Here is a 60,948-nt window from a genome sequence, read left to right as displayed (position 1 = left end):
CATCCTGTAGAACCTCCTAGGCCTGAGACTCCAATTGCCCAGAGACTCTGATTGTCTCAGGCTCAGGCCTCATCCTTACCTTTCCAAGAGACCCAAGGACCCCTTGCCATTGGGGAGGATGGCTCTATCCATGAGGGCACTCCAGAATTCTGTTCCCAACCTTTCACCACAACTATCCTCCTTAATTGGAAATATCACACTCCAGCCTGCTTAGAAAAAAACCCAAGCTCTCATAGACCTCTTTGAGTCCTGGCAGAAACATTACCCCACTTGGGATGACTGTCATCAACTCCTCCTCATCCTCTTTAACACTGAAGAGCTCCAGCATATACTCACAGAAGCTAGATGATGGCTCCAAGACCAACCCCCAGCTGGTACCCTCGACCCTGTTCTGTGGGCTGCCCGAGTGGGACTTCTGTTCTAAAGATGGAAGAGCTGCACTCAAAATAGTATCTATAGGCTTTTTTGATGGGTATTAAGGCAGGGGTGAGAAAGCCCACTAACATGTCAACAGTTGCCTCTTTTATTCAAAAACTTGATGAGCCCCCCAGTTATTTTTGTGAGTGCTTGTGTGAGACCTTTCACATCTATACCCCTTTTGACCCAAAGTCAACAGAAAATTAGGTAATGGTCAATACGGCATTTTGGCTCAAGCCATTCCTGACATCCACTGCAAACTCCAAAAGCTTGAGGAATTTGCCAGTATGAATGCCACTCAGTTGCTGGAAGTAGCTAATAATGTGTTTGTTAACCGAGGTATACCATGAGGTAGATCAGTGCATAAAACACAGGGTCTTCCTTTTGGCTGTGGCTCTGGGCAAGCCTGCCCCAACTCGCAAAGTGTGTCGACAACATTGGGGTAGATCAAGGTTTCCTCTTAAAGTCGATCAATGTGCATTCTGCAAGCAAATGGGTCAAATGAAAAATGAATGTCCAGAAGCATTAGCCAGAACATACTGAAGCAACCCTCTCCATCAGCCTGAAAGTGTCACACAGGGCAGAAAATACCAGCAGGAGCCTAGTGGTGAGGGTGACTGTCCACTTGTTGGCTTGTCCACCTTAAAATAGATTTAGACTCAGAAAGCAACAAACTGGCTCAGTCAATCTCTACCCCTGGGAGCCCATGGTCACTGTCCAAGTTGGGGACCAACCATTCTTGACACAGGGGCAAAACATTCAGTTGTCAGTTGTCACAAATCCTGTTGCCCTGTTTAGTAGGAAAACAACCACCATTGTGGGAATGACAGGTACCCAAGCCTCCATAACATTCTGATTTTTCCTTACCTGTCAATTCAGAGGACATCAAGTTGTCCATGATTTTTCATATTTGCTAGACTGTTCAACTGAATTCTAGGGCAAGATAGGGATAATTAGGCAGCCTCAAGGACAGTACAGGGACTTCAGGAAAGTTAAGGAAGGCTCCAAAGATAAGGGCAACAAATTCCAAAGGGGATAATCTAATACCCCAGGACTTATGTCATTAGGGAATTACTTCATGATCTTAGGGTCAACAGTACATTCCAAATAGAGGGCAATGAAGAAAAACAAATATAAGAACTGGGGCATAGCGACTTATTTCTGGGCACAGAGACATTTAGGCAGTGAGTGAGACCACTGAGAACTAAATAATCACAAAGAGACTGGTGGAGCTTTAGAGTAATCAGGGAAAAGAAGGTCTATATTTCCTGAGGCCCAACCCTACGTTGGCTTCCTTGCCCCCTCCCCCACCGGCCTGGTTCCAGCATCCTGGGAGTCCCACTTTATTTCTGTCCCTTGTCTTCTCAATAAACTTTTTCTTTCTCTAAACAAATCTGCCTCTTCTCGCTTGCTTGCCTGGGTGTCTGTGAAGTTCCCGCTGCAGCTTTGTGAGACACCAACCTGCGGTGAGCTAGTGGCTGGCACTCAGTGCTGGCCCTGCAGCCTGGGATCCATCCCTGGCTGGGATACTAGGCCTGAAAACCTACAATTCCAGTATCACAATTCTCCTTTTAAGATGAGCTATTCTAACCAAACTTGGAGCTCAAATTAGTTTCAGCCCTGACCCACCAGTTATTCTTTCATTCCCATACTTGGACAGTCTCATCCTGTCAGTTACCCTACCCAGGGAATTAGAGTGGAAACTTCATGCTCAGGAAAAGACTGAGCTTAACCCAGACTGGCTCAAACAACAATTTCCATGTGTCTAGGTTGAAAACTCACCACCAGGCCTAGCACTCAACCATGCTCCAATTCCTATAGACATTAAGCTTGGTCTAGTCCCTATTAGACTTTGGCCATACCCAAACCCTCGGGAAGCTAGACTTGGCATTCAGGAGCACATTGATAGTTTTAAAACTCTCATCATCTTATTAGAGCATAAGTCATCCTGGAATACTCCGTTCCTTTCCTGTTAAAAAGCCTGGAGGTACTGAGTACCATATTGTCCAAGATCTTAGAGCAGTCAATGCAGTGGCCATTACTCCCCACCCAGTGGTCCAAAACCCATATATGCTTTTGAGTCTTCTGCCACCATAAATGCAGTGGTTCCCCTGTCTAGATCTTAAAGATGCTTTATTTTGCCTCCACATTGCATCCAGCAGTCATCCTCTCTTTATATTTGAGTGGGAGAACCCTCAGACAGGTTGAAAGACTCAGTTAGCCTAGATAAGACTGCCTCAGAGGTTTAAAATTCTCCAATTTTGTTCAGGGAAGCCATAACTGCAGATCTTTCTGCTTACCCCAGTGAAGAGATTCAATGTGTGCCCCTACAATATGTTGGTGATCTCCTCTTAGCTAGTGAGACCCAAGCAGCCAGCTGGAATGGTACATTTAGGCTCCTGTAACTCCTAGAATAGACAGGCTACAAAGTCTCCTAGAAAACACTCAGTTATAAAAAGAAAAAGTCAACTATTTGGGATTTTATATTACAAAAGGCAGCTGTATTCTTGGGCTAGAAAGAAAACAGGCTATCTATTCAATCCACCCTCAGGTCCCAGCAACCATCCCTTTGGTGGTTATGCAGTTTGTCTTTCCCAGTGTCTTGATGGCTTTGGTTTGGAGTGGGGGTGGAGTCCACAAAGCCTGTATGGAATTAGCTCATGACATCCTTTCCCCCTAACAATTCCCTCCTTTCACTTTTTGGAGGGGAAAAAAAAAAAAACAAGAACAAACTAAACATCAAGCGGGACTGTGAGTGAAAGGAACTATTTCAGGCACTGCACGCTGTGAGCTGGAACTGTGGAGAACCATGCAGGAATCGCCACGGAGGTGAGCAAATGGTTCCTGGAACCATTAGAGGAAAACAAGGACTCCTCAGAGACCTACTAATAGCCCAAGGTCAGCCAGTAAGCTTGTGCAGAAAAGTGGAACACTGGAAAAGTATACGGGGATCATGGATCGCAGCTACCCAGGTCCCCATGCCTGTGACCTAGGCTTGCAGGAGATACATGGGAGCCCTCATTGAGGTGAATGTCCGTCACTGAGTAATCAGAAACCAGGTGCCCAGACATGGGAGTGGGGTGCAAAAGGCGCCATTTCTGTGGACACTGAACTGGGTTACAGCCTGTGTCCTTGATCTGAGGGCTTCAGAATTGAGACCCGGGGCACAAAAAATTTGAGGTGTGGGATCCCCATGACGGTGGGGCACAGGGCAGACAAAGCACCCCCACACCACTGAGGCACTCCATGCCACTCCCACTCTGTTCCTCTGGATCCATGGGGGCAGGGGGAGGGGGAAACAGTTTTGGAAGGCCACTAGGAAAGATCTCTGGTGCCACCAAGCCACCAGAAAGAAATCACCAACATCCTGATAGTTGGAAACCAGAGATCCCAAAAAGACCCCCAGGCTCTGAGAGAGTGTGGGCCATGCAAATGGCGGTAAGGAAGGAAATAAGATGTGGAGCAAGACCCCATTCTGAAACTGAGAGCCAGGTGCAGGATCTGGTGTGTGGTATGTGCCATAGCAGCGGGAATTGCACAGGGTGACAGCTAGCATTTTGGATCTGATCGCCCTGGAACTGAGACCTAGAGTGCAGAATTCAGGGCACTGGATCCATACAGCTGTAGGCACAGCACCAGGTGAACACGGGGCAGACACAGCACCAAGCTTGAATAAGAGCCCCTGTGTTGAGATGATCCCCTCTGTGTCCCCTCCTTTTCTCAAAGAACCACTGGGAAAAAACACAGGTCAGCAAGTGCGGGTCTCTGACACCACCTTGTGACCAGAACAAAATCACCAACTAGCTGATTCTCTGTTGGAACTGAGTAAAAAATACAAAGGGAGGGAACTGTAAGGAACAGTGCCCAGAAACACAGCAGCAACACCCTAGTGGAGTTTTACCCTAACAGTGCTGGTCTCAGTCTGGTAAACAGTTTCCGACACCCCTAAAGGGGCACTCCAAAGATATGCCCACCAACACCAGTGACACAAGTTCCCAACACATAGAACTAATTAGAAAGCAAACAACAGGAAGAAGAAAAAATATAAGTAACCAAGCAAGCCCACAGGAGAAGGACACAAAAAGAAATATAGTCACCAGAAGCTCAACAATGACATGGAAGAACTTCTTGGCCTATCAGATGGAGAATTAATGATCATCATGAATAAAAGGAAGAAAGAAAATGAAAAGAAAAAAAATTGATTTGGGACAAATTATCACTTAGCTGAAGAATTAAATTGAGACTGTAATAAAGGAAATAAAAGAAATGCAGGAGATCAAAGGATTACTAAAGGAGATGAAGAACTCTGGGAAAAGCAATGAAAACAGAATCGATGAAATGGAAGAACAGATCAGTACTATCAAAGATACAGAAATAAAAGGAGCCAAAAGAGAAAAGGAGAAAGAAGTGCAACTGAAGCAGTATGAGGATACTCTTAGCCAATTATCAGACTCCATGAAGAGAGGAAATGTAAGAGTTATAGGCATTCCAGAAGGTGAGGAGAGAAACAAAAGAACTGAGAAATTATTCAAGGAGATAATTGAAGAAAACTTGTCAAGCATGAAAAAGGAGATGAATATAGACATACAAGAAGCAAGAAGAATTCCCAATTACCACAATGAAAAGAAAACTACAGCAAGACACATAATAGTAAAGCTCGCAAGTGTCAAAGACAAGGAAAAAATAATGAAACTGGCAAGGGGGAAGAAACAGATAACTTATAAAGGAAAACCAATCAGGTTAACTTCAGACTTCTCCAAAGAAACATTATACAAGAAGTCCTAAAGCCAAAACCAACAGACAAATGAACAAGAACATGAAAAGCAAATCACAAAAATCACAAAAAAAGGCAAACATAGATGACAACACACCAATATTAATTCTAAATGTAAATGGATTAAACTCATCAAAAAAAAAGGAACAGAGTAGCAGGCTGGGTTAAAAAACAAAATCCAACCTTCTGCTGTCTCCAGGAAACACATTTAACCACAAAAGATAAATATAGATTGAAAGTAAAAGGTTAGAAAACAATCTTACAATCAAATGGACCAAAAAGAAGGCAGAAACAGCCATATTTATATCAGATGAAATAGACTTCAAATTAAAAAAGCTAAAAGGAGAAATACATGGACACTACATTATGATGAAGGGGACAATACACCAGTAAGATATAACACTCATCAGCATACACTCACCAAATAATGGGGCACCAAAATATATTAGACAATTATTATCAGCTCTGAAAACAGACATTAAAGAAAATACATACATAGTGGGAGACTTCAACACCACAATCTCACCAGTGGACAGACCAATGAGACAAAAAAATAAACAAAGACAATAGAGCCCTAAATAAAGACATAGAACTCATGGACTTAACAGACATCTATAGGACACTGCACCCAAAAAAATCCAAGTGCACATTTTTCTCAAGAGCGCATGGATCATTCTCAAGAATCAATCACATACTGGGCCACAAGACAAACATCAACAGATACATGAAGATCAAAATCATTCCAGCTATCTTCACCGATCATAAAGGTATCAAGCTAGAAATAAATCATGAAAAGAAAAAAGTAACCCTCCCACTTCATGGAGATTGAAATCCACACTACTGGAAGACCATTGGGCTAATGAGAATTTCAAAGAAGAAATTAAGAAATATTTTGAGTTGAACGACAAGGAGGACACCACTTTCCAGAATGTATGGGAAGCATCAAAAGCAGTAATAAGGGGAAAATATATAGCAATACAGGCTCACATCAACAAACAACAAGGAACTCACAGAAACAACCTAATCTCACATCTCAAAGACCTAGAAAAAGGACAACAATAAAACCCTAAAGCCAGTAGAAGTAAGGAAATAATAAATATCAAAGCAGAAATAAAAGACTTGGAAATTAAAAAAAAATCCAAAAGATCAATGAAACCAAAAGTTTGTTCTTTGAAAACATAAACAAAATAGACAAACCTCTAGCCAGGCTCACAGAAAAAAAAAATAAAAAGGGAGAAAAACATATAAATAGGATTATAAATTAAAGAGGAAAAATCCCAACAGACTCAGTAGAAATCAAAAGAATAATCAAAGATTATTATGAACACATATGCAAACAAATTCAACAACCTAGAAGAGATGAAAAATTCCTAGAATGATATAATCACTCAAAGCTGGACAAAGAAGAAATAGAACAACTAAACAGACCAATTACTAGCAGCAAAATTGATTGAGGCAGTAATCAAAGTACTCCCCAAAAACTAAAGCCCAGGCCCACATGGCTTCACAAATGAATTCTACCAAACGTGAATTAGTGCCTATTCTACACAAACTCTTTCAAAAAATGGAGTAAGAAAGAATACTACCAAATACATTCTATGAAGCCAATATTACACTAATACCAAAACCAAACAAAGACAGCACAAAAAAGAAAAGAAAATTACAGGCCAATCTCCCTAAACAACACTGATACAAAAATCTTCAACAAAATCCTTGCCAACAGTGCCTCCCCGGTGGCGCAGTGGTTGAGCGCTGGGTTGCAAAGCTGCCCGTGGCCTCCGCAACGCCGGTTCGATCCCCGGCTGCTCCCCGGCCACCGGAGGAGGGTCCCACATGGCGTGCAGACCTCTCCTGCCGCCCACTGCTCCCCTCAGCAGTGTACTTTGGTCCCTCTGCCTTCTCTGCTCCCCACTCTGGCTCTGGTGTATTCTCTCACCCTCCCGCGCTTCTGACTGTACCCAGTGCATGTATAAACAAACAAACAAACAAACAAATAAATAAATAAATCACATGCCTCTATTTAAAAAAAAAAATCCTTGCAAACAGAATCCAACAATGCATCAAAGGGATAGTACACCACGATCAAGTGGGATTCATCTCAGGGGCACAAGGGTGATTCAACATACAAAAATCAATAAGTGTAATCCAAAATATCAACAAAAATAAAAATAAAAAAAATATGATCATATCAATAGAAGCCGAGAAAGCATTTGACAAAGTCCAACATCCATTTATGATGAAGGCCCTTGAAATTCTCAGGATAGAAGGAACATGCCTTAACATGATAAAATCCATCTTCTACAAACACACTGCCAACATTATTCTCAATGGCGAAAAGCTGAAGGCCTTTCCTTTAAGATCAGGAGCAAGACAAAGTTTTCCTCTCTCACCACTGCTCTTTAATATAATGCTGGAGGTCCTAGCCAGGCCAATAAGACAAGAGAAAGACATACAAGGAATCCTAATAGGGAAAGAAGAAGTAAAACTATCACTATTTCCAGACTATATGATAATATACATAGAGAATCCTGAAGACTCCACAGGAAAAAAAAACAAAAAAAAAAAACAAAAAAAAAAAACTACTCAAAATAATCAACTAGTTCAGTAAAGTAGCAGGATACAAAATTAACACACAAAAATTCAGTAGCCTTCCTATACACAATCAATCAGAAAAAGAAGAAATCAAGAAAACCATCCTTTTTTAATAATTGAAACAAAAAAAAAAAACAAGGAAATACTTGGGAATAAACCTAATAAAAGAGGTGAAAGACCTATACAAAGAAAATCAAAAATACTGTTAAAAGAAATTGAAGAAGACACAAAGAAATGTAAAGACATCCCCTGCTTATGGATTGGAAGAATCAACATTATTAAAATGGCCATCCTCCCAAAAGCAATATACAGATTCAATGCTATTCCAATAAATATCCCAATGACATTCTTCAAAGAAATAGAACAAATGATGATGAAATTCATATTGAACCACAAAAAAATATGAATAGCCAAAGCCCTACTGATGAAAACAAAGGAAAAAGGAGGTATCACACTTCCAAACTTCAAGCTATACTACAAAGCCATGATAATTAAAACAGTTTGGTATTGGAACAAAAACAGATGCACAGACCAATGGAAGCCAACAGAGCGGCCAGAAATAAAGCCACACTTATATGAATAACTAAACTTTGACAGAGGAGCAAAGAATATGCAATGGAACAAGGACAGTTTGTTCAATAAATGGTGCTGGGAAAACTGGACCTCCACATGCAAAAATAACGAAACTAGACCACTACCTCTCACCGTGAACAAAAAACAACTCGAAATGAATAAAAGAACTGGACATAAGACCTGAAGCCATCAAGTATATGGAAGAAAATATAGGTAAAATACTACAAGACATACATCTCAAAAACATCTTTAAAGACTCATCATCCAAAGCAGTGATAGTGAAGGAAAAGATAAACACCTAGGATTATATCAAACTGAAAAGATTTTGTACAACAAAAGAGACATTAACCAAAACAGAGAGACACCCCACTGATTGGGAAAAAATCTTTGTACTCCATTCAACTTATAAGGGACTTATCACAAAGATATACAAAGAACTCACACAGCTCAACCAAAACAAAATAAACAATCCGGTCAAGAAATGGGCAGAACTCAAAAGACGTTTCTCCAAAGAGGAAATGCAAATGGCCAACAGGCATATGAAAAAATGTTCAACATCCCTTATAATCTGGAGCTACCATATGACACGTTAATTCCACTACTAGGGATCTACCCAAAGGACACAAAAACAGTGATTCAAAAGAGCACTTTTACTCTTTATGTTTATTGCAGCACTATTTACAATAGGTAAAACCTGGAAACAACCCAGATGCCCAAAAATAGATGACAGGATCAAGAAGATGTTGTATATATACACAATGGAATATTATTAAGCAATCAAAAAAGATAAACCATTCCATTCTCAGCAACATGGATAGAGCTAGAAGGAATTATGATCGGTGAAATAAGCCAGAAGGAAAAAGAAAATTATTGGATGGTTTCACTTATAACAGGAATATAGGGGAACCAAATAAGACATCAGTATAAAAAAATAATAACAGTACAAAACACAACAAAGCAAAAACTGACAATTATTAACTAGAGAAATACTGCAGGGGAGGAGGAGGGAGAAGGATCAGAGGGATGGAGGGAGGAGCACAGGGAACTGTGGTGATGGTGCACGTGTGCCTGGGGAAAGAAATTCTATGGGGACTCAATCTGAGGGGTTGGGAGAAGCAAATATTGTTTAAAAAAATTAAAAAATGGGGCCTCCCCTGGTCGCGCAGTGCTTGAGTGCTGGGCTAAGAAGCTGTCCACAGTCTCTTCAGTGCTGGTTCATTCCTCAGCCGCCGGCAAGGGTCCCACGTGGCACAGCAGACCTCTCCTGCCGCACCCGCTGTTCCCCTCAGCAGTGTATTTCTTCAATCTGCCTGTTTTGTTTCCCGCTCTGTCTCTGGTGAATTCTCTCACACTCCCATGCTTCTGACTGTACCCAATGCTTATATAAATAAATAAAAAATTAAAAAATGATAAATGTTAAAATAAAATAAAATTATGAAACAATGACCATTGGGGGAAAAAAAAAAGGGAATCAAGACAGACAAGGGTGTTGGCATCTGCTTTTGAGACCGGCTGACATAAAGGGAGCTGGAGTTTTTGGTATACACTTGTTTACTCTGCGCGTGGAGTTCCTGGACATTAGAAGTTCTGCAAACAGAACTTCTTCCCAGAAGTTCTTCCCAGACTCCTGTTCTCTGAGGATGTACTGGCTTCTGCACATGTTCCCCACTAATTAGGAAAACTTGTTTTCACCAGTATCTTATTAATCTGTATAAGCAAAACACAACTGTGTGCTATTTTCTCGATCCTTGAAAGGAAGAGTTGCTCTCAATGGCACTCTCCCCAGCCTCCCCCATTGCAAATTTATTTAGACTGTCTTTGTTAATGCAGAGAACTTCATTGGCTGTCCTGTCTGCAGCAGCCTACCAGATGGATGGGTTTCTGTTCCTTCCAGGGCAGCATATCACTTGGTACATCAGTATCATGAGGTGACTCACCTGAGAAAAACAGCATTAAAAACTCCAATAAAGCATTACCTCTATATTTCTCATTTACCATCCCTCTGTGCCACAGTTACATCCAGGTGCCAGACTTGCACACAACATAATTCTGCCCAACAGCGTAGGTCCCCACCAGGAATACAGTGCAAAGACTGCTGCCCTCTTGAAGACTTAGAAATGGACTTCACAGAAATTGAGCCTTGTAGGGGCTACAAATATTTACTGGTCTTGATTTACATTTACTCCAGCTGTGTGGAGGCATTTCCCACCAGAACAGAGAAAGCCCAAGAAGTCACCAGAGCCCTCATTAGATAAAACATTCACCAATATGGGATTCCTCTATTGGCAACGACAAGGGCCCAGCCTTCACTGTTAATATCATTGCTCAACTGGTTGTTTACTACACATCAAATGGGACCTGCACAACGCTTATTGGCCACAAACTTCAGGGAAAGTGGAGCATGCCTACCAGACCACTAAAACAACTCTGGGAAAGTTTTGCCAGGAGACAGGTTTGCCCTGGGTGGATCTTCCCCCTTTTGTGCTCCTCAGAATCTGGTCCACACCTAGTGCTAGATGATACACTCCCTTTGAGATTATTTTTGGGTAACCCCCTTGCCCCGATCATTTCTACAGTGAGGGGGGGCCTTAGACAAACTGGTGAGCTGGTCTTAAATCAACAGTTACAAATAATTACTAAAACCCTATACAAGATCAATAGACAGTCCTCCAGAGGGCCCCCAAGCCTCTGGGACACCCAGGCCATCCTCACATACCTGGGGATTCAGTCTGGGTAAAGACTGGAAAAAGGAGCCTCTTAGGCCTGTCTGGGTGGGAGCTTACACTGTCATTCTTACTATTCCAACTGCCATCAAAGTTGCAGATATAGTTCCATGGATACATTATTTCCTAGTTAAACCAGCCTGCCCATATACTCCAGACAAGTGGACAGCCTGTCCAGACCCTCAAGATCAGATCAAGCTGACCCTAAGAAGAGCCCCATACCAGATGACTGGACCCTCCTGCAGCCCTGCTCCAACCACAGCCCAAAAGCTGGTTGGTCAATGCATAGCAGAAGCCTGAGGAGTGCCAATGATCAAGAAATATTGGACTGACCCCCAGCATTGGTTATTTCTTTTGTTTCTATTTGGAATAGTGGTTGTTGTTGTACTTGCTTGCTGCCTCCCCTGCTCCTGAATCATCTGAGGTATCATGTTTCAAACCTTTCCAATTACCTGTTTTGCCTTCTGGTTGCCCCTGTCAGGACTTCCTGGTATTTCTCTGTCTCCTGGGCTGGCTGTTAAGATGGGACCCAACTGTGAAAACTGTGGACTTGTCCTTTGATGCATCCAGAGAAGACTCAGGGCACTCACAAATCTTCCTCCAGTTTAAAAGTACAACCCTCAAGTGGGAGGGTTATTACACCACTTGCTGCAAGTATTTATGCCTCACCCTCCAGAAAAAGGGTCTGGCAGGGAGATTAGCTCTCTGGGGGTGCTTCTCCTGTCCACCGTGCATTGTGCTAATGCTGCTGGATTGACCCCCCCCCACTTCCCTCAGGCTATGCCAGTGAAGTCCAGGTGTGACTTACAAAGGCAGGAGCTATGAGTGATTGCCAGGCTGAAACCTGTAATCCTGTATCCATCACTGTCCTCAATCCTGCTCATAAATCTTGGGTCATTGGTTGGATTTTCGGCCTGGAACTAGAAGAAGCTGCTACTGACACCAAGGCAGAAATCACCATGCAATGTATATAGCACTCAACACCCCTGACTGGCCAGGGGCAACAGCAGCCCTGGACCCAGCATGCTTACTCCTGACTTCTCTATTTTGCCTAGTAACTTAGCCCCATATGCCACTCAGAGTGGCCTGAGACAGTGGTCTCTAGGCTTACCTCTTGCTATTCCCCTCCTAGCTGTGTTACAGGACAGGGAGAGGGGAAGCCCAAACCCCGAAAACCTGCCTATTCTAAATGGGACTGCTATCCGCTGCATCAACACAAAACATGTGAGACTTTAATGGGAAGGAACTTTAATAAAACTAGGAAACAATACAGGAAAGGCAAAGAGTCTAGTTTCTAAATGAAGCACCCAAAGTTACGCGTCCCCTCGTGGGTAAAAGTCCATCCATATGGGATCGGCCCAGAGCAAGGCCCCAAAGCCTGCCACAAGTCTAAAGCATCTTCCAGTGGGGACCCACAGAAAAGGGTAAGAAACAACCAGACTAGCCCGGAAGTATAAGAGCAAAATCAAAATCAAGATAAAAGCTGCCATGGTCACCTCCCCACGGGTCTCACCCACATCTGTGTCACCCAGTCCACGACCAAAAGACAAGCGCAGTTTTTTCACATGTCTCTAGGCTCCATGTGCCTCCTCCAGATCTCCTTCTGGCTCAATCCTGCTTCCTTCCTTCCTCAGTCTCCTCTGCAGCCTCTTCTCTTCCTCCTCAGCTCCACCCTCCATTTGGGTGGGGCAAGGAACCTGGAACCTCCCCCTTTCCGGGGGACCACCCTGTTACAGTTGCACTAGGAGTTTCCTCTGGAATGAGGATGGGGACAGCCAGAATAGGTGTAGCACAAGACAGGTTCACAACACTGTCTCGACCAGTTGATAGAGATATCACTGCAGTGGCCAAATCTGTTCAAGACCTGCAAGATCAGGTTGATTCCTTACCCACAGTGGTTCTCCAAAACTGTAGGGGCCTAGGCTTGAGAACAGCCACCCATGGAGACCTATGCCTCTACCTTAATGAAGAATGTTCTTTCTAGGCCAATAATTCAGGTGGGGTTAACGAAACTCTTGACCAGCTCCAGGGTAGATTCTGCACTTGAGAAAAGGACCAGGACAGACCTTCCTGGTGGGCTGGACTATCACACTCCTGCCCTGGCTCACCCTGCTTCTGGGACCACTAGCCTCCATTGTCCTGCTCCTGATTTTTGGTCCCTGTCACTTTAATTAGCCACTCACTTCATTGAGTGAGTCTATAAAAGGAAAAAAAAAGGCAAATATTGTTCATAAATGAACAATGATGTAAAAGATATATAAAAAATAAAAAATTATTATTTTTATATTTAAAAAATATCTTCAGATGCTATTTAGACAGTATCAGCCTGTAAACACATTCCCTAGTGATACTCCCAAGTACAAAATAGGGGTATCAAAAGGTGGGAGATGATTTAGAAAATGCAGACTATCCTGCTGAAGTCGGGACTGAACCTATAAACTAGCAGTTTTAGGGAAAAGGCTGATACCTCTGGCCAGGCCACATGCTTGATACATGCTTTCCCAGCTGATTGTACCCCTTGCTTTAAGTCTATAAATACCCTCTAACTTAATTACTCATGGCTCAGACTTGGGAGAAGGAAGAACTCCCCTCCTCTTCTCTGAGTGTTGCTTGGCTGCTTCTTTTTTTTTTAAGATTTATTTATTTATACAAGAACTGGGGTACAGGCCAGATGCACAGGAAGGTGAGAGGATTCACCAGATACAGAGTGGGAAGCCAAACAGGCAGATTGACTGACATACACTGCTGAGGGGAGCAGTGGGCAAGACTGGAGAGGTCTGCTTTGCCATGTGGGATTCTCTTCAACCAGCCAGGATAGAACCAGTGCTGCAGAGGCTGCAGACAGATTCACAGTGTGCCGCTCAACTGCCTGCGCCACAAGGGAGGCCCTGTTTGGCTCTTGATAGAGATGCTGCCCCAACAACAACTGGGCTATGGTGGAACAGGAGGAGATAACACCACTACTGCTACCTGCTGAGTTCTGGTTACAAGTGGATATATACTTTAGTGTATAATGGAAGAGACTCATGTGAAGAAGCTGGACTTGGACTGGGACCAGGAACGTGGGGGACATGGAAGGAAATGCTTGAAAATGATGTGTATATGAGAGACTCATAAGCAGCATGATAATGGCAGTCGCTGTCTTGATTTTGATTTTGCTCCTTTTGTCCCACACTTGCCTGGTCCCTCTGTACCTTTCCTATGTGTAACTACCAGAAGGTGCCTTAGATTTTGGCAAGGTTTTGGTCCTCAGCAGCCTTGTTTTTGGCAACCTGTTGGGCTGGACATGTATACATGAGGAATTTGTTAACTTTGGGTGCCTGATTTGTAAACTATATTCTTTCCCTATCTTCTATCTATTGCACATTAATTGCATTAAAGTCCTTTTCCGTTAAAGGTATGTGTACTAGAGTATGTTTTGACTTAACATCATGGACGGTGGAACCTATTTAGAGCAGGCAGGTTTGGGGTTCACTGGGTGCACCTCTTCCTGACCTGTACAGAAGTAGGGTGAGTGCTGGTATGGATGGGTTTTCTCTCCTAGCTATTGAGAGTTGAGAAGAATAAAATTGTTTGGGGTTGCGGAAGTCTCTGGCCTGTGGAATGTAGTTGTTCAGCAACAGCCCATCAAACACTGGTATCCCCAAGTGGAAAACAAACATCTTGTTGAGAACCAATGCCGAATGTGAGTACTGACAGTATCCTCACAGAACTGCAATTAAGGACCATCACTTGATGGATTTAACTTTGGGAAAAAGACTAAACCCCACCAAGAACCCTGTCTGTAATGGAGAATAGAGTTCGTAAATATACTTTCTCATGGAATGGATGAACATCCATTAAATTATATCATTAATTAAATCAAAGATACCCTAGTGGATAAAATGAGCTACAGAATATATAATTGATAAACACTCTGATTATGGACTATATTATAGCTATTAATGTGACAGAAGAATGAAGCTCCTAATAATTTTAGCAAAGGGTCAAGAAGCCCATGAGTTCAGTACCCTGTTCTATCATCACAAGGTCCCAGGTTGACAGCAATTGCCTGCATATGAAGGATGACAGAAAGTGTCTGCATACCAGGAGTTATGTTCCCCACATGAGCCAAAGCTTTGAAATGAGGAACCTAATCCAGACCAAATTCTCATTCTTGAACTTGGTTAGAAAATTTAAATCTAAAATCAGATAATGTACTACAAATTTGGAAATCAGAAAAGGAGGCAAGTTCATAGGGGAGTAAAAAAATAGAACTTGATTTCTAACCTGAACTCTTGGGAACAGGGAAGCCTTCCATTTCTGTCCAGAAGAATTCTCCACAGGGGAATTGTGGGCATAGATTTTGGAGTAATGAGAAAATGTGACTAATGAGCAAATACAGTTGTAAACACATCATTTGACTCCTGGCATATATAAACTTGGGCTGGAAGGGGCATGCTTTTGTTGTGTGTATGTGGTTGTGTGGAATCCTATTCCTGCTTAGGAGACAGATGGGTCACACCTTCTGGCTGTCTCATCTGGGTACAAAGCGCAGGTCTTTATCACTTCCATCCAACAAGGAAATCAGATCTCCACAGGAGACCCTGTCAGAGACCCAGTACAGGTGAGCCCAGCAACTCGCTTGACCCTCAGCAGAGAGAACTGAGCCCAGATATAGTCATTTAACATCGTTGCAATTTACCTAATGTTGCAATTATCTTCATCCAAAGGCAAGAGATCACTGTGTGTGTGTTCATTTGTTTGATTATATAATGAAGGTAATTATTTCAATGTCTGTGTAATATTTCAGGGTGGAATAGATGTTAATCAGTGCTTATGTTATTAAATTTTTATTATCACTAAATTGTTATTATAGCAATGTTCAGAAAATATGTAGATATTAAGTTCAAAGAGAGGTCCTAAGTGGGCAACTTTGTCCTCCAGAGACACAGAAATGTCCACAGACATTACAGGCTCACAGCAAGGGCAGGAGGGACCAGGATGCTCCAAACATCTTACAATGCACTGGACAGACTTCACCACAGAAAGACCTGCCCAAATATCACTTGTACTGACACCCAGAAACACAGCCCATTTTCTCATGGGTGTACAACTTGTAAGATAACTTTCCTAAACAGATCATAAAAGCACTACTATATCTTACTTGGGCAAACATTTGTTTCATTCTGTTATAATTTTTGCTGGGTATCAAGGAAGTATAATCAGGGTAGAGAAGGCCACCATGCCCAGTCTCCGAGGGACAACTAGATTATTCAATCTTTTCCTTTTATTCACTTCTTTTCCCTTCTATCCCCCCCTCCCACTCCTCCGCATTATCCTCTTTTTCTCCTCTCTTGCTTCTCCTTCCCCCCATTCAGGAAGATGTCTTTTGTTTTACTGATATTTTCTTTTGCTGTGCAGATGGCTTCACATTTTTTTAACTTGAATATTTGAAGCAAGCATCAACTTCAGGGACTGTGCACTGGCTGTTCTCTCTGCTAGGCATGCATGATGCCACATAACCTTGAGTCTCCCTCCCCTCTCTCACCTGAGGTCTTTGTTCAAATGTGACATGTCCACAGGTATCCAGGCCTTATCTAAATAACCAAGAAAAACCAAACCCTCTATTCAATATCTATTTTATAATTGGCTTCCTATTCTTGGTTACAACAGTTACCATCTAAAATGTTATGCAATTTTATTGTTTACTGATGTATTCCTTTTCCACCATTTAATTGGAAGTTTGTATTACAATGCCTTAGGTCATTGCCTAGAAAGTGCCTACATTTTATTGATACAAGTTAGCATACAATTTATTGATCTATCTCTGAAATAAAGAATTTGTTATTAATTAAAACTGTATAATGCATGATCCTACAAGTTAAAAAAATTACTGGGCAAAAAATTCTGTATCAAAGGTGTCACTGAGGAGTCCAAAAGGAAATCATACAGAGAATATTATAATTAACTTCTTAAACAAAGATAAATGGAGGCATTTCAAGATGGTTAGTAATATAAGTTTTTGTTATTTCCCTTTTTCCTGGAAGTTACTTGTACTACATGAAACCTGTCAATGATACACAAATTTCAGAATTTCTTTTGCTGAGATTTTCAGAGGAAGCAGAACAGCAGACCCTCATATTAGGACTATTTCTTACCATGTACCTCATCACTGTGGTTGGAAACCTGCTCATCCTGGCTGTCAGCTCTGACTCCCACCTCCAGACGCCCATGTACTTCTTCCTCTCCAACCTGTCCTTTGGTGACATCTGTTTCACCACTACCACCATCCCTAAGATGCTGGTGAATATACAGACACACAGCAAAGTCATTACCTACAAAGGTTGCATCACCCAGGTGTATTTTTACATATTGTTTGCAGCATTGGATGTCTTCCTCCTGACCTTGATGGCCTATGACCGCTTTGTGGCCATATGCCACCCATTGCACTACTTGGTCATCATGAACTCCCACCTGTGTGGAATGCTGGTTCTGGTGATCTGGATCATCAGTGTTGTCTGTTCCTTAATACAAACCTTAATGTTGTTACGGCTGTCCTTCTGTACAAATGTGGAAATCCCACATTTTTTATGTGAACTCAATCAGGTGATCAAACTGGCCTGTTCTGACACCTTTCTCAACAACATGATAATATATTTTGAAGCTATATTACTTGGTGGTGGTTCCCTCTTTGGTATCCTTTACTCTTACTCTAAGATAGTTTCCTCCATATGTACAACCTCAGGGCAAGTACAAAGCATTTTCCACCTGTGCATCTCACCTCTCAGTTGTATCCTTTTTACTGCACAGGCCTGGGAGTGTGCCTTAGCTCTGCTGCTCCCCAGAGCTCTCACTCAAGTACAGTAGCCTCGGTGATGTACAGTGTGGTCACACCCATGCTGAACCCCTTCATCTACAGTCTGAGGAACAAAGGCATAAAGAAGGCCCTGACAACATTCATTGTAATGAAAACTACAAAAATATAATTGTCCCAGGGCTGAAGAAGCACCCATAATTTTAGACATTGGAGACTAATAGTCAGAATTGGACTTCATTGATCAAACAAAGGAATGGAACTTGCTCTTTTTTTCACATCATCAATTTCCTCTTGAACCTCAACTTTTCTATTTTCTTTATGTAACTCACTTTATTAAATTTTCTGCTCTTTTTGATATTTAACACCTTTTCCCTTTGTGGTCTTCCTACTTTCCCAAATTTATTCCAATCTTAAACCAGAAAAAATTAGATATTACCATTCACTTAATGAGACAGCATGGATTTCTATGAATAATGTCTCCCAATATCATATAACATACCAAAAACTTTTTTTGTTTGTTGTAATTAAAAGTTATCAAATTCTGCTATCATATTCCTGTTGCAAACAAATTATACCTGATGACCAAGAAAACTTATAGAAGTTCAAAACATAGGAAGTACAATAACAAAGCTGTTCACTTTTGAGTACATCACCCTTCTCTCTTCACTCTTTAACCATCCTCCTGACAACAAAGATGGTAACATACAGTGGGCTCCATAGCACACTAGATTTTATTCTCCTCCTTAGGATCCTGTTCTCCTTCAGCTCAGTGTATGCCCAAGCCTCCTTTACTTCAATCCAACATGATTACACACATTTGAGTCTTCACCAAAACTCATTGTAATACATATATTGACCTAATTTGACCTTAGAATCACAGGTAATATTCAACATGATAAAACAAAATTTAAATCACATATTGCATTGCAAAATATTTCCATTTCATGTGGTACATCTACTTTTGCAAATATGGAGGATTCATGTCTGTGTGTAAGGGAGTTAATAGTGATGGGAATTAAAAAAATATGTTATTTCATTAATGTCATGTTCCTCCTTGAAATCTTCTGATGCTGCTAAATCTAGGACTCCTTCGCTAGCTCTAAAAAACAACTCCCTTCTTCATATTTTTTTTTCCTTTTTTAAAAGATTTATTTGTTTATACAAGAATCGCTATACAGGCCAGATGTGTGGGAGGGTAAGAGGATTCATCAGAGACATCCGGGAACAGAACAGGCAGGCAGACTGAAATAGACTGCTGAGGGGAGCATCGGATGAGACAGGAGAAATTTGCCATGCCATGTGGGTATATCTCTGGCCGGCCAGGATGGAATCACACTGTAGAGGCTGTGGACGACTTCACATCACTGTGCTCAACCACCTGTGCCTTCAGGGAATCTCCCTCTTCATATTTTTTTCATAAGAATGGGTTAATGTTATTATCATTACCATACTTTATATATATATATATGTTATAAATAGTATTCTATCATCTTTTCTAGGATTTATTTTATTTATTTATACATACAAGAAATGGAGTATAGGCAGACGTTTGGGGAGAGAGAAGGTTCACCAGCAACAGAGTGGGGAACAGAACAGGCAGATCTACTGAGGGAGATACACTGCTGAGCTTAGTAGCAGGTGAGACAGGAGAGGTCTGCTGAACCATGTGGGTTCACTCCCTGGCTGGGCATCCAACTCATGTTGCAATGGCTGGCATTAGCCTGATATCACTGAGATATTAACCCCTGTGTCACCAGGGAGGCTTGTAGTCTATCATTCTTATGTTGAAAGGATGACTATGAGAGAAATTGAATTCCCGTCTGGTCTTAGAATCAGGGCTGCCAGTTTTCCTGCAAAAACACCACTCCTAGAAATTAACTGCATATAAAAACACCTGGAAATTAACTGCATATAATTTTGAAGTACAGTCATATGAAATAAGTATAACAACAAATGCTGAAAAAAATAACCCAGCAAAGATTATTATAACTCTCTTCACATCTGTTTATTTTGACTGCAGTATCAGTTAGCTAGTATTAACAGGCCATCCTACATGTAAGTGAGTTAATATCTGGCCTTCAGGACCAAGAAGAGAGTGTGATGAACTCTCTGACCCAGGTGGGCTCTGCAGGGCTCCACAGGCAGCTTGCGTCTCTATATTGTGCTTCTGAGGCGCGTCCAGGGTGATGCCTGTGTCAGGGGATCTCTCCAGGGAATATATGCTCAATTCACCATATTTGTGTATCTACTCTCATCTTCTATTTTTGCAGAAAAAATAGTATCAAATGTGAATTACTTTCATTTATTTCTATGATTCCTATTTCCCATCTGATATTTCCCTTTGTTCTCAAGTAGAAGTGATAGCTCTCACCACTGCTCACTTTGAACCAGTCACTGTCCATGTATCATACTCTGATCCAGGCACCTTAGAATTTTTCTCCTTCTAAGTAATTTATTAGCATATATGTGAATACTATAATTTGCACATATTTAAAATGTACTGTTTGATGAATAGAAGAAGCCAGACACAGTTAGAGTACATGTTTTATATTTCCATTTGTGCCTAATTCAACAATGTGTGTGATAAGACTTAATGTTATTTTTGTGAACTTTTAAAAATGTATGCTCCTATACCTCAAATTCCTTATTTCTAAAGGTAATATGGGATAAGAAATATCACTTTTGATAAATGTTGCAAACAATAGGAATTGGGTGGGTATATTTTGTTAAATACATAAATAAATGTTTACGGTGGAAGTTTTTTTTTTTTTTTAAAGATTTATTTATTTATTTATACAAGCACTGGGTACAGTCAGAAGCGCGGGAGGGTGAGCGAATTCACCAGAGCCAGAGCAGGGAGCAGAACAGGCAGAAGGACCGAAGTACACTGCTGAGGGGAGCAGCGGGCGGCAGGAGAGGTCTGCGCGCCATGTGGGACCCGCACCTGGAGGCCTGGGATCGATTGGGTGCTGCAGAGGCTGCGGGCAGCTTCTCAACCCAGTGCTCAACCGCTGCACCACCGGGGAGGCCCTATGGTTGAAGTTTTATGTATGTAGATGTGTATACTTATTTGCATATTTTTTATTTTGAATAAACAAACACAGATATATGTATACAACAGACTCATATAATCACATATATTTTTTAAATATTTATTTATTTATGCATACAAGAACTGGGGTAGAAGCCAGAGGTGCAAGGGGTGGAGGATTCACCAGAGACAGAGTGGGGAACAGAACAGGCAGACTGAATGAAATACACTGTTGAGAGGAGCAGTGGGCGAGACAAGAGAGGTTTGCTGTGCCATATGGGTAGCTTCCTGGCCAGCTGGGGATTGAACTCCTGCTACAGAGGCTGCAGATAATCTGCTTCATAGTAATGTACTTAACATCTTCCACCACCAGGAAGAACCTATAATTTCATATTTTATGTTGAAAAGAAACTCAAGAAAAAGAGTATAGAACTGAAAAGAATGATTTTATTACATACAATTAAAAGTATATAGAAATTTAAACACAAGGACATGTGGTGAGCAGTGGACATAGATTGTTTTTTAAAGATTTATTTATTTATTTGTTTGTTTGTTTGTCTGTTTGTTTATACAAGCACTGGGTACAGTCAGAAGTGTGGGAGGGAGAGAGGATTCACCAGAGCCAGAGTAAAGAGCAGAACAGGCAAACTGACGAAATACACTGCTGAGGGGGCAGCAGGCAAAACAGGAGAGGTCTGCGTGCCATTGGGACCCTTGCCGGCGGCTGGGGATCGAACCAGCATTGCAGAGGCTGCAGGCAGCTTCGCAGCCCAGTGCTCAACCACTGCACCACCAGGGAAGGCCCTGGACATAGATTTAAAGGATGGTTAAATTTTTCATCTTAATGTCTTATCGTAGTCAATCTTTTTTTTTCCTTATTTATTTATATATTTTGTTATATTTATTGAGTTAATATTGATCTATATCATGGCATATGTCTTAGGGGTATAGGTTTACACTTGAACAATTGTATTGCTATTTCACCATACTCAACAACACAGCCCTAGAAATCCTCTCTTAGACCCCAGTCTCCCCTATTGCACCCAGTCCACCACATCCCCCTTTGGGATCCTCACTCATAGTTCAAGAAACTCTTTCCCCTGCTGTTTTCACTCTTCCCCTCCCTCTCCTCTCCTGGATACACCAGATCTATGGTTAGCTTTTAAGACTTTCTTTATCTGACCTTCTTTGGGTCTCTATATTTCACATAGAAGGAAAACCATCCGGTATCTATCTTTCTCCTTCAGACTTATTTCACGTAGCATAATCCCTTCAGCTCCATTTATGTTGTCACAAATGTCTGAGTTTATATTTTTAGTCACTGTGTACATGCCATATCTTAGTCCATTCATCTGTTTTGTCACACTGAATATTTTTCCCGATCTTGGCTACTGTAAATAGTTCTACAATAAACATAGCAGTGTAGATACCAGCTTGATTTAGTGTTTTTAATGTTCTTTGGGTAGATTCCTAAGAGTAGAACTGCTGGGTCAAATGACACATACATTTTTAGTGACTTGAGGATATTCAACACAGTTAAACATAGTGTCAGGAGCAGTATACATCCTACCAACAGTGTAGTAGTCTTCTTTTTCCCCTCACCCTCTCCAACACTTGTTGATTTTGGTGTTTTTATTATGGTCATTCTCACACTTCTGAGATGGTATCTCATTGTGCTTTTGTTCTGCATTTCCCTGATACTAAGTGATGATGAACATATTTTCATATGTCTCTTGGCCAACTGCATGTCTTCTTTGGAGGAGTGCCTACATAGCTCTTCTGTCCATTTTATGATTGGGTTACATGTTTAGTATATAAGCTCTCTGTAGATCTCTGATATCAGTCCCTTGTCAAATTTACAATGTGCTCCTATTTTTCTTAGGTTGCCTCTTAATTTTGGTTGCTGTCTTGTGTGCTATATTGAAGGCTTTTAGTTTGACGAAGTCCTAGTTTTCTATATTCTCCTCTATATTCCTTCTCCCTTAAGGTTCTGAAATTTAAATTATGGAGTTTTTTCCCTGTATTTTTATATGTATTCTATGGTTTCAGATCTCATATCTAAGTCTTTCATCCATTATGAGTTGATTTTCATGTATGGCATGAGACAGTTCTCTAATGTTATTCTTTTGCTTGTTGAAGTCTAGTTATTCCAACACGGTTTACTAAGGAGGTTTTCTTTGTTCCATTGTGTACACTCCACAACTTGACTGTGGATTACTTGCCCATGAATATATAGTTTATTGTTGGACATTCAGTTCTATTCCAGTGATCTATGTGTCACTTTTGTTCTACTACTGTGCTGTTTTAAGTATTGTGTCTTCATGGTACTGTTTGATGTTCAGAATTATGATACCTCCAGGGCCTCCCTGGTGGCGCAGCGGGTTGAGTGCAGTGCTGTGAAGCTGTCTGCAACCTCCACAGTGCTGAGTCTATTCCCAGCCAGCCAGGGAGAATGGCAGATGGCGCGGCAGACCTTTCCTGTCTCTCCCGCTGCTCCCCTCAGCAGTGCTTTTGGTTAATCTGCCTGTTCTGCTCGCCACTCTTTCTGGTGAATCCTCTCACCCTCCCACAACTCTGGCCTGTACCCCAGCTCTTTTATGAATAAAAATAAATCTTAAAAAAAATGATACCTCCATTGTTCCCCTTTTTTAGTTAAGAGAACTTTGACTATTTAGGGATGTTTGTGTTTCCATATGAGTTTCAGTAATAAAATAATCTATATTTTAAAGAATGCCATTGAGATTTAATTGGGATTAGATTGAATCCATCAATTACATTTGCTGAGATGGAGATTTTGACAATGTTGATTCATTTTTGAAAATCTCAAAATTTTAATGGTCAATAGCTTCTGGTTGCCTCTGAATGGTACAATTAAACAATATATTTAAAGAACCCCCCCCCCACCAAGCATGATCGTGCAACCTCAGTAGAGCTGAGTCCATTTAGGTTACACTGCCCAGTCAGACTTCAACATCTCAGACCCATGTGGGTTACAAAAAAACATATCTTAGTGTAATGAGTTGAAAAGACCCTGGATGCACTCACAATCTGTGATTATTTTTTTTTAAATAACACCTTCCCAAGCTGGGAGGACTCAGCACCTTCAAAGGTTCTGCTTACCCATGGAGGAAAATGTTACTAGGTCAATCTGAATACTCTGTTCTCTGTCATGGCTGGGTTGTTTGCTTCTCTCCCTGTTCTGCTGAAATCATAGGGAGCAGAGTTCATAAATTTTCTTTACACAGTACAACAGAATGGCCAGTGCTATCCTGTAGTGCAGTCTCTTTCTGTGCGAGTCATTCTTCAGGACCAGCACCACTAGAGTGGTAGAAGTAAGTATGTGCAGGGGTAAGCAAGCAGGGCAGTTTACAGGCATCTGACTCCGCCTGGTATTTGCAGTAAGGGTTGAACTGTCAGGAAATGCCATAGAGGATGCAGCAAGCCAGGCTCAATATGCAAGCAGGCAGGGAGGTGTAGTGGGAATAATATAAGGGCAGTGCCAATGGGGCATAGAGGCAGCCAGAACCCACCAGCATGGTGATCTTGTGCAAGCAGTTGCCCACAGTGATCCAGCAGCCAGGAAGTTTCACTGCTGATGCAGATGAGCTGGATGACGACATACTTATACTGGGCTTCCAGGGCCTGCTCCAGCTCCTGTTCAAACTGGTACAGGATGTTCTCCCATTGTAGATCTCATGTACCATGTACCAGTCTGTGACCAATAGTGTCAACCTGTCTTGAGTGCTGCCACTGCTGCTGCCTGGGCCAAGATGCCTCCTTCCCCAAGTGACCATCTTGGAGACACTCTGCTCGCAAAATAAATAAATAAATAAAAATTCTTCCAAATTCTTCCTTTCTATGAGCAGAGATAATTTCCATTTGTTAGGTTTTCTCCTATTTTTTTTTTTTAGCAATTTTAATAGATATATTGGTGAGAGCTAAGTGGAGAGGCTGACAATGGCAGCCTTTATCTTCATTTTGATTTTTTAAATTTTTATTCCTGACTTGTCTGGCCCCTGTGTCCCTACCCAATGGGTCCTCACCAGAAGGTGTCTTCTACTTGTGGGAAGATTTTGGGCTTTAGTGGCTCAGTTTTGGTCTAAGTGCAAATGTTGTGTGCACATATGTGTGTTTGAACACATTTTTCCTTCAACAGGCACCACAAAGGTATATGCACAGAGTGTATACAGGTGTATACAGGTGTATGTATGTATGCACACAGAGGTGCTTTTCTGATTTCTTTTTTCATGTTGAACTTAACCTGTGAGAAGGGTGAAGATGACAGAAAAAAAAAAGGAGTGAATGTTTGGATTCATATGTAATAAAATAATGTAGAGATACAAAAAATTAAAGTGGAATGAGTGACCACTATTTTTACAATGGGCTGCTTTTCTAATCTTAATGCCTCAGGGGCATTATTGTTAATCATGTTTACAGTTATGGACTGAAGAGTCCATTATACCACATAATGGTATAAACTATCTCAAATTTGAATTAAAATTTCAGTTCTATGGTTATAGGGCAATCCTGATATAAAATGGGTTGCTTGACTGTGGGTCCTCACCTGCACACTTAAAGGGGACTTTAACTGCAGGCACACACAAAAGGTAATCAAAGGTTTATTTACAAGGAAAGGGGAAATGAGGAAATGAATAACTCAGGGAGAAAAAGAGGGAGATAAATTCATAAAATTTCCTACCTGTTCCACTGACCTGGAATTCCAAATCATCCACAGAGACAAAGTGCTGCCTGGTCATGAGAGAGTGAGAGCCACTCACATGGCTGGTTAAATACACAAACAGAGAAAATGGCTGCTTAACTCTGCGCTCAGATCCTTGCAACTATCCCTTTGGTAATCATGGGATTTGTAATTCCCAGTGTTTTTTTTTTAAAACATTTATTTATTTATGCATACAAGAGCTGGGATACAGGCACAGATGTGGAGGCATGAGAGGATTCACCAGAGACAGAGCAGGTAACAGAACAGGCAGATTGACTGAAATACATTGCTGAGGGGAGCAGCAGGGAAGGCAGGAGAGGTCTGCCTCGCAATGTGTGTTGCTCCCTGCCTGGCCAGATATTGAACTTGTGCTGCAGAGGCTGCAGATTGCTTCATACTGTGGTGCTTAAACCCTTGCACCACCAGGGAGGCCCCAGCAGTTCCAGGTGTTTTATTGGAGTGGGGTGGTGTCCACAAAACTTGTATAGAGTTTTCACAGGACATCCTTTCCCCCTAACACTACCAAGTTTAGGTTTTCAGTATGAAATATCCATACCCAAGGAAACCTGATACATCAATAGAGAGGCTTAAAATAAAGCTCAATATATTTTACTTTATATTTTCAATTGTTACTGACTTGTCCATCATTAACATAACTATGAATTGGCAAGAACAACCTCACATGTCCATATCTGTCCACACTTCATTCACTCTCCATTAAAATTCAATGAGAATGTTCTACAACTGTCCCTCACCTGTCACTTCTTCACTCTCTCCATGCCTTCTGATGACTACTTTCCTTATCACAGAATCTAAGAAGCCTTCAAGAGTGAATAGTGGGCCTCCCTGGTGGTGCAGGCAGTTGAGCACAGCGCTGTGGAGCTCTCCACAGCCTCTACAATGAAGGTTCCGTACCTGTTGGCCTCGGAGGAACCCACATGGCAAGCAGACCTCTCCTGCCTCACCTGCTGCTCCCCTCAGCAGTGTATTTCATCAGTCAGCCTGTTCTGTTCCCTTCTCTGTCTCTGGTGAATCGTCTCACCATACTGCACATCTGGACTGTACCCCAGTTCTTGTACAAATCTTGTATAAATCTTTAAAAATAATAAAAAAAACAGTGAATGGTGATGATGGTGGGGGAAAGACTGTGACAAGTGGGAGCCCAGATGCCTTTCAAGTCTTGGGGGGGCACAGTGCTGATAAAGCTCTACCATTCTTTCTCTTCTATCATCCCAAACTCTTCTCCATGCCTGCAACGTGCTTCCCAATCCCCATCTCAATGTCATGGCACTTGGAGGTTGGCAGAAGATTTCCTTCTCGCTGCAGGAGAAAAGCATGGGGTGTGAATTGCCCTACTGTCACTAACACTAACCAGATACATGCTGAGACTGAGCCTTTTATCTGGTTGCAGGCAGGAAGCACTGTATTGTTTCACACCCATAGCTGAAGCCCCTTGTACGAGTCTGGGTGCACCATAGCATATGTTTTCCCCAAAACGGTCTGCTGTGTCTAAGACTCTCCTCACCTCTCCCTACTTGGAAACATACTGAGTAACAGAGCAGCCTCCTTAGGGAGAGACGTGAGTGGGTCAATCCAGCCTTGCTGCCAATGAACTGTGGAGATTTGTGAGTCAGGATGGCTTTTATAGTTGTGCTTGAAGGAGAATTTACAGGTAGACCTGAGATTTTTTTTTGCCTCTCTTCAACATTAAAAGGAAAATTATGATTACTAGATAATTATGGATTATCTTTGCTTTTTATGCAGTAAATTGTGTTTACTTGAGAGTTTATTAGATCTGTTGCTGGGTTAGATGACTCAGGAAGCCTTTGAATCATTGTTCTTACTATCTGCATTTGGTAGGACTTATATTCACATAGACAATGTAGTCTAGTTCTCTCTCTCACCAGCTATGCAAATAGGAATCGGAGTTTATGTTTTTCTTATTGGAGGTCAACTATGAAAATTTGGTGAGAACTTAACAGATTTCAACTGGTTCAATAACAAGCAAATCAAGGGCCTCCCTAGTGGCACAGGCCATTGAGCACAGTGCTATGAAGCTATCCACAGCCTCTGCAGCACAGGTTCCATCCCAGTAGGCCAGGGAGATACTCACATGGCGCTGCAGACCTCTCCTGTCTCTCCCATTGCTCCCCTCAGCAGTGTATTTCATTCATTCTGCCTGTTCTGTTCCCCACTTTGTCTCTGGTGAATTCTCTCACCCTCCTGCACATCTGGCCTGTACCCTGGTTCTCGTATGTATGAATAAATAAATCTTTTTTAAAAATGACAAGCAAATCAGGTGAAAAATTAATATAGCATTGATTGGTTGAGTTTCAATCCTATGCAGCAGAATTGAAAACTTGGAATGGAGTTGACACAAAACCAGAAAATGTTAGTTGGGGATAGAAATGATTAGCACAGTGTAGTGGAAATGTGGCTTTTACCTGGGCAGAGGAAAAGACAAGTACCTCAGGGATGGCGAGGTCAGGAGAGTTTTACTTCACATGCATGTGGACCCAGACCCAGAAAGTTCCTGTTATATCTGAGCCTTGACTAAAGACAGAGTGTTCTTTTTATACATTATTGTTACATTTTGTAAGGGCAGGAATGAACACAGTGCAGGTTTTCTGATCCAGCAGACGGGGGAAGGAGGAGTCAGAGTCCTCAGTGGTTTTTTGCAGGTCTTTTATTGGGATTTACCTGGTACACGGCAGGTCGGGGTGCTAGGAGGCTGGGAGGTTGGCAGTCCTCCCAGCTCCCAGCAAATCTTCACTATATCTGGGCTCTGGAGTTGTCTGCTTCTGCTTCTTTGCTTCTCTCTCGGCTTCTCTTTGGCTTCTGCTCCTGCTGGCGTCCCCGTGATGCCGCCCTTAAAAAGCACAATCTTAGCCCAGGTGAATCCCATCTACCTATGCCCAACCCTATTCCAGGTACCCGCCATCAGGCATGTGTTCAGGACCGCAAGGATCCATCATCTATCCTGATGGCGGGAGGGCAGAAAAGCCTGACATTTTTCCTTACCCTACACATTTGTAGATTGCTTTACAATAGGCACAATCATTTGATGCAGGGCTTCACAAGGACAGTGTAGTTTGGGAGTGCTAAGGGGGATGTAACTATCCGGAGACGGCCTTGATGTGACAGACCAGCTTGACCAGTTATCTGCAACTTTGTTTAGATAGGAGTACTGAGACCTGGCCAGGAATTTCTGAAGGAAAGATTGGCAAGTAAGCACACTTGTTAATTACTCCTGCATTGGAATATTAATTGCACCTGGACAGGTGCTTGTTCTCAGGGGACTTTTACAACCATTTGCTTAGAGGTTTCTCTGCCTGTTCAGTAGTTAAATCAGTTATAGAAGTGAAAAATCCTCAGGGCCAATGCTACAGCTTGTGTCAGATTGCTCTAAAAAGTATCTGGAGGTGCACAGCAGAAGTGGGGATAGGGAGAAAGAGGACCATTGTAGATTTCACTGGTTCCTACAAATCAGCCTACTCACAGTCTAGAAGTAATTAACTTAACATTAGATAATTAATTCCACAAAGGAATGAGCCCCTCCCCAAAACAAGACCACTGTGTCAGAACGATTCTGCACTGGTAAGATGCAGCTTTCCTGTCCATCTGTGACTACACAGGTGACTCACTTTTCCCTTCTTTCCCTAATAAAACTTTTTTTTTTTGTAACCTTGCTTCCTTGTGTCATGCAAAGGTCTTTGTTCCACTGAAAGGGGAACTCTGAAAATTTTCCAGAGGTAACTCAAAGACCCTGCTCACATTTCCAACACCACATCAAATAATATCCATATGAAGAGTTAATTGAGCATTAATTACTTGAGCTTCATCCCTCATGGTGTGTGGCAGGCCAACTTTGTTTCAACTGGTTTCCAGAGATGCATGTGTTTGAACATGCCTGGGCATACGTTGGGGGTAATGTTTAACAGCTTCCCAGACCTGGTTTAGTTACTCATTCTCCAATAATCTCAATATGTTTCATATTCATTCTCATTTCTTCCTTTTGATGGAAATATTTCCTCTAAAAATAAACAATGATCAGCTAGGAAAGTCCATGTCCCTGGGATGTATATATTACAGGATTTCATGTGTTAATCTTACCTTCTTGTTTAAATACTAGTACTCTTATGCCATCTGCTTAATCATTCATTGCTAGAAAACTCATTTACAAAGTTTTGGGGTTGAGATGAACACATATTTTGGGACTTTTACAGGGCCTGCTACAGTTTTCTTTCCATGATGTTATTGATGAGAAAATGTATTATTGAGCAAATGAATATAATAAACTGGCAGAACTTCCAGACCAGGTGCAATGAACACTCCAATGCAGGCATAATCAACAAGTTTGCTTACATACAGCTCTCTCCCTTTAAAGATTCATGGCCAGGGCCTCAGCACTCCTATCTAAGCAAAGGTGCATTTCAAAAGGATTGAGTAGCAGTCAAGCTGGTCTGTGTCTCCAAGGCCATCTCCTGATGTCTGCATCTTTTCCCCTTTGCCTGTCCTCCCCTTCCTTGTCTGGGGACTTTGCAGCAAATGGTGTGCCAGCTGAATAACAATGCTATCAATGCAAGAAATATGAAGACAGTTATTTATAAAAGGAACCCTATGTCTTTAAACCCTTATTCAGACCTTACAGGGCTACCCAGGTCTGGGACTTCATGCATGAGTAATAAAACTCTTCCTGACTTCACCATTCCTGAAGTACTGCTTGTTCTTCCTCTGCCTTGGTGAAAGGCCAGAATTTCTACAACAGCATTAATTTTTGTCACTCAAGGACTGTTATCTAAAAGAAAATAAACAAAGAATCTCTCACTGATGTGAGCAAATACACTCTTTGTTCAAAATTACATGCAAAATGGATTTTGTATAGGAGGCCTGAAGCTATAGGAGGCCTGACTCTGACACAGGAGCATAGACTTACTATTCAAAGAGTGGTCCACAGATCAGGAATTGCAGCACTGACATCATCAGGAACTTACTAGAAATTCTGGAATGCTCGAGATGTTAAAATCCCTGGCTTGCAGGATCTGATGCCACAGATCATGCATTTGAAGTAGGGTCATTTCTGGTCTACGTAGTTTTTTTTTTTCACCTTTTTTTAAGATTTATTTATTTATTTTTATTTATATAAGCACTGGGTACAGTCAGAAGTGCGGGAGGGGGAGAGAATTCACCAGAGCCAGAGCGGGGAACAGAACAGGCCAACTGGCGAAATACACTGCTGAGGGGAGCAGCAGGCATAGCAGGAGAGGTCTGTCGCACCAACTGGGACCCTCGCTGGTGGCCAGGGATTTAACTGGCTCTGCAGAGGCTGCAGGCAGCTTCGCAGCCCAGCGCTCAACTGCTGGGCCACCAGGGGAGGCCCTCACCTTCTAACTCTTGAGAGTTGTGACACAATAAAAGAGTTTGTGGTCTGGGGATCCAGTGTCTTGTGGATTGTAGGTGTTCAGCAGCTGCCAATAAAACACTGTCAAATATCCCCACAGGAAACACTGATTTCTCGTTGAGAAGCACTGGCTAAAATTTAAGTCCTAGAAGTATCCTCACAGAACTGCAATTACGGGCCTTTACTTTGATGCATTTAACTTTGGGCAGATGACTAAATCACTCCAGGACCCCAGTCTGCTATAGAGGATAGAGTACTTCATAGGGAATGTACTTCACAGGGAATGCATGTTCTTAAAAATTAAATCACAGAGTCCTTATACAATTCTATGCCTGGTTATAGTAGACAAATCAACCTATGTAGTATGTAATTGATAAAAACTATAATGCGGGACTAAATTATAGCTATTTTTTTCCCCCTTAAATGTTTTTTTTTTTTATAAATTTTATTGTTATATTCCCCATACAATTGCAGCCCCCCCATTCTGACCCCAATCCCTCCCCTCCCGCCCCTGCCCCCCTAAAAGTGTCTCTGGTTCATAGTTTTTTGTTGATTTTGATTTTCACTTTCTTATAGTTATTCATTTTCCTGGTCCCTTATTTAAGTTTTCTAGATTCCTGCTATAAGTGAGACCATCCGGTATTTTTCTTTTTCTTTCTGGCTTATTTCGCTGAGCATGATCCCTTCCAGCGCCATCCATGTTGCTGCAAATTGCATGTGTTTATCTTTTTTGAATGCTGAGTAATATTCCATGGTATATATGTACCACATCTTCTTGATCCAGTCATCTATTTTTGGGCATTTGGGTTGTTTCCAAAGATTAATGTGACAGAAGTAAGAAGTTTCTTATCTTTTAAGCATGGGCCATGATGATTATGAGATCAGTGGAGTGTTCTATTATCACAAGAGCTCGGGTTTATATCTTGTTGAGAAGCATGACAGCAACTGTCTGAATACGAGGAGTAATGTTGCCAGCATGAACCAAAGCTTTGAAGACAAGAGGGACCTAATCCAGACACATTCCTGAGTTTGGACTTGGTTAGAAAATTTTAACCCAGAAGAGAGAAAATGCACTAGGAAATTAAGAGATCTAAAAAAAAGGCAATTTCATAAAGGAATGAAAAAAATGGAATTTATTTGATTTATAACCTGACCTTTTGGGAATATTGAAACCTCCTATTGCTGTCCAGAACAAATTTCCACAGGAAAACTGTGGGCTAGATATTGGAATAACAAGAGGAAATGTGACTAATGAGCAGAACAGAGAGAGCTTTTTAAACACAAGTGTCGATTCCCAAAATATATAACCTTGGGCTGGAAGGGGCATGCTTTTTGTGTGTGTGTGTGTTTATGTTGAGTGCCAATTCAGGCTAGGGGACAGATGATTCACTACTCCCTGCTGTCTCATCTGGGTACAGACCTCGGTCTCCATCACTTTCATCCAATAAGGAATTCAGATCTCCACACAAGACCCTCACAGAGATCAGTCCAGGTGAACCCAGCAATCCAGTTGACTCTTAGGAGAGATAAATGAGGCCAAGAACACTTACCTGTTGTCATCTAAGAAATACCTGTTTTTTTTTTAATTTGCTTGATTAAATACTTCAATGGCTGTGTAATATTTCACAGTTTGAAAACAATGTTGAACGCTTTTTATATCATTAAATTGTTATTATAGCAATATTCAGAAAATATGTGGATATTAAGTTCAAAGTGAGGTTCTAAGTGGGCAATTTTGTCCTCCAGAGACACAGAAATGTCCACAGACATCACAGGCTCACAGCAAAGACACGGGGAGATCTGGATGCACCAAATATCTTACAGTGCATAGGACAGACCACCACAGAAAGACCTGCCCAAATCTCACTAATGCTGACACCCAGAAACTGGCCCATTTTCTTTTGGGTGTAGAATATGTAAGGTATTCATCATAAATAGATCATAAAAATATCACTATTTCTTAACTTGACAATTTGTTTTTATTCTTTATCCTTTTGTTTTGTATCAGGGAAGTATAATCAGGGTTGAAAAGTCCAGCAGACCCCAGTCTCTGAGGAACCACCTAGATTATTAAAATGTTTTTCCTCTTTTTTCATTTAATTTTTGCTCTTCCACTCTCATCCTCTTTTTCAATCTCCGCTCATCTTCTCCCATTTCTCCCCCTCCTCCCCCTCCTGTTTCTCTCTCTCCCATTCCCCCCATTAAGTAGTATTTTTTGTTTTATTGATGGTTTCTTTTGCTGTGCAGATGATTTCACTTTTTTTGACTTGAGTATTTGAAACAACCATCTTTCAGGTATTTGCCCTGGCTGTTCCCTCTGTTGGACACACACCCCAACATAAACTTGCATCCCCCTTCTCTCTCTGACCTGAGGTCTTTGCTCAAATGTGGCATATCTGCAGGTCAACAAATCTTATCTAAATACCCAAGAAAAAGTAAATCCCCTATTCACTTTTTTTTTTATATTTGGCTTCCTACTCTTCATATCACGTGTCAACTTGTAGAATGTTACATAATTATATTGTGTGCTTGTACATTCTTTCTACACCATTGAATTGGAATTTTGTTTTACAACGCCCTAAACTCATTGCCTAGATAGAGCTTAAATCACAGTCAGCATTCAATTTGTATTGCAGATATAAAATAATCTATTAGTAAAACCGTATAGCACAAGATCCACAGGGGGAAAAATTTTTTTTTTTTGTTAAATACCAATTTATTTCACTGAATAAGGTATTTTACATTTGTTATTAAAGTATTACAAGTTATTAAAGTAATTTACAAAAATACAAGAACAAAAAATAAATCTAGTGACAGAAAGAGTATGTATGTTAAAATACTCAGAACGCCTGTGAGAATCTGTGAGATGGGTTAAAGAAAAAGCTGGACTTGGATTCAGTACTCTTTTCCTATCACTACCTTCCAAGCCAGAAAGCTCTAGTGCTGTTGTATGTGGAAAAAAGTTGCCTCTGAAAATCTCAGGAGAAGAAATTCTGAAATGTGTATATCATTGACTGTTTTCAGGTAGTGCAAGTGATTTGCAGGAAAAAAGAAAATAACAAGACTTACTTTCACAAACTTATGCTATTAACCTATGAAATGCCTCCATTTATATTTTTTGTAAGAACTTTATTATAATGTGTATGGTTTCCTTTTGGGGATCCTCAGCCCCTCAAATTAGGGCTTTTCCTCACCATATACCTGATCACTGTGTTTGGAAACCTGCTCATCATCCTGACCGTCAGCTCAGACTTCCACCGCCAGACACCCATGTACTTCTTCCTCTCCAACCTGTCCTTTGCTGACATGTTTCACCTCCACCACCATCCCGAAGATGTTGGTCAACATCCAGACAGAAAGCAAAGCCATAACCAACAAAGGATGCATCACCCAGGTACACTTTTTCATACTGTTTACTGGGTTGGACACCTGTCTCTCCACTGTAATGGCCTGTGACAACTTTGGGGCCATCTGCCACCCCCTGCACTACATGGTCATCATGAAGCCCTGGCTGTGTGGGCTGCTGGTTCCAGTCTCCTGGATCATCAGCGGTCTTTGTTTCTTAATACAAAGCTTAATATTATTACAGCTGTCCTTCTGTACAAATTTGGAAATCCCACATTTTTTCTGTGAACTCAATCAGATTGTCAAACAGGCATGTTACTACAACTTTCTCAATAATGTGGTGATATATTTTGTGTCTGTCTTACTGGGTGGTCATTCCCTCTTTGGTATCCTTTTCTCTTACTCTAAGATAGTTTCCTCCATATGTAGAATCTCATCATCTCAGGGCAAGTATAAAGCATTTTCCACCTGTGCATCTCACCTCTCAGTTGTCTCCTTATCTTATTGTACAAGCATTGGAGTGTACCTTAGCTCTGCTGCTCCCCAAAGCTCACAATCAAGTGCAATAGCCTCAGTGATGTACAATTTGGTAACACCCATGCTGAACCCCTTCATCTACAATCTGAGGAACAAAGATATAAAGGGTGCCCTGACAACATTCATTCTAAAGAAAACTACAAAAAGATAATTGTCCTCAAGCTCAAGAATTTGAGACACTAGAGACAAATAATCAGAAATTGGATTTAATTGACTAAGTAAGAAGTAGAACTTGCTTTTTATTTTGCATCACAGAATTTCCTCTTGGACTACAATTTCTCTTATTCAATTTATATAACTCAATTTATTTAACTTTTTGTTCTTTCTGATCTCTAACATCTTTTCCTTTGTGGTTTTCCTACTTGCCCAAATTTATTGCAATCTTAAATCAGAAAAAAATTGATATTCCTGTTCACTTAATGAAGCAATGTGGATTTTTGGAATAATTTTTCTCAGATGACATCTATCATAACATTTTTTTTTCTTGTATGTTGGGAGAGACACCACACAGTGAGCAGAAGGGCCTTGACCTGAGTCCCTAAAGCATGTGAAAACACATGCGTCTCGGAGGAAAACCTCTGAGTGACAGGACCTGGTGTTGAGTGCCCGGAAAGTGACCTCCGTGGAGTCAGGCCTCTACATCTCCACAGTCTTAGAATAACAGAAATAATGAGTGAACTTCCCAAGCTCTAGCTAGGTGGCGATAAGATTATGTGTGTGAGAACTAATCACCTGGTACCCTACTGTCTGAAGTAAATAGATAATAGTAAGAAAGAAGACTAATCATTTATACATGTTATCATTATATGGTATGCTTTGATGTTACACCTGCTGCAATTAAAATAGTATATAATGAGCACTAAGAAAATAAAGATTTACTGCATGTTGGGCATTATAGTCCCCCATGTCTAATTTCCTTCACTGTCATGTCCTAGGTCCAGGACTCACTAGAAGTCCACAAGTGGCGCCCAAATTTTGGACCTGAAGGTGATACCTCCCACCGAGAGTGACGAGGTGATGAAGGCAGCAGGTGACAGTTTACATAAGGTGGTGAGTAAACAAGGGGGAAAATAACAGAATGGGGTATTCTTCTCATCTTTCTACTTTTGCTTCTTTGTTGAAATATTTATTGGCTGAATACGGGGCAAAAGTCCCACTCTCTCAAATTCTTGACAGTTTATATGTTGTTACTGAATATGATCTTTGGTTTCCTGATACTGGCACTTTTGATACTGAAACATGGGACCAGGTCCTAGAGACAATGGTCCGGAAACATAAGTAGGGGGCTGTTTTGGTTCAAACGGCACAGGAATCTTTGCATAAGTATGACCTTGATGATGACACTTTAGCTAAGACAGCTCAAGCTGTTCTGCAATCTTTAGAAGATTGTGATGATGATGTTCCTTTACAAAAACCCAATCTGAGGAAACTGAATTGACAAAAACGTATGTTGCTATTATGGAAAATTATATTGAACTAGACCTTAGAGACAAAGGATGGGACTTAAAAAAGAAACAAATGGAGGACGGGTTGTTAAATATAAAGACTAGAAAACAAATAAAATATAATGTTACATGATCTTAAAAATGGAGGAAAAAATGCTTCAAGCTTTTCCTGTTAATTATTTCGGGAGGAGGCTAGGTTTCCCCCCACTAGAGTTTTGTCATTTGTTCCTTTTAAGAAAAAAAATTAAAAAAAAGTACTTCTAAATAATAGTATTCAAAGTTAATTCACAATTGTTAAAGTTATAGCAAATGGTTAAATTTGACTATATGAGACTATATGACTATAATATGACTAAAAGGTTTCTATTAAAATAGTGTAAACCCACTGTAGTGGACAGGTGGGGGCTGCCGCTGGTCTCAACAAGCAACTGCCTGGACCTTTTCTCTGGTGTTGAGATTACTGGCAGGTCTCTACTGCCTTCTTATTGTGAGGGACCGGATTCTCCTTTTGTCTACCTTAACAAACTATTTTGGTTCATTTTAGGAAAAAAAAGATTTTATTTCCCTGTGTTTTTCTGATTTAAAAGTCTACATTGTTTAAGGTTAAAAACTGCTGAGTTACTTTGGACTTGCAAACAAACTATACAAAATGCTTATTGGTCGAATAAAAGCTTTTACACTTACTTATTAGACCTGTGAAAGGTTAAGTTTCATGTTAAAACTAATTAACCTGGTAAAATATAAAGTAATAATACAGACATTTTTGAGCTAAATTCTAAACCTCAAATATTGATAAAAGCCTAAAAACAAGCAGACTGTAAAAATTTACCTCTTCTCCTGTTCTCAAGATAACAGAGTTCTTTTATGTTTTAAAATGTGCCATTTCTCATTAAGATAAAGTGTTTTCACATGCCTTAGGGACTCAGGTCAAGGCCCTTCTGCTCACTGCACGGGGCCTCTCCCAACAGTTGTAATTAAAAGTCATCAAGTTCTGATACTCCTACGGCAAACAAGCTGCACCTGATGATCAAGGACGTTTATATAATTTTATAGAAGAGGAAGTAATATAACAAAGCTTTTCAGTTTTGGGTGTGTCATCTTTTGTGTTCCTACATTAAACACTTTTCCTGACAACAAAGATGTTAATAGGCAGTGGGCTACCTAGCACATAATGTTTTATTCTCTTCCTTAGTATCCTGTTCTTCTTCAGCTCAGTGTATGCAAAGCCTTCCTTATTCAAGCTAACACGATTATCACACATACTATTTTTCACAAAGAGATATATTTTAATAATTACAATGACTTAATATGACCTTATAATCACAGATAATCGTCAATCGATAAAACAAAATTGCAATCATATATTATATTACAATGCAAAATGTTTCCATATCATGCTGTACATCTACTTCTTCAAATATGGAGGAATAAGTTGGATAAAAGTGATGGGAATTGAAAAAATATGTTACTGAGTAATTGTCATGTCTGTAATTGAAACCTTTTGATGTTGCTAAAAGTAGGACTGCTTTCTTAGCTCTAAAGGAAACAATTCCCCCCTTCTCATTTTTTCATAAAAAAACTGATGATGAGTTAGTTATTATCATTATCATATGCCATATATCACAATTATATATGGTATTCTATCATCTTTTTTGATGAAAGGATAGCTATGAGAACTTAAATTCCTGTCTTCCATGCAATCAGGGTCACTAGTTTTTCTACAAAACATCACTTCTCTCAGTTACCAGGAAATTAATGGCATATAATTTTTAAATACAGTTTTCTGAAACTAATATAACAACAAATGACAAGAAAAAAACCAAACCAGTGCAGTTTATTATAACTCCCCTCACTTCTATTCACTTTGACTATAGTATCAGCTATTACAGACAGGCCATCCTATGTGTAAGTGAGTTACTATCAGACCTTGAGGACCAGGAAGAGTGTGTGATGAACTGCTCTCCTCCAGTTGGGCTCTGCAGGGCTCCAGAGGCAGCTACATTGTGCTTCTGAGGCTCGTCCAGCGTGATGCCTGTGCCAGGGGGTCTTCCCGGGAAGATACACCATATTTATGTGTATTCTGCTCTCATCTTCTATTTTTGCAGAAAATAGTATCAAATGTGAATTTCTTTCATTTCTTTCTGTGATTCCTATTTCATATCTGATATTTCCCTTTGTTCTCAAGTAGAAGAATCACTCACATGTGCATTGTGTTATACTCTGATCCAGGCACCTTAAAACTTTTTTCCTTTTAAGTAATTTATTAGACCATACGAAAATAGCACATGTTGCATATATTTAAGGTATACTTTTTGATGAATTGAAGACAAAACTGCAGTACATATTGCATACTTCCATTTGGTCTAAATGAAGAAATTGTGCAGTAAGATTTAACAGCAATTTTGTGAACTTTTAAAAAAGTGTTCCACACAACCTCAATTTCCTTATTTCTGAAATAATGTGGGTCAGGAAATATCATTTTAGATGACTGTTGTAAGAATTAAATGAAATTTGTTGACATATTTTGCTGAAAACAAAATTAAATGTTTAAAGTATTTTGTACATATACGTGTATATTTATTCACAAATAATTTTATAGAAACATACACAGATACATGTTCAGAATAGCCCTTATAATCTCAAATTTATGCTGAAATGAAACTTGAGGGAAAGCCAGAGAACAGAAACAAAAAGAATGAATGTTGAATTAACATGTAATTAAACAAATGTAGAAATTTAACACAAATACATAAAGCAAATGGTGAGCATATGTTTATAGGATGCATTACTTTTTCATTTTAATGCTGTACAGGTGTTAAAGCCATTTCCCCTTATTTATTTAGTTTATTTATTTATTTATTTATTTATTTATTTTTAGTTATATTTATTGAAATCATGTTGACTTACACCACAATATAGATCTTAGGAGTATAGGTTTTAACCTCAACAAATGCATGATATTTCACCATACTGACCACCAAGCCCCAGGAGTCCTTCATTAGACCAGCTCCCCTATCTGTTCCAGCCACACCACATCTCCCTTCTGGAGCCTCATTCGTAGTTCAATGTGCATTTCCCCCTTCTGTTTTCACCCCTTCTTCTCCCTCACCCCTTCTGAATGTCCCAGATCTGTGGTCAGCTTTCAAGATTTTGTTTGTCTGACTTTTTGTTTGGGTCTCTATATTCCACATATACTTGAAACTGTCAGGTATTTATCCTAATCCTTTTGACTTATTTTGAATCATTCCTTTGGCTCCATGTATTTTGTTAGAAATGTCATGAGTTTATATTTTTTAATCATTGAGTTCATACCATATCTTTGTCCATTCATCTGTTTTGGGACTTTGATTTTGTTTCCATATCTTAGCTATTGAATATATCCTACAATAAACATAGGAGTTCAGTTTCCCTTTTGATTTAGTGTTGTTTATGTTCTTTGGATAGATTCTAGGAGTAAAATTGATGGGTTGAAGGCGCATCCTATTTTAGTGTTTTTGAGGAACTTCTGCACAGTTAAACATAGTGTCTGGACCAGTGTACATTTCACCAGAAGTGTAACAGTTTCCTTTTTCCCCACACCTTCTCCAGCACTTGATGATTTTGGTGTTTTTATCATGGTCATTATCACAAGTATGAGATGATATTTTGTGTTTTTGCTCTGCATTTCCCTGATGGTAAGAGATGATGAACACATTTTCATAATCCTATAGACCAACTGCATGTCTTCTTGGAGGAGTGTCTACTGAGCTTTTCTGTCAATTTTATGATTAGGTTACATGTTTAGTATGTAAGCTCTCTGTAGATCTCTGTTATCAGTTCCTTGTCAGATTTGTCATGTGCAAACAGGTTCTCCCATTCAGTAGGTTGTCTCTTCATTTCGGTTACTGTCTTATGTGTGCACAGAAGAATTTTGCTTGATGGAGCCCCAGTTTTTTATATTTTCCTTTGTATTCCTTGCTGCTTGAAAGATATTTCTGGCATTTGTGTGTGGAGTGTTTCTCTTCTGTTTATTTTATAATTTATGGTTTCAGATGTAACATCTATGTTATTTTTCCATTTTGAGTTGGTTTTCATGAATGGTGTGAAACAATGTTCTATTTTCAGTTTTATGATCCAGGGTATATCCCTCACTCCTTTACTGTAGGTTAGTTGTCCATCAACATATGGTTTCATTTCTGGGCATTCATCTCTATTCCAGTGGTATATGTGTGTGTGTGTGTGTGTGTGTGTGTCTCTCTCTCTCTCTTTTTTTTTTTCCTTAACCAGTACTGTGCTCTTTTAATTTCTATGTCTTTATGGCATAGTTTGAGTCCAGAAGTGTGATGCTGCCAGTGTTCCCCTTTTTAATTAGGAAAATTTTGTCTATCCAGGGTGTGTTGTGTTTCCATATGAATTTCAGTAATATTTGTTCTATATTTTGAAAAATGCCATTGAGATTTTTATTGGATTTGCTTCAATCTATAGATTTCTTTGGCTAAGATGGACAATTTGAAAGGTTGATTCTTTTTATGCATGAACAATGATAATTTCCATTTCTTTGTATTTTCTTCTGACAATGTTTAATACAGATGTGAGAGGCATGTGGTGAGGCTGATAATGGCAGCCTTAATCTTGATTTTTACTTCAGTTTAATCCTTTTGTATCAGACTTGCCTAACCCAGTCTGTCCCTATTTATGGTTCCAGAAGCTGCCTTAGACTGCGGCAAGTTTTTGAGCCTCAGCAGCTCTGCTATGGGAGAAGCCTGTTTTGGCATTTGTCCCTAAGGAATGAAAGGTAGCATTGGGTGTTTCATTAGGAAACTATCCCTTGTCTTCCATTTCTATGCACACTAATCTATTAAATTTCTTGCACATTAAGTGTATGCTTTCTCTTCATGTGGCAGAATCATATAAAGCAAACAAATTTGTTGGTATGGGGTGCTCTTCAATCTGCATGCTAACAATTTTATTTTCATATTACTGAAATAGGAAAGTCACATCATTTTTTAAAATTTATTTTTATTTCATATATTTTTATATCATTTTTCATTTTCTCACAATGTATGTATTTATGTCATGGTTATAGACCCCATACAATTGCCACACCCCTTGTTTTGATCCTACTCCTTCCTCCCCAACCTGTATTGTGTCTCTGGTTTATAGATGCTTATTGATTTTGATTTTTACTTTATTATAATTAGTCTTTTTCCTGGTCTCTTATTTAGGTTTTCTAAATTCCTGCTATGAGTGAGACATTCTGGTATTTTTCTTTTTCTTTCTGGCTTATTTTGCTGAGCATAATCCCTTCCAGTTCCATCCATGTTGCTGCAAATTGCATGAGTTTATTTTTTTTGGATTGCTGAGTAATATTCCATTGTGTAGATGTACCGCATCTTCTTCATCCAGTTCTATTTTTGTGCATTTGGGTTGTTTCCATAGCTTAGGCAGCTCCATCTTTAGCAGGCTGAGGAATCTCCTCACAGCTTCTCATAGTGCTAGGACCAGTTTACAATCCCACCAGCAGTGTGGGAGAGTTCCTTTTTCCCAAATTCTCACCAACATTCATTGTTGGTATGTTTTTTTTTTTTTTTTTTTTTTTTAGATTGTGCCATTCTCACTGGTGTAAGATAGTATCTCATAGCAGTTTTGATTTTCATTCCTGATTACAAGTGATGCTGAACTTTTTTTCATATGCCTGTTGGCCATTTGCATTTCCTCTTTCCCATTTTTTTTAAAGATTTATTTTTATTTATTTATACAAGCACTGGGTATAGTCAGAAGCACGGGAGAGTGAGAGAATTCACCAGAGCCAGAGCGGGGAGCAGAGCAGGCAGAAGGACCAAAGTACACTGCTGAGGGGAGCAGCGGATGGCAGGAGAGGTCTGTGCACCATGTGGGACCCTCCTCCTGTGGCTGCGGAGCAGCTGGGGATTGAACCAGCACTGCAGAGTCAGCGGGCAGCTTGGCAACCCAGCGCTCAACTGCTCTGCCACCAGGGGTGGCCCTCTTTTCCCATTTTTTGACTGGATTATTTACTTTGTTTTTGTTAGGCCTCATCAGCTCTTTGTAGATTTTTTGTGATCAATCCTTTGTTATTAATGTTGTGTGCAAAAATTTTCTCCCAGTCGATGGGGTTTCTCTTTGTTTTGGTTATTTTCTCTTTTGCTGTAGAGAAGCTCTTTAATTTGATGTAGTCCCAGCTGTTTTTCTTTGCATTCACTATCACTGCTTTGGGTGATGTATCTTTAAAGATGTTACTGAGGTGTATGTCAGGTAAAGTTTTTTCCTATATTTCCTTCTATATATTTATGGTTTCAGGTCTTATGTCTAGTTCTTTAATCCATTTTGAGTTGTTTTAGTGCATGATGTGAGGTAATAGTCAAGCTTCATTCTTTTGCATGTAGCAACCCAGTTTTCCCAGCACCATTTATTAAACAAAGTTTCTTTGCTCCATTGCATATTCTTTACTCCTTTGTCAAAGATTAGTTGATCATGAATCTGTGGGTATATTTTTGGATTTGCTATTTGGTTTCATTGGTCTGTGTATCTGTTTTTGCTCCAAAATCATGCACTTTTGATTATTATGGCTTTGTAATATAGTTTGAAGTCTGGGAGTGTGATGCCTCCATTCCCTTCTTTTGTTACTATTTTTTCAGGAGAGCTTTGGCTATTCAGGGATTTTGGTGGCTCCACATGAATTTCATCAATATTTGTTCTATTTCTTTGAAGAATGTCATTGAAATTTTTATTGGAATAGCATTGAATCTGTAAATTGTTTTTGGTGGGATGGCCATTTTGAAAATTTTAATTCTTCCAACCCATGAGCAGGGGATATCTTTCCATGTCTTTGTGTCATTTTCTATTTCTTTTAACAGTTTTATACTTTTCTATGAATAGGCCCTTTACCTCTTTTGTTAGGTTTATTTACCAAGTATTTGCTTTTGTTGTTGTTGTTGTTGTTGTTTGGCAGAATTCATTTGTAAATCCATCTTGTCCTCGTTTTTTGATTTTGGGGAGGGTTTGCATTATCATTTCAATTTCACTGCTTGTAATTGGTCTATTTAGGTGTTCTATTTCTTCTTTATCTAGCTTTGGGTGATTGTAGACTTGTAGGAATTTGTACATCTCTTCTAGATTTTTTAATGTGTTTGTATATACTGTTCATAGTACTTTCTGATTGTTCTTTTGATTTCTGCTGTGTCTGTTGTGATTTCTCCTCTTTCATTTGTGATCCTGTTTATTTGTGCTTTCTCCCGATTTTCCCTTACGAGCCTAGCTAAGTGTTTGTCTATTTTATTTATTTTTTCAAAGAACCAATTTTTGGTTTCATTGATCTTTTGGATTTTTTTTTTCTTTTTAGTTTCTATTTCATTTATTTCTGCTATCATTTTTATTATTTATTTCCTACTACTGGTTTTAGGGTATTTTATTGTACTTTCTCTAGTTCTTTGAGCTGTGAGATTAAGTTGTTTCTTTGAGTACTTTCTTATTTCTTTTTTTAAAATACTTTTATTTTTATTTATACAAGAACTGGGGTACAGAGAGATAGGCGGAGCAACATGGCGGTGAGGAGATGCCTCAAGTAAGATCTCCCATTAAAAAAAGTTAATAGGGAGGAAAAGCGGCAGGTCCCAGTGAGAACTGGGACACGGAAGATAAACGGACGACTCCAGCAAACTACCCGAAGAAGAAAGTTGCCATAAAAGAGGACTAGAAGGGAGGAAAGCGCAGAACCCTGCTACCCCCCCTCCCCCACAAACTCGGCACTCTCCGACCAGCAGAAAGGAGGAAAAAAACAAACTAAAACGACCAACAAGAACAAACTACGCATCAGGCGGCACTGTGAGTGGAAAGACACTATTTCAGCCACACACCCCGTGAAAGGGAGCTGTGGAGAACCCTGCAGGATTCGCGGAGCGGTGAGCTCCACTAGCCATTAAAGAACAACAGAGACCCCAGGAGACCTGCACACAGCCCAGGCCGGCTGGTAAGCTTGCACAGAAAAGCGGCATGCTGGAAAAGCAAACACGGATCGGGATCGCGGCTGCCCAGGTCCCCTTGCCTGAGACCTAGGCTTGCGGGGAGACACGCAGGGTCCCTCACTGAGGTGAAAGTCCCTCACTGAGTAATCAGAAACCAGGCGCCCAGACACGGGAGCGGGGAGAAAAAGGCGCCATTGCTATGGCCACTGAACTGGGCTACAGCCCACGTCCTGGCCATGAGGGCTTTGGAAGTGAGACCTGGGGCACGAAATTCGGGGCATGGGTCCTCCATGTTGGTGGGGCACAAGGCAGACACAGCACCCCAAAGCCGTTGAGGTTTTCCTTACCATTCCCACTCTGTTCCCTGCCACACAGGGGTGAAAAACTCAGCTCCCCAAGGGCTCTACGAGAGATCTCTGGCGCCACCTAGCGACCAGAAAAAAAGTCACTAACACCTTTCTTCAGAAAGGACCACTTGACAGGCAGAAGGCGGAGACCATGGCCAGCTGGGAAGTTAGACCACCTCAGGCCCCTTCAGACCAGCAGTCTGAGCCCACAGGGGGAGCAGGCACCCACGGCCAGGGCAGACCGGGCACGCAGAAGAGTGTGCCCAAGACTGGACATGCAGAGAGTGCGTACCGCATCGCCATTTTAGAACACGGACATTTCTTCAGTAAAGACTGCCTGCAGAAGGCTCCTCAGGAGCCAGAGGTGAACGGTGAAGCTTGCCCACGCCAGGCCCCTTCCGGCCCGCAGTCCAAACCCAGACGTGGAACGGGAACCCACCGCCAGGGCAAACCAAGCACACAGGGGAGTGTGTCCCCACATTGGCAATTTAGAACAGGGACCCTTCTTCAGCAAAGACTGCTTGACACCGACAGATGGCTCCTGGAGAAGCCAGAGGGGAGTGGAGAAGCTCACCCAAGATGCCGGCCGGTCCCAGCAACACAGTATCCCAATGCATACGACAAATTAGAAAACAGACAGTAGGGAGTAGAAGAACCACACACAACCTAACAACCCCTCAGGAAAAAAGCACACCACAAAAAGAAAACCACCTCCCAGATTGCAACGACAGTAACTTGGCAGAACTTCTGAGCCTTCCAGAAAGAGAATTTATAATTGCCATGATTAAAAAAACTGACAGAAGTCAAAAAGGAAAACAATGATATGAGAAAAATAATCAACAATCAGAAGAAGGAAATTGAGGCCCTAAAGAGGAAGCAAAAGAAATGCAGGAGATCAAAGAATTAATGGAGGAACTAAAGAACTCTGGGAAAAGCAATGAAAGCAGAATAGATGAAATGCCAGAACGAATAAGTACTCTTGAAGTCACAGAAATAAAAAGAACCAAAACAGAAAAGGAAAGAGAAGTACAAAGGAAAAAGAACGAAGAAAGACTTCAGGAACTATATGACTCCATGAGGAAAGGAAATATAAGAGTTATAGGAATACCAGAAGGAGAGGAGAGAGATGTAGGAACAGAGAAAATATTCCAGGAGATAATTGAAGAGAACTTCCCAAATGTGAAGAAGGAGCTGAAAAGTGATATACAAGAAGCAAGAAGAACACCAAACTTCCACGACAAAAGGAAAAATACAGCAAGACACATAATAGTGAAGCTCCCAAAAATCCAGGACAAGGAAAAAATAATGAAGTTGACAAGAGGGAAGAAATAGATAACATTCAAAGGAAAACTAATCAGGCTGACATCAGACATCTCTGAAGGAACACTACAGGCAAGGAGAGAGTGGAGGGACATAGTCAACAGACTCCAAGAAAACAGATGTCAACCAAGAATACTCTATCCCGCAAAGCTCTCCTTCCTCTATAAAAAAAGCATAAGGACCTTCCCAGACAAACAGAAACTCTGGAATTTCATTACGACAAAACCCCCACTCCAAAAAATACTACAAGGAATCATAAAGCGAGAACATCAGAGGGACAAATAACAACGAAAGAAGGCAAGAAAAAAAAAGTTATTAAAAGAATAAATAAAATCAAAGGAAAGACAAACACAATGGCCAATACAGATGCTAACATATGAATATTAACCCTAAATGTAAATGGACTAAACTCTTCAATAAAAAGAGACAGAGTCACAGGCTGGATTAAGAAACAAAACCCAAACTTTTGCTGTCTCCAGGAAACACATTTAGCTACAAAAGATAAAAATAGGCTCAAAGTCAAAGGATGGAAAACAATCCTACAAGCAAATGGACCAAAAAAGAAAGCAGGAACAGCTATACTTATATCAGATAAAACAGACTTCAAACTCAAAAAAATAAAAAAGACCCCAATGGTCACTACATTATGATCAAGGGGACAATACTTCAAGAAGAAATAACACTCATTAACATATACTCACCAAATGAAGGAGCACCAAAATATACCAGACAACTGTTGTCCTCTCTAAAAACAGACATCAGAGAAAACACATACATAGTGGGAGACTTCAACACACCACTATCAACAATGGATAGATCAACAAGACAAAATATAAGTAAAGAAACTAAAGCTCTAAATAAAGACCTAGAGCATTTGGGCTTAACAGACATCTATAGAACACTAAACCCAAAAAAAACGGAGTACACATTTTTCTCAAGCGCACAAGGATCATTCTCCAGGATCGATCACATACTGGGGCACAAGACAAACATCAACAGATACACTAAGATTGAAATCATACCAACCATCTTTTCTGACCACGAAGGCATCAAACTAGAAATAAACCATAAAAAGAAGGCAAGGAACTATCCTACCTGATGGAGATTAAAAAACCACACTACTGGAAGACCACTGGACTAACGAGGAGATCAAAGAAGAAATTAAAAAATTCTTTGAATTGAATGACAAGGAGGACACCAATATCCTAAATGTATGGGATGCAGCAAAAGCAGTAATAAGAGGAAAATATATAGCAATAGAAGCTCACATCAAAAAACAAGAAAGAACTCAAAGAAACAACCTAATCTCGAAGCTCAAAGATCTAGAAAAAGAACAACAACAACAAAAAAAACCCAAAACCAGTAGAAGAAAAGAAATAATAAAAGCCAAAGCAGAAATAAATGAAATTGAAACTAAAAAAACAATCCAAAAGATCAATGAAACCAAGAGCTGGTTTTTTTAAAAAAATAAATAAAATATTCAAACCCCTAGCCAGGCTCACAAAGGAAAAAAGGGAGAAAGCACAAATACACAGGATCATAAATGAAAGAGGAGAAATCACAACGGACAAAGCAGAAATCAAAAGAATAATCAGTAACTACTATGAACAGTTATGTGGAAACAAGTTCAACAATCTAGAGGAGATGGACAAATTCCTACAACTCTACAATCACCCAAAGCTAAGTAAAGAAGAAATAGAACACCTAAACAGACCAATTACAAGCAGCAAAATTGAAATGGTAAGCAAAAACCTCCCCAAAAACAAAAGCCCAGGACCTGATGGATTTACAAATGAATTCTACCAAACATTCAGAGACAAATTAGTGCATATCTTTCACAAACTCTTCCAAAAAATTGAGAAGGAAGGGACAATACAAAACACGTTCTATGAAGCCAATATTACACTAATACCAAAACCGAATAAGTACAACACAAAAAAGGAAAACTACAGGCCAATCTCCATAATGAACACTGATGCAAAAATCCTCAATAAAATTTTAGCTATCAGAATCCAACAATGTATCCATAAGATAATTCACCACGACCAAGTTGGATTCATTCCAGGGACATAAGGATGGTTTAACATCTGAAAATCAATCAACGTTATCAATCAATTCAACAAAAAGAAATATAAAAACCATATGATAATATCAATAGATGCTGAGAAAGCTTTCGACAAAATGCAACACCCATTCATGATAAAAGCCCTTGAAATTATTGGGATACAAGGAACATACCTCAACATCATAAAGGCCATCTATGACAAGCCAACAGTCAGTATCATTCTCAATGGTGAAAAGCTGAAAGCAATTCCATTAAGATCTGGAACAAGACAAGGATGTCCACTCTCACCACTGCTTTTCAATATAATACTGGAGTGAAAATCAAAATCAACAAAAAACTATGAACCAGAGACACTTTTAGGGGGGCGGGGGTGGGAGGGGAGGGATTGGGGTCAGAATGGGGGGGCTGCAATTGTATGGGGAATATAACAATAAAATTTATTAAAAAAAATAAAAAAAAATATAATACTGGAAGTCCTAGCCAGAGCAATAAGACAACAGAAAGACATCCAAGGAATCCAAATAGGAAAAGAAGAAGTCAAACTATCACTATTTGCAGATGATATGATAATATACATAGAGAACCCCAAAATCTCCACAGAAAAACGAATTCAACTCATCAATCACTTCAGTTAAGTGGCAGGATACAAAATCAACACGCAAAAGTCAGTAGCCTTCCTATACACAAAAAATAAATCTGAAGAAGAAGAAATAAAAAAAAAATCCCTTTTATTATCGAAACAAAATAAATCAAATACTTGGGAATAAATCTAACAAAAGAGGTAAAGGACCTACACAAAGAAAACTATAAAACACTGTTAAAAGAAATAGAAGAAGACACAAAGAAATGGAAAGATATCACCTGCTCATGGATTGGGAGAATAAACATTATTAAAATGGCCATCCTACCAAAAGCAATATACAGATTCAATGCTATTCCAATCAAAATTTCAATGTCATTCTTCAAAGAAATAGAACAATTATTGATGAAATTATATGGAATCACCAAAAACCCAAATAGCCAAAGCTCTACTGAAAAAAAAGAAGGGAATGGAGGCATCACACTCCCAGACTTCAAACTATACTACAAAGCCATAATCATCAAAACTGCATGGTATTGGAACAAGAACAGACATACAGACCAATGGAAGCGAATAGAAAATCCAGAAATAAACCCACAGATTTATGATCAACAAATCTTTGACAAAGGAGCAAAGACTATGCATTGGAGAAAAGAAAGTTTGTTCAATAAATGGTGCTGGGAAAACTGGGTCACTACATGCAAAAGAATGAAGCTTGACCACTACCTACACCATACACAAAAATCAACTCAAAATGGATTAAACAACTAGACAAAAGACCTGAAACCATAAAATACATAGAAGGAAATATAGGTGAAACACTACGGGATTTGCACATCAAAGACATCTTTACAGACACATCACCCAAAGCAGTGATAGTGAAGGCAAAGATAAACAGCTGGAACTACATCAAATTAAAGAGCTTCTGCACAGCAAAAGAGACAATAACAAAAACAAAGAGAAACCCCACCAACTGGGAGAACAATTTTGCACACAACACTAATGATAAAGGACTGATCACAAAAATCTGCAAAGAGCTGATGAGACTCAGCAACAACAAAGAAAATAATCCAGTCAAAAAATGGGCAGAAGAGCTAAAAAGAAACTTCCCTGAAGAGGAAATGCAAATGGCCAACAGACATATGAAAAAATGTTCAACATCACTTGTAATCAGGGAAATGCAAATCAAAACTACCATGAGATACCATCTCACACCAGTGAGAATGGCACATATTAAAAAATCTAGCAACAACAAATGTTGGCGAGGGTGTGGAGAAAAAGGAACTCTTCTGCACTGTTGGTGGGAGTGCAAACTGGTCCAACCACTATGGAGAGCTGTGTGGAGATTTCTGGTCCTACTAAACATAGAACTTCCATATGATCCAGCAATTCCACTCCTAGGTATTTACCCAAAGGACACAGAAACATCAATTCCAAAGAACACCTGCACCCCTATGTTTATAGCAGCACTGTTTACAATAGCTAAGCTTTGGAAACAGCCCAAATGCCCAAAAATAGATGACTGGATCAAGAGGATGTGGTACATATACACCATGGAATATTACTCAGCATTCAAAAAAGATAAACACATGCAATTTGCAGCAACATGGATGGCATTGGAAGGGATCATGATGAGAGAAATAAGCCAAAAAGAAAAAGAAAAATACCGGATGGTCTCACTCATAGCAGGAATCTAGAAAACTTAAATAAGGGACCAGGAAAATGAATATAAGAAAGTGAAAATCAAAATCAACAAAAAACTATGAACCAGAGACACTTTTTCGGGGGTGGGGGGCGGGAGGGGAGGGATTGGGGTCAGAATGGGGCGTTTGCAATTGTATGGGTGAATATAAAAATAAAATTTATTATTCAAAAAAGAAGAAATAACACTCATTAACATATACTCACCAAACGAAGGAGCACCAAAATATATCAGACAACTGTTGTTATCTCTGAAAACAGACATCAGAGAATACACATATGTAGTGGGAGACTTCAACACACCACTATCAACAATGGATAGATCAACAAGACAAAATATAAGTAAAGAAACTAAAGCTCTAAAACAGGACCTAGAGCATTTGGGCTTAACAGACATCTATAGAACACTAAACCGCAAAAAAAACGGAGTACATATTTTTCTCAAGCACATATGGATCATTCTCCAGGATTGATCACATACTGGGGCATAAGACAAACATCTACAGATACACCAAGATTGAAATCATACCAACCATCTTTTTGACAATGAAGGCATCAAGCTAGAAATAAACCATAAAAAGAAGGCAAGGAACTTTCCTACCTCATGGAGACTAAAAACCACACTAATGGAAGACCTCTGGACTAATGAGGAGATCAAAGAGGAAATTAAAATATTCTTTGAATTGAATGACAAGGAGGACACCAATATCCTAAATGTATGGGATGCAGCAAAAGCAGTAATAAGAGGAAAATATATAGCAATAGAAGCTCACATCAAGAAACAAGAAAGAACTCAAAGAAACAACCTAATCTCGAAGCTCAAAGATCTAGAAAAAGAACAACAAAAAAACCGCAAAACCAGTAGTAGAAAAGAAATAATAAAAGCCAAAGCAGAAATAAATGAAATTGAAACTAAAATAACAATCCTAAAGATTAATGAAACCAAGAGCTGGTTCTTCGAAAAAATCAACAAAATAGACAACCCCCTTGCCAGGCTCAGAAAGGAAAAAAGGGAGAAAGCACAAATAAACAGGATCATAAATGAAAGAGGAGAAATCACAACGGACACTGCAAAAATCAAAAGAATAATCAGTAACTACCTTGAACAGTTATATGGAAACAAGTTCAACAATCTAGAGGAGATGGACAAATTCCTACAATTCTACAATCACCCAAAGCTAGATAAAGAAGAAATAGAACACCTAAACAGACCAATTACAAGCAGCAAAAATGAAATGGTATTCAAAAACCTCCCCAAAAACAAAAGCCCAGGACCTGATGGATTTACAAATGAATTCTACCAAACATTCAGAGATGAATTAGTGCCTATCCTTCACAAAATCTTCCAAAAAATTGAGAAGGAAGAGACAATACCAAACACGTTCTATGAAGCCAATATTACACTAATACCAAAACTGAACAAGGACAACACAAAAAAGTAAAACTACAGGCCAATCTCCCTAATGAACACTGATGCAAATATCCTCAACAAAATTTTAGCTATCAGAATCCAACAATGTATCCACAAGATAATTCACTACGACCAAGTAGGATTCATTCCAGGGACACAAGGATGTTTTAACATCCGAAAATCAATCAATGTTATCCAACACATCAACAAAAAGAAATATAAAAACCATATGATAATATAAATAGATGCTGAGAAAGGTTTCGACAAAGTGCAACACCCATTCCTGATAAAAGCCCTTGAAATTATTGGGATACAAGGAACATACCTCAACATCATAATGGCCATCTATGACAAGCCGACAGCCAGTATCATTCTCAATGGTGAAAAGCTGAAAGCAATTCCATTAAGATCTGGAACAAGACAAGGATGTCCACTCTCACCACTGCTTTTCAATATAATACTGGAAGTCCTAGCCAGAGCAATAAGACAACAGAAAGACATCCAAGGAATCCAAATAGGAAAAGAAGAAGTCAAACTATCACTATTTGCAGTTGATATGATCATATATATACAGAACCCCAAAAACTCCACAGAAAAACTAATTCAACTCATCAATCAGTTCAGTAAAGTTGCAGGATACAAAATCAACACGCAAAAGTCAGTAGCATTCCTATACACAAACAATAAATCTGAAGAAGAAGAATTAAAAAAAAATAACCCTTTTATTACCGAAACAAAAAAAAAATAAAATATTTGGGCATAAATCTAACAAAAGAGGTAAAGGACCTATACAAAGAAAACTATAAAACACTGTTAAAAGAAATCGAAGAAGACACAAAGAAATGGAAAGACATCCCCTGCTCATGGATTGGAAGAATAAACATTATTAAAATGGCCATCCTACCAAAAGCAATATACAGATTCAATGCTATTCCAATCAAAGTTTCAATGTCATTCTTCAAAGAAATAGAACAATTATTGATGAAATTCATATGGAATCACACAAAACCCCCAATAACCAAAGCTCTCCTGAAAAAAAAGGTTGCTGTTGAAGATCTATAGCCCCAGGGAAAATACTTAAAAGTATGGCATTTTGGGGTGGAGCAACTGATAAGCATATAAGGGCCTGAAGAAGCAGCTCTGAGGATTGATTCAGTGTTCCAGATTCAGTGTTTGAGGATTCAGTGTTCTGGATTCACCTGTGTGAGTGCCACCTGATTTTTCAGGAAATTGCCATAAAATTTTGGTGTGTTGGCCAAGAACCCAACCACACTAGCCACTTAGGCCACAGGTTTGGTGTTGAGGCCATGCTGGGAGATTCTACCTTGAGTGTATGAGGCAGGACCACCCACCATTTGTCAGGTACTCCTTCCTGAGATGAGCAGATATGGGACACCACCTTCACACCTTACCCTGACTCACAGAATGAAGTGGACAGACAGACCCCATCAGGATTTCTGGATAAGGTAAGGCCCTGGGGCCCTGGCTCTAATTTGGCCCATCCCAATGGATGGAAGGTGAGCCTGATCACCTCTCATGTCCCCTTGTGGGACCAGGTAGAATTGTCTGGTGGGTGTAATACATAGCCTCTGCTTGTGTATGTGAGTGTATGTGTAGTGTTCCCACAACTTTAGTTACAGGATCTGAGTGGTCTTCTTCTGCGGTTCCATGACAACATCATAAGGCATATAGGCCACCTTTTTAAGGCACCAGCTCAGGAGTTATACGTAGCTCACCAGCCAAGATGTATCTAATAGTCCTTCAAGGGACTATCAGACAAGGAAGCCAGACACAGCCAGACAAGGAAGTGATTGTTCCCTTCCCCTTTTGTTGTGGCATTTAACAAAATGGGGTAGGGGGTCTCAGAGTAAACCCACGATCCTTGACTGCATGATCAAAAATTTTAAGAAGGGGGTCCATGTAGATTAGGGAGTTGCTTTGACCCCTAAGAAACTTTGGACCCTATGCCAGGCAGATTTCAGGTGAAATGGCCTCCAGAAGGAACTCTTGACATCCTCATTGTCTGGGCAGTGTGCAGAGTTGTGACAGACTCCCCAGGCCACCCTGGTCAGTTTCCTTATATTGACTCATGGTTGGGGATCACTCAGATCCAACCCACTTGGGTCTGTACTTGTAGTATAGGCCAGGGAGAGAGTCGGGTCCTCGTTTCACATGGCCAATGCAGCACTCAGCCACCACCACTTCCACCCATCCATCAGGGTGTGACTCCAAAGATGGCCTGCCACCTTCTTATCTACTTGCCAGCCCATCAGCCCCATCCCTGCCAGGGCCTGAAACCCTTCCATCATCTGGCCCTCCACCTTTTCCAGCATCCAATCCTGTGTTGCCATCTCTACCTTCTAAGCCCGTGACTCCAGTCACCCATAGACTTCATTCAGCCCAGGCCACATCCATGCAGCTGCCTCTCTGAGAGACAAGGACCCTCCGTCATTGCCAACAATGACCCTGTTCAAACAGGTGTTCACTTCTCTATTACCAACCTTTTACCATAACTGATCTTCTGAATTGGAAACATCATATTCCAGTCTAATTAGAAAAGCCACAGGATATTATAGACCTCTTTGAGTCCATCTGTCAGACTCATCGCCTGACCTGGGATGAGTATCATTAACTCTTCCTCACCCTTTTCAACACTGAGGATTGCCAGTGCATACTCACAGAAGACAGGTGGTGGCTACAGGACCAGGCACCAGCTGGTACCTTCAATACTGGTTTGTGGGCCACCAAAACAGCCCCTGACAATCCCCCAAACTGGTACTTCCACACCAAGTAGGAAGAGCTGCACTCAGCCAGTATCAGCAGGCTCTCATGATAGGCATTCGGGCAGGGGCCAAAAAGCCAACTGACATGTCTAAAACTGCTTCTGTCACTCACAAATCTGATGAGTTCCCAAGTGATTTCTCACCCAAGTTAGTACTTGTGTGAGAACATCTGCCTTTACCACCTTTTGATCCTGCATCACCAGAAAACCAATGAATGGTTAATGCAGTCATTGTGACTTAAGCAGAGCCTGACATCCACTGCAAGCTCCAAAAGCTAGAGGGATATGCTGGCATGAATCCCTCTCAACTGTTGGTGGTTGTCAATAAAGTCTTTGTCTACCAGGACCGTAAGACTTGCCATGAAGCAGACAGGTGTTTAGAAACTGGTGCTGCAGTTGTGGGCAAGCCTGACCTGACTCATAAAAAGGGCCCAACCCCAGTGGGGTGGACAGCAAGTTCCCCTGAAGCCAGTGCACCTATAGCAAACAGATGGGCCAATGGGAAAATAACTGTCCTTAAATAGCATCTCAGGAGTACTGTGTGGGGCCACCAAAAGGTGGGGGGGTATCTATAGGAGCCTTTCAAGGTTAAAAACACCCTTTTTGGATCAGTGGTCTTGGACTCAGAATAGGACAGACCAGGCTCAATCAATCTAGGTCCCTGAGAGCCCATGCTCACAGTACAATTTGAGGACTAACCCATCACTTCTACAATTGACATAGGAGCAGATCACTCAGTCATTACCATTCCCATTACCCCACTTAGTAAAGGGCCCTGACCATTCTGGGCGCAACCAGAACCAGAGCCTCCAGCCCCTTATGCTGCTCTCACATCTACAAACTTGGGGGCCACCAAATTGTCCATGAGTTTCTATATCTGCCAGATTGCCCTGTTCCCCTCTTGGGATGAGATATTCTGACCAAAATCAGAGCCCAAATAAGCTTGAGCCCCAATTGACCCACTGCTCTTTCACTTCCAGACTCAGACAGTCTCATCTTGTCACTTATCCTCCCTTGAAAAATGGAGTGGAAACTTCATGCTCAGGACAGAACCGAGTTTAACCTGGAATGATTCAAACAATGGTTTCCCGTGTGTGGGTTGAAGAGTCCTCACATGGCCTACCTCTCAACCATGCTCCACTTCACATGGATCTTACACCTAGTACAGTCCTTGTTTGTCTGTATCAGTACCCTATCCCTCGGGAGGCTAGACTTGGCATTCAGGAGCACATTAACAGGCTTAAGGATACAGGCATCCTGATAGAGTGCCAGTCTCCCTGGAACACTCCACTCCTACCAGTCAAAAAGCAGGGAAGAACTGGGAATCATCCTGTCCAGAATCTGAGATTAGTTAATGCAGCAGTCATCACTCTTCATCCATTGGTCCCTAATCCATATATATTTTTAAGCCTCCTGTCCCTCCAGATGCATCACCTGCCTTGATCTCAAAGACGCCTTCTTCTGTCTCCATGTTGAATCCGTGAGTCACCCTTTTATTGCTTTTGAGTGGAAAGTGTCCAAACTGGCCAAAAGTCTCAGTTAATCTGGACTAGGTGGCTTCAGGGGTTTAAAAACTCCTGAACTTTGTTCGGGGAAGCTCTTGCAAAGGATCTCGCTGCTTTCCCTTGTGAGGAGCTCCAGTGCGGGCACCTCCAGTATGTTGATGACCTCTTCCTAACTTGTGAAGCCCAAATGGCCTGCTGAAAGGGTACCCTCAGGCTTCTCCAACTCTTAGAAACTTCAGGCTGTAAGGTATCATGAAAAAAGGCACATTTCTGCAGACAGCAAGTCAAGTACTTGGGTTTTCACATCACAAAAGACTGCAGAGCTCTGGAGCCAGAGAGAAAGCAGGCCATCTGTTCAATTCCAAGGCCTGACACAAAGTGTGAGATATTATAGTTCCTAGGGGCAGCCGGAATTAGATCCCAGGGTTTTCGGAGATTGCCTGTCCACTCTATAAAGTCTTAACTGGACCTCAAAATAAGCCTCTGGTCTGGAAACAGCCCCAGGACCAAGCCTTCTACCACCTCAAGAGGGCACTCAAAACAGTCCCTGCTCCAACACACAACATCTGATGTTACTAAAGACTTTAATCTGTGTGAAAAACACCCATTGGCCTTAGGGTTTGTGATCCAAACTGTGGGCCCTTGGCAGAGGCCTATTGCATACCTTCCCAAGTAGCTGGATCCTTTATCTGCCTGGTGGCCACCATGCCTCCGTGCTTTAGCGGCTGTTGCCATCCTCATCCAGGAACCAGAAAAAAGTGACCCTGGACCAGACCCTGCATGTTAAGGCACCACATTCCATCACAAATTTGCTAAACAACAAAGGGCACAAGTGGTTCTCCAATACCAGGAAAGCTCATTACCAAGGACTGTTATGTGAAAACCCTAGAGAAACTTTTTAGCCAGTGCAGGCATTAAATCCAGCCACCTCCCTGCCTTCAGAAGACTGGTCCCATCACAATTGTGATAACCTCAAGGATTAAGTCTCTCTGTGGAAATCTGTATTAGTCCCCGGATGGTTGATGATTTTGGATCTAATAAGTTCTAATGGTTCTGGAGTGACTAGGATAAGGAGGAAGCTTCCTTTGTTTTGGCAGTACATTCCTCAATACCCAGAATTACTAAGAAAGCAGTAAAAACAATTTGTCCTTAAGAAAAAGGGGTGGGGGGCCTCCCCGGTGGCGAAGCGGTTGAGCGCTGGGTTGGGAAGCTGCCCGCGGCCTCTGCAGCACCATTTCAATCCCCAGCTGCTCCCCGGCCACCTGAGGAGGGTCCCACATGGCGCGCTGACCTCTCCTGCCACCCACTGCTCCCCTCAGCAGTGTACTTAGGTCCTTCTGCCTGCTCTGCTCCCTGCTCTGGCTCTGGTGGATTCTCTCACCCTCCCGCACTTCTGACTGTACCCAAATGCATGTAAAAACAAACAAACAGACAAACAAACAAACAAACAAATAAATAAATAAAAATACATGCCTCTTTAAAAAAATAAAAGGAAAAGGGGTGATAAATTTATTTTTCATGATCTTACTAACTCAATATTTATAGAAAAATGAGCAAATGGAAAAATCCAATTTAAAACAGAAAATATACAAGATACATGAGAAATCAAAACATTCCATGTAATATTAAAAATAATTTTTAGAATCAGAAAAATGAGATTTGAATTTTTTTAAGATTTATTTATGCATACAAGAACTGGGGTACAGAGTTGTGGGAAGCAAAAGGATTCCCTAGAGACAGAGTGGGGAACAGAACAGGCAGATGGACTGAAATACACTGCTGAGGGGAGCAGCAGGCAAGACAGGAGAGGTGTACTGCACCATGTGGGCAGCTCCCTGGTGGGCTGGGAATCAAACCCATGCTGCAGGGACTGCAGATAGCTCACAGTGCTGCCCTTAACCCCTTGCAGGGATGCCCTCTCTGAAATATTTTCTTTGGATTTAACACAGTATATTTAACATGTCACTTATTCCTCACAACATCCATATTAATTATGGCTTATTATTCCAAATTAGCTTCACAATCAAGGAAAACAATTCTCAGGTGGATTGAATTTTTTAAAATTGGATAGCAAAGATCAGCATTATTATGTATCTTACATAATAATGAGTTATATACAGACAGAATCATGCATATTTACTCTTAATTTTTATGGCTTCTTTAATTTAAAAAATTGTATATTTTACATATATGTGGCTTATTGTATATTACCATGCTCCAGTAAATCAGAGAAACAAAATTTTATAAACACAATTTTAGTGTACATGGCACAGGTCAAGAGCACACATAGCTGAGTCATATAACTGTCTTATTATGGAAGAAAAATGGTAGAGGAAGAGTGAGATTAAATTATGGAAACTCACTTGTGCTGAACTCATTGTTTTTAGAGTAAAATGACTCTAAAAGAGTAGAGTACTCATTGTTAGAGTACTCATTGTTATAGAGAAAAATGACATTAATTTTTATGGAGAGAACATCACTTACAGCATCTCACATCGTCATCGATGAGCTATCAACATTTGGTTTAGACTTCACACTTGTAAGTATCTAAACAAAGCTCACAACAGTTCCCACCACACATTCCCATTCAATAATAAGGCCACTGGCTGATTCAAGAAAGCTTATTATGCAACAATAGCTAACTGATACTCTAGCCAAACAGCATTGAGATCAAATGTAATGGTCTGTTGCCTTTTATTTTTGGCCTGTGCTCTTGTTAGCAGGTAGGCTGAGGCAACCCAGGACCCCCAAACCTGCCTTCTCTAAGTGGGTTCAGCTATCTGCTGCATCAAAACAAAATATTCTATTAATGTGTGAGAACTTCAATAGAAAAAAAAAAGCTTTAATAAAAGTATTATGCAGTAGAGAGAAGAAAAAAGATATAATTAAAATAGTATCTCCATGAAACGCAGTTACTCATCCTCTTGTGACTAAATGTTCAGCCAAACTGGGTTGGCCCAAAGCAGGGCCACTGAGGCCTGAGCTCCTGCCACAGTTCTCAGTCACCTCCTGCTGGGGACCCATAGGAAAGGGACAGACACACAGGCAGGCAAGTCTGGAAGGAACGGAGCAAAATCAAAATACAAGTCAAGATAAAGGCTGACACTGTCAGCCTCCCCAGAGTTCTTTCACCCACACCTCTCCTCTTTGTCTCCTTTCATGTCCCTGGTACAGGACCAGTGCTGAGAAGCAAGCACAGCTTCTACTTCACACATCTCTCTGTTCCATGTGCCTCCCCCAGGTATTTTCTCCTTCCTTCCTTCTTCTTGCAGCTCAATTCCACCTTTCCTGGGGTGAGGCAAGCCACCTGGAACCACCTTTTCTATGGAGATCACACAGTTACATTTTTTAATAATAAATTTTATTTTTATATTCCCCACACAATTGCAACCCCCTTATTTTGACCCCAATCCCTCCCTTCCTGCCTCCTAACCCCCATAGAGTGTCTCTGGTTCATAGTTTTTTGTTGATTTTGATTTTCACTTTCTTATAGTTATTCATTTTCCTGGTCCCTTATTTAAGTTTTCTAGATTCCTGCTATGAGTGAGACCATCCGGTATTTTTCTTTTTCTTTCTGGCTTATTTCGCTGAGCATGATCCCTTCCAGTGCCATCCATGTTGCTGCAAATTGCATGTGGTTATCTTTTTTGAATGCTGAGTAATATTCCAAAGAGCACCTGCACCCCTATGTTTATAGCAGCACTATTTACAATAGCTAAGCTTTGGAAACAACCCAAATGCCCAAAAATAGATGACTGGATCAAGAAGATGTGGTACATATGTACCACAGTTACATTTTGATTCTGGAGATATCATTGATAATTATTCTTTCATTGAAGTACTTTAGGTATGTGTGTGAACAAATGGCTCTACTGACATTCATTCCATAATCTTGGGGAGAGTGAAAGGAAATGACTGCTTCTGCAGAAACAAAGGTGCTCTTTATTACAGGAAGTGCAGGGATTAGCTCTCTTCAGTCACTTCAGATCATGAATACCGGACAGCTTCCTGAGCATGGAGAAGGTAAGTAGGGATGACCTCAGTATTATTTTTTGTTGCCTTTCAAGTGGTTATAATAAAATTAGGCTTGAGGATGTATTTTGTTTAGAGTAGCAAAACTCACAATTTTAGTCAGAACATAATTTTTCAAACAAAAAATGGAACACAATTCAGAAAAATACACCAATCAATCATCATTTATTCTAATGTATACATGCCTGCCCCACCCCATTTCACAGCAAATGAGTTTTTATACCTTGGTGAACAGAGGTACACCATGAGAAATAAATATATTACACAGTAATAAAATATGTGATTTATAATTTTGTTTCATCATATTTAAGGCTGTTTCTGACTTTGGACCATATTAAGTATATTAAGTAATCTTTTTACTCAGGTTTTCTTTCCATGTAAATTCTACTGGGTGATATATTTTTGGGAATCAATGTTTTCCAATTATTACTGTTGTTGTGTAGAAACAAACAGGAGACCAGCTATAAAACACAGCTGCAGGTTAGAGTCTACATTCTCAATAAGATCAATTAAAGTTCAGAAGTTGAAGAGAGTAGGGATAAAATTGTGGCTTCTGATTTTTCCTTGCAATACAGTCATATACATAATCTTAATTGCCAAGTACAGTTTATTAAATATGTGTAACACAGAAAATTTGTAATACAGAAAATTATTTGGAATGATATGAAATCTGATTATCAATCATTTCTAAGAAATCTATGTTGTCCCATGAAAAAAATGGGTAATTCTAAATATTTCTGAACCAAGATGGGAAAAAAAAAAAACTTTAAGAAAGTAGGAAAATGGGCAAAAGAGAAAGTGTCTGTATCAGAAGTCATTGTTAACATCAGATATTTATTGTATAGAGAAACTGAGGTCAATGAAATGAACACTGCAGGAAATTAATA

At 40.3% G+C, this 60,948-nt stretch overlaps 1 protein-coding gene and 1 pseudogene across 2 annotated transcripts; one reads left to right on the top strand and one right to left on the bottom strand.

Moving 5' to 3' along the window:
* Positions 1-275: 275 nt before the first annotated feature.
* Positions 276-35,063, top strand: LOC311181540 (olfactory receptor-like protein OLF4; the record flags this gene model as incomplete). Its single annotated transcript, XM_084249994.1, has 3 exons — positions 276-472; positions 17,109-17,667; positions 34,674-35,063. 3 exons carry the CDS (start codon positions 276-278, stop codon positions 35,061-35,063), a joined length of 1,146 nt encoding a protein of 381 aa, XP_084106120.1.
* LOC311180567 (transmembrane protein 11, mitochondrial-like) lies at positions 24,118-24,703 on the bottom strand (annotated as a pseudogene). Its single transcript has one exon. The product of its transcript is annotated as a transmembrane protein 11, mitochondrial-like (transcript).
* Positions 35,064-60,948: the final 25,885 nt, after the last annotated feature.

This window comes from Talpa europaea, assembly GCF_964194135.1.
Source record: "Talpa europaea genome assembly, chromosome: 12".
Classification (NCBI taxonomy): Eukaryota; Metazoa; Chordata; class Mammalia; order Eulipotyphla; family Talpidae; genus Talpa; species Talpa europaea.
Note: the sequence above shows the minus strand (reverse complement) of the source record. Positions and strands in the feature narration are given on the sequence as shown.